Consider the following 72,089-nt stretch of genomic DNA (forward strand, 5'->3'; position numbering starts at 1 on the left):
GATATGGAAGGTTTGCACTGTATACCTTTCTAATTTTATGGCTGTGTGTCGGAAGATTGCCTTCAGGAAAAGCTTATTTTCAACTTATGGGGCTTATCGTGACAAGCTATATGCCACTTTCGTGCACTGGAAGCATTGGGGGGCATATTATCAAGAACGGCGTTAAAATTATCGCCGCTTTAAGCGGCGACAATGGGCTTGATAATATGCCCTTGTGAATTCCCATAGCAGCCCAGATTCTGGTGTGAACCTGGGCTTCTACGGGAATTCACAAGGGCATATTATCAAGCCCATTATCGCCGCTTTAGTGGCAGTTTCCTGCCACTAAAGTGGCAATAATTTTAACACCGTTCTTGATAATATGCGCCTATGTCTGATGCCATAGGTCTGGTTTGCTTATTATGAAACATAACAAAGGAAGTTGGTCTAGCTTATTAATTGTAAAATGAAAAAGGATATTTTAAAGCCACTAAGCCTTTAACTGTTGGTTTTATCGCATTGTTTTACAAGCTATAGACAAGTGATCTCACAGATTACCGTAGTAGGTAATGGCTTTGGTCTTGGCCCCCCACTCTGAAAGTTTGGGATTTTCACTGTGATGATTCTTGTTAGGCCCTGTTGAGAGGGGTTGTATATTGTTTTTCAAGCTGCATTTTTGTACATATTTGTAATTTTATAACTGTGTGCATGATGGTTGCCAGTTTATACGTACTTGAGTAGACTGGTGATCCGTAATTGTAAAGCCAATGTTAAGGAGGAAAAAGGCTTCATCGGGTCATTAGGAAAATTCATGTCAGATTTCATTGGTTTGATCTGATTGTTATAAAATTTCATGACAAAGCCAGTAGGCCTGACTTATGTATTGTGCAAAGCAGAAGTTATCAACAATAGGCTTTTATGGATGGATTGTTATTACTCTGTACTAAAGTCTGCATGTAGGTATGTTGCTACATGGAATTTCACAGTTTACAGTAGTAGGCAACTTTTTTGGTGTTGGTGATCCACCCAAACAATCTGTGTAGATAGAAGATATGCACTACAATGATCACTGCTAGGCTCTCATCGGAGAGGGGTTATTTTGCTTTTGCAACTGTAATTTTGTACACATTTGTACTGTATGTCTGTATACTGAATGGTTGCTGTGTGGAAACCTTCTGTTCAGTAAAATGAGCTTGATAAAGGCTGTATGCCTGATTGCATATTATGAAATTGTACAGTGGAAGCAATAGGTTTAAACTATTGATTGTGAAAACTATATGTTAAAGTCAATAGATGTTTTAAGGTTGATTGTTATTACTCTGTACTAAAGTCTACCTATAGGCATTTGTTACATGGAATCTCAGATTACCTTAGTAGGCAAGGGCTTTGGTGCTGGTTACCCTTTCTGAGAAACCATGAGTATACAACATTTGTGCTGTGAGAATCCTTGTTAAGCCTTGTTAGGAGAGATAGCATTTTGCTTTGCCAACCGTAAATTTGTAGACATTTGCAGTGTTATGACTGTATGCCTGATGGATGCCTTGTGGGTAGGCTTACGTTCAGTGCAGTAGACCTTAGCTGGTTATGGTGGCAAACCAATCATACCAGCTCTACGCTTGATTGGTGTGTAGAGAAATGTTATGCCCGATGCCATAGGTATGGCCTACTCAGTATGAACGTTATAACAAAGGTAGTAGGCCTGGCTTATTTATTGTGATACAAGCAAGTGTTATAGAGTTCATAAATCCTTTGGATAACTCCTTGCGAAACAAACAAGTACTACAGAGTTTGTGTTTCCTATGGATGACTCCTTGTGAAACAAACAAGTACCATAGAGTTTGTGTTTCCTATGGATGACTCCTTGTGAAACAAACAAGTACCATAGAGTTTGTGTTTCCTATGGATGACTCCTTGTGAAACAAAAAAGTGCAAGTCTAATCTTTGTGAGATCCTTCTCTGTTTTGACGACGTATCCTGTAAACTTCATGGAAAAACAGATAATAGCATTGCAGCAAGTCCTGGCTGCTGCAACCATGTATCCCAGTTGCCTAGCAACGATGCTATGAACCATGTGGAACTCACGCTCTGTCCTTCTAGATGGCCACTACCATCTGCAAGTTTTGTGAGAGACTTATGAGCCAATGGGATATGTACTCATTCTTGCCTTTACTCAAGTGTTTCACAAACCACACCCTTCTAAGATGCAAGGCTTCTGTCTAGGCAGTGCACACACCCTTCCACCCTCCTCCATATGGACGCTCATGAGCCTCAAAGTAGTGAGCCGCGTGGGACCAGCATGCAGTGGTAAGCATGTCCCATGTAGAGGCAATAACAGAATTACTTCTTTCAACACCCCCATGGAAAATGGAACGAATAGTTATGGCACTTAATTTGGGCTTCCCCTAGTTAGGGGAAATGACTTCTAACCTCGGCCAATTATACGGTTCTAGGAGATCTCAATTTGCACTTCAACTCCCCTACAGACCTTGTTGCCAGGGAACTGACAGAGGACCTTACAGCCTTACAACTGATCCAGTTGGTCAGATCCCCCACCCATGAAAAAGGGAACTTATTGGATCCCATCTTTAGCAACTGCACGAATCTGATGATCGGGCAACCTATTTGCCTCCCCTGGTCAGACCACTTTCTTGTTCCACTCACCTGGTCGACCGCCAAGCCTCCCTCACCGACCCCTCAGCCCATAACTAAGAGAAACTGGAAAAAACTCCCCATAGAGCCATGGACAAACAATCTCGAAGGATCCCGCCCACCTCCCTGCATAAACCCCAACCAAGCAAACATCAACTATGAGGGCTGGATCAGGGAATCACTGGACACGATCCTCCCGTTACGGAAATCTATTCCTAAGAGGTCACACAAATCTGCCCCCTGGTTCTCAGATTCCCTGAGAGACCTAAAACGCCTCTGCAGAAAAAAAGAGAGAGCCTGGCGAATGCACTATCTCCCGGAAAAAAAAACCCAATACAGAGAGGCTATTAAGAACTACAGAAATGGGGTTAGGGCGGCCCAGGCCTCCTACTTCGCAGACCAAATAATGACAGCAAAATCAAAATCCAAGGAAATCTTCCATCTGGTTAAAAAATGCATCACCGCTAATACTGCCCCCCCCAGTTCCCAAAACACTAGATCAATGCAATGAACTTGCAGACTTTTTCCATGATAAAGTAACCCAGATTTACTCCGCATTCCCGGCAACAGCCAACAAGTCAATAACACCCAATCTGATCTTTTCGAGCGACGTCCCCCCCCCCCAGGACAGCCTACGCTGGACCACTTCTCTCCATTAAACCTGGAAACACTGCAACAACTAGCAGGCCAAGTCAAATCTGGCTCTCCCCTCGACCCTGCCCCACCAGAAATATTGCTGCAGGCAAGCCAAACCATCCTTCCAGTGGTGCTAGAGCTTCTCAATTCATCTATATCCTCCTGCTCAGTACCCATTGGATGGAAGAGAGCGATGGTACGGGCTTTGCTAAAAAAAAACACCCTAAACCCAGAAGATCACTCCAACTACCGCCCAATCTCTTTACTTCCTTGGGTAAGTAAGGTGTTGGAGAAGCACATAAATACGCAGTTGACACAATTCCTGGAAAGCCATGCACTTCTTGATCCATCCCAGACAGGTTTCAGGCCTAAACATGGTACCGAAACCGCATTGCTGGCAGTTGTCGAAGAGTCGCGAAGGATATTGGATCAGGGAGGATCAGTGGCAGTGATCCTCCTTGATCTAAGCGCGGCCTTCGACACTGTCAACCATGCCACCCTGTTGAACCGTCTGCACAACATCGGGGTCGGAGGCAATGCTCTAAAATGGCTGGAATCATTCCTGTACAACAGATCCTTTCAGATCTTCGACGGGGACATAATATCAGCCAGAATACCCCTGAACTGTGGAGTTCCACAGGGTTCCTCATTGAGCCCGGTGCTCTTCAATGTATATATGAAACCATTGGCCGGGCTCATTGAACCGTCAGGAATAAAAATCGTATCATATGCTGACGATACCCAGCTAGTGGTTTCACTGACCCAGGAAGGCGCCGATCATACCCCAGGAAGTCTGATGAACTGCCTAGAGGACATAAAAATGTGGATGACAGGCTCCTCCTTAAAACTGAATGGAGATAAGACCGAGCTTATGCTCTTAGGCCCGCAATACCCACATTAATTCCTTCCATGTGGCCTGGATGTCTGGGCTCCCCTCCCACCCCCAAGGAGAGCGTTAAAAGCCTAGGAGTATGGCTGGATAAAAACCTTTCTTTCTCCACCCAGGCTACTAAATTATCCGCCATCTGCTTTGGCCTTCTGAGAATGTTAAGGAAAGTCCTCCCCCTCCTCCCTTTGGAAGCCAGACAAGTGGCAGTTCAGGGCCTCATTCAGTCCCGGTTGGACTCAATCAACGCCCTGTATGTAGGGGCTCCCGAGATGTCCATGCGAAAATTACAGGTGGTCCAGAACTGTGCAGCCCGCATCCTGCTACAGACCCCAAGGACGCAGTCTGCTAAATCCGCACTAAGCAGCCTACACTGGCTTCCAGTGAAACAGAGAGTGGCTTTTAAGGCACTATGTATCACGCACCGAGCTTTCTGGAAGTCAGGTCCAGCGCTCATTAACAAATTGGTTACTCAATACCATCCCAACAGAACCCTTCGGTCTACGGAGGCCTTCCTGGCCGTAGTCCCGAGAGTAAGGAGAGCCAGGACCGGAGGAAGGTCGTTTTCCTTAAATGCCGCAAAGATGTGGAACACACTCCCGCTACAAATCAGGTCCAATTCTAACCTACTCTCATTCCGTAAACAACTGAAGACCTATCTATTTGCCAGGCCCACCTAAATCTTATTCTCTGTTACCCCCCTAGCTCTGTTTTCTGCACTCTAGCGCTTGGACGCCCTTGGGCAGCAATCGCGCTTTACAAATTACAATACAATACAATACAATACAAATGGACAAGTTCTTTTTAGAGGTGTTTTTCAGGTTCTCCAACTTCAAATAGAAAATACACTAAAATATATGTTGGTACTTCTGTTTGCTGTCACCATGGGCTGAATGTCTGAGACTCGATGGCAGAGAAAATAAATGTGGTGCACCTGCAGGAACATCTTCGCAGCTTTAATATATTCAGATCTCTGATCCTCATCCTTCTTAAAAAAGAATACCAGTCTAGAACCCCAAACACTTCCTCAACCAACAGGAATAAAAACAAGAATCGGCAAAGCCAGTAGTTCTTGCCTTTTGGCTTTGCCAATGCTGGTCTATTGGCTTTGTCAATGCTTTTTGCTAATGCTCTTTTGCATCGGGAAAATAAATAAAGAATGGCTATTGCCGATGCTAAACATCGTCAGCAAAAAAAGAGGTGTGATGATGTGTTCAAGCATGAAGGCTTGGTGACTTATGCACATATATGTGTCATGTCATCATACTACAGCACCTCTAACATGATGATGTATATGGATGCATGCGTCACTGCACAGGGGCGTGCATAGGATAAAACAGCCATTTTATTTTAATTTGCCTTTCCATGAAGGTGGACACCCATCTTGGAGCTTTAAAGTAAAGAAAAATACCACTTTTAAGGCATGGCCCAGCGGCAAAGTGTAACTGTTGGGCCCTCCAAATAAATAAAAACTATTTTTTTTAAAAGAGGGGGAGGCGGCAGTGGAGTGGAGGGGGTGATGTGGGTTGAAATAACTGCTGACAAGCGCCTGGAGCAGTGAGGGAACAACAGAGGAGATACATTTTTTAAAACTGCAGGATGGGGAGAGACAGGAGAAGCAAATGTCAAGCTGAGGAAAGGGAGCTAATAGAACAATTGATTGACAGACTGCCGTACAATGTCATACATTCACCCCATTACAGAGATCTGGACCTAAATCCATCGTTGTTTTTTTTGTTTTTTTTTGTGTGATTAGAGCGGGGAGAAGCACACATGGTCGAGAGCAAGAAAACGGCTCCACTCAGATGGAGTGCTGAATGAAAAAGAAAAAAAGTAATTCTCTGAATGTAAGTAGTGAAAGGATATAAGTCACCAAATCAAAAGAATGGCAAAGATGCTATGCTCCAGGGGAGGGACAAACACAATAAGAGGAAGGAAAGCTATCAGATAAGAAGCAAACAAATGAGTTTGACAATAAACCCAGTCAATGGCAAGCAATGTTGACTCACAGCACAATGTTTTGGTATTGTCCACAATAGGGCATCTACAACAGACAGCTAAAAGCAGTCTGTAGTTAACTCAGAAAAATATGCACATGTATTTATATTGAATAGCAGCATAACTGGAGGTAAGAAAAGCTGAACCTCTTCACTACCAGACAGCTTAGGGGCCGATTCCGTTACCGGCCGCAAATCAAATTGACCGACACGGACCCGGACCGAATACCGACCGACACGGACCAGCGCCGTATGACCCGTGCAGTACGATGCAACGCGAGTGAATTACAACCGACACGTACGGAATACAAGCTGGACGACCGAGCCGTAGGGAAAATAGTGATCCTGGTCGGAAAACCGACGCAAATTTCACTGACCAACACGAACCCGGAATGAACCCGACCAACCCGTACCCGCGATGTCCGATCCGCGCAGTACGATGCAATACGTGTAAAACCAGACCGACTAGCACGGAGACCAAGTCGCACGACCGACACGCACAGAAAACCGGGCACACAAGCAATAGAGACCTTCGCGACTGACGCGTATCAAACACAGAAGATAGGCAGCGTGAACGAGGCGGAGAAGCCCGCACGAGACAACAGCAGCGTCCGTTTCCGTCACATGAACGTCTCCTTCATGCCTATAAAACCCTAAGGAAAAAAGACAAAAAAAGGACCAAACAAGCAATGACAAAGCCAATAAATACCAAATACAAAAACATGGGACAAAGACACACCCACAACTCCAACTATATAAAGGACTACAATCACTACCATCATCCCTTGCAAACAGGAGACACAGCCAGCAGCAAACACCATTACACAGCAACCACAGATACACTCACAACTCACACATCACACAACCCACACACCATCAGCACCTCATCCAAAAGCACACACACATACAGCCAGCAAAACCAACACCAACCCACCCTCACTTGCACCCTCACACACACATCCCTCACCACCACCACCCATCACCATGCCCCAAAGAAGAATCCAAAGTTCACAGATAGTGAGTTAGAAGTGCTGATAGACTAGATCATCAGAGTAGAGCCACATTTGTTTGGTACATTGGTCCAAAGGACCCCCATGTCACAGAAAACAAAGATGTGGGCGAGGATTGTGGACAAGAGGAATGCCCAAGCACCAGCAAGGCGCACAAAGGACGATATCCAGAACAGGTGGTATGACGTGCGCAGGAGGGTCAAGAAACTCATCGAAAAAGATCACGCCATGAGTCAGTGCACCGGCGGTGGCCCTCCTGCCAAACCAGTCTACTTCAGGACCTGGGAGGAGAAGGTGCGGGACATCCTACCACCATAGAGCGTCCATGGCCTAACAGACATCCCAGAGCCTGGTGAGTACACAAACAACATACCCAAGATTGTGTGGCAAGGGGACAGTGAAAGCATGCACCACAAGCGAAGCTACAGTAACCAATCGATAATCATCCCAAGATGTGTATGCCAGTCAGACAAACACATTACCGCCATCTCATAGTGACTTGGAACTGTGTCATGACATGCACCAACCTACAAACAAATAGAGCAAGTCAGTGGCATAAAGCTAAATAGACACTGCCAGACAGTTTGCCACCACAAACACACTACCTCACAGTGCAGCTGACTGACAGGAAGGAATTGTGGGGATGCAGGTGAAGTGAGTGTATGTAAAAGCATGATGGGGCCTGTAGTCACAGAGAATGCTCCCCCTCCTGATTGGCCCATCAAGACCTCACTGAAACATGCCCACATCCCAGGGAGTGGAAAATGACTGACAGGATGGCTGACACTGGGTCCTGCTGTGGGGAGCACAAGGCCCTGCTAGGGGTTGTGTGCAATTCAGAAGCAGGACACCACTGACTGACATCCTGAAAGACAACTTGCACGCCCTACAATGGAAGCACGTTTCATGATGGGAAGGAGGACTGACAGCCCTGACCATACTTACCAGCATGTGGAGACACACCCACCCCTCAACACAAACTCCACACAACTCACCGAGTAGACTGCATTGACACACACCTCATTGAAATATCAGCAAAAGATACCCCATACTGGGTGCTGCTGTGTGAAGCACAGGGGCTCTCATTGAACATGTAGCCAAACAAAGACCAGGATTTCAGTCAGCCATCTTGCCATTGCTGTCACACCCCCTCACAGGGAAGCAGAGTCAAGAGGAAGGAAGTATGTGCATGCTGGGAAGGGGGGTGTAGCCAAGAGTATGATGGGAGTCGCAGTCACAGACAATCTACACCCACTCACATGGCCCAGCAAGCTCACACTGAACCATACCCGCCTCACAGGGAGTGGGAAGGGACTGACAAGATGTCTGACACTGGGCTCTGTTGTGGGGAGCACAAGGCCATGGTGGGAAATGGCCAACCACAAACACCAGGACTGCACAGTCAGCTATCTTGCGATGGCTGTCATACCCCCTCACAGGGAAGCAGAGTCAAGAGGAAGGAAGTATGGGCATGCTGGGAAGGGGGATGTAGCCAAGAGTATGATGGGAGTCGCAGTCACAGACAATCTACACCCACCCACATGGTCCAGCAAGCTCACACTGAACCATACTCGCCTCACAGGGAGTGGGAAGGGACTGACAAGATGTCTGACACTGGGCTCTGTTGTGGGGAGCACAAGGCCATGCTGGGACTTGTAGCCAAACAAACACCAGGATTTCACAGTCAGCCATCTTGCCATTGCTGTCACACCCCCTCACAGGGAAGCAGAGTCAAGAGGGAGGAAGCATGGGCATGCTGGGAAGGCGGGTGTAGCCAAGAGTATGATGGGAGTCGCAGTCACAGACAACCTACACCCACCCACATGGCCCAGCAAGATCAAACTGAACCATACTCACCTCACAGGGAGTGGGAAGGGACTGACAAGATGTCTGATACTGGGCTCTGTTGTGGGGAGCACAAGGTAATGCTGGGAAATGGCCAACAACAATATCAAACTCTGTCCATGACAAGCAGGGAAAAAGCAGTGTACAGGAAGGCATCTGTTCGAAAAGTAGAAAATGTCATGTTTGTGAACCATCAATGCATGTCGAAACATAACTCACATTGTGTGTCTCTTCCAAACACAGGTGGTGCTGGGCACCCAGCACCAAATGATGAGGATTCCCCGGCCCAGACTCTGGCGGACTCTGAGCTCTCTGGTCTGACTCTCTCTCTGTCCTCTTCGGATGACGACGACCAACCTGGCACCTCCAGTGTGAGCCATCATGCAGCACCAGCACCATCAACATCTGCACCCCCTGTACCCACGCCTCCAGCATCTGGACACCGACAGGGCACCCCCGCCAACACGGACAGACCAAGGCCAATGAACACCCACAGCACAGGGACACAGAACCCCCAGGAAGCTACAGCAAACACCACCAACAACACCACCCAAGGGGTCCCAGTGTCACCTGTGCGTCCCGCCGCTGGTCCTGCCCGTGTGGATAGGGGTGCTGGGAGGGGTGGCAGGCAGAGGGCACGCCTTGCAGAGGGGTCTGGACTGCATGATAACCCCCACCTGGCACGCATCATAGATGCGTACCAGGATAGCACTGGAGGATTTGGCCAGGTAGTGGGGATCCTCAAGGACATGAAACACGAGCAGGTCATCCACCATGCCCGCATGGAGGCCAAGTGGGATGCCCTTACTGCGGTGCATCGGGACATACTCCAATGCCTCCGCCAGATCAACACCAACCTGCCCACACCTCCCTGTGTGGCCACAACATCTCTCGCAACACCATCTGCCAGCACCACAGGGAGGGAGGAGGACTCTGGCGGAGAGTCCCCTGCACCGCAGAGGTCTGCACATAAGGATCCCCCCCCCCCCCCGGAAGAAGAGGGGTCGTCCGAAGAAGGACATGTGAGAGGCAGATGTCCCAGCACATCCCCCAGGGACTCTAAACCTGTTCTGGACTATGTTCTTTGTGCGCAACCTGTTCACCTTGTCCAATCGCACACAACTCGCCCACATGACATGGAGGGTTCATGTTGGGCCAATGTAGCAGATGACTGTGGACTTTACTCATCTACCAGCACTTCCAACTCTAATGTGAACTTTGGATTCCAAAACCAATGTACAGCACCGACCATCCTGTGCACTTCCCTCACACATGTTTGAAAATAAACTCACCAGTACACCATACTTGCCACTGTTGTGATTCCAACTTGTCATGTTCAGGGAGATGTCGATCTGCTACACAACACAGTGCATGCCAAATACTGCAACAATGTGACCAACGTAAGGTGAGTCATGGTGATGTGACATATGTGAGGGAGACACACCACTATGGCACCACAACACATACTCACCATGGCCATGTTACTCATCCCACACAATGATGTTGACCTGAAACACATTGGCATGCACAGACACAACACCAACCCCAGTCAGTGGTAACAAGTCCACAGGTGAGGTAAGCAGATGTCACTCAGATGTGGGGAGACAGACAACGCACATAACAAAGCGTAGCACAGGTTCATTACACATCAGCAACACGTTTATTCCACAATAGTTGCACGGTAATACTACGTAACAGTGGAGACACGCTCACAAAGTGTTGGAGAATTGAAGTCCAGGGATGTGTGGTACATCAGTTGATGGGAATTGACAACTTCCACGCTGGTGTTGGCTTCTGGGTGTTGGGGGTCAGTGTTGACCAAACAACAGGCAAAGTACCCTGGGAAGGACAGACACAAGACACAGTCAAAAGCACAACAGAACAGGAGTGAAACACAATACACATACACAAAACATGTGTCAAGAAACCTGCACAAAAACAAGTTAGCAGTACTACCCTATTGTGGAGTGCACACCACCTGAATGGACACATCACTGCATGCATCCAGTCAAGTGGCACACAGACACACTCAGACAGCAACAGAGCTGCCACAACACATTCCAGGCTACCTCCATACATTGAGTAACACACAAAAGGGAATTGAGGGTCCAAGGGAATAAGTTTAAAGACCTGCAAGAAGTTGTACCCCAATAAGTAATCACAGAACACACAAATAACTTCTTGGGTCTAAACAGCCTTAAAACATAGGCGTGGAAGGGAAGAATGCTATGATCAAACTGTGTCTACAGTAACAGTGCCTAATTAGGAAAAGCATCCCTTTTAAGGATGAATGCCCTCACTCACCAAGAGGTGACATGCTTCATCATTTGGGCTTTCTCCTCTCAGTGGGAAAACCTAGTCCCACTGAGGGCTACAACCACCTCACTGAGAGGTGGGAGCTCAGGGATGTTTTTCAAGTTTATGGAGAATAGGATGCTAAAATCCCAAAGAAGAGCAATTATGTGATATGAGGGTGCAGCGCAAAAGAATTTATAAGGATAAGTGAATGTGATCTAAAACTGGCTAGTGCTATTGAAAAATAATTTTTATTGGCTCATTAGCCCTGCCAGAGATAAAAAAAACAGTGCTAAGCAGTAACTATTGAAAACTGCTTAATGAAAAAAGGTCAACATGTTTCAGCCAATAACCATCTCGAAAGTATGTATGGCTTTCGTCAGGACCAAAAACAAAGCTGCTGCTGTAAAGTGTAAACTATAAATAAGGTTTGAAAAAAAGTTTGAAAAAAAGTTTGAAATAACCAAACCAGTTATGCTCTTGCGGATGCAATCTCACTGGAACTTGTCTAGAAGTAAAACAGAAAGACACAGAGAGAAACAAAGTAAGCATTCAAATCCCTTCTTCCAAATGTTAATAATGGTTGAGAAAATAGTGTAAATGTCTCAAAAACGTGAGTCATTAATAAGTCTTATTAGACGCTACAGTTATATAACTCACCCAAACTGAGGGACAAGTAGGCCCACCTCAACCTGGTTACAACTCAGGAAAGCGAGCCCCGCTCTGAAAAGATAAGCAAAACGTGGAATGTTCAAAACGTTTTTGCTCTTAGTAAGTGCAAGGAAGTGTGAATAATGTGAAAATTCACCAACAATACTAATCAAAAAAAGGTGGCATGCAATCTAACACATATGACACTAATTCAATCCAAATGACCGTAGTTTACAAAAGTCATCATTTGACAGAACAAGACTTCACCTTAATGCATTGTGGTCAAAGAAGGAAAGTCAATGGTAAGTTAAACACCTCATCAATGTCCTTACCTAAGATCTGAATAATGTAAAACAAAAAGTGCTTGGGATTCAAAAAGCACCTCAAAATCAAGCGAACACCCAAAGAGAAGCTCAACTTTCAAAACACATATTCATCTTAAAAGCGGGGAAAGTGCAGATCGCTGTTCATTGCAAACCGAGCCCACCGCTGAAAACAAACAAAACATTCTTTTTGAACAGTGTACCAAATCACTAACACTTCTCAACTCACCTCTCCGTCGGTACTCCGTCGTAGTACAAAGGTTGCAACCGGAGGTACGGACGGAGTGGTGAAAGGATGTTAAATACCCGTGTGTCTTCAGCTCCACGATCAAGACCCCATAGGCGTCTATCCGAAGTGCCTGTCTAATTACTGGCGGCACCCCGCTGGAGAGTAATGTTTAAGTATGGCACATGCGTACTGCAGCTTCCATTGAGTTGTCAGATAGATGTAAGAACTGAAAACAACCAATGAAATGCGGCAGTGTTACAAAGAATTTGTCTCCTAATGATTCACTAAACATGCTAAAATCAATTAAGAACAATTTTCGATAGCCTTGTACATCTTACTATTGTTTAATTTCATTTCTTGACATGTGCTTGCTAGTTTGGTATTTTGTTCAAACCCGATACCAATAAAGTTTGCGCTCATGTTTTAAAATCGTCACATGAATGCTTTAGTTTTCATCCAATGAATACTCGCACATGCAGTTCTTTGTAACACTGCCGCATTTCATTTGTCACTTCATCCACCCATGTGGCCATGACCAGGCTCAATCGCACATGATAGATCAGGACATTACACAATGTACTGAGGTGTGTGCTGTTGTGCATGGACACATATGTCACCCACATGACCACCACCTCACATCTCAATTCCACATGTCCACATGAGTCCCATGTAGTGCAGTGGCCAATCATCTGGCTGTTTTACCCAACCTTTGTACTGCTGCAACGTTCCAAACACACACCACAGTGACTAGTGAGGCCTGATGTCTCCCAGGCATCACAGATCTTTGCCATGCAGAAACCCAGGGTCCCTGTATTGCCACATCGACATTGGCATGGACATAGCGTATAACGTACACACCACAAGGCAAGCGTAATTCCCACAGGTAGTGGCCACTGTTGTTCCTGCCGGCCCTACATGTACGTCTCTTAGACACACACATACCATCAAGGTTGATGCATATACCACATGGATGTGAAGACTGCCACCCATTGGGCACATTTGATCAGACACATCTGAGACACAACATGCACACAGACTGTGGGTGCACATCAGTATTGTGGCTACAGGTCTCACTGTGACATACATGCCATCACCCCCTGGACTCAGGGTGTATGTGACATGCCCCAAACATATCCAACATGAAACTGTGTCCGTGACTCATGCCCATTACTGTACAATTGCACATCACAGTGGTAATGTGTACAACACACAAAGGATTCTGCCCCCATGTACACATGCACAGCCTGGGAGTGGCTGCACAAAAGTGCCACCCAACAAACCATGTGTGGCCCCCCCAAACACCCAGGGAATGCAGCCTTACATGCCATGGGACACTGTGTGGCCAATGCTGTAGTGTGGTAGGTGTGCACAGGTGTCCCTGGCCAGTAAATGTGTGTTGCGTCCGTAGAATAGTCTCACCAATGAGGTCCGACGCGGGTGACAATGCGTACGCATTGCACGGTTCATGACCGAGCCGTGCGTACGCTTTGTCATTGAATGCAATGAGGTCCGACGCGGGTGACAATGCGTACGCATTGCACGGTTCATGACCGAGCCGTGCGTACGCTTTGTCATTAAATGAAATGAGGTCCAAGGCGGGTGACAATGCGTACGCATTGCACGGTTCATGACCGAGCCGTGCGTACGCTTTGTCATTGAATGCAATGAGGTCCAACGCGGGTGACAATGCGTATGCATTGCACGGTTCATGACCGAGCCGTGCGTACGCTTTGTCATTAAATGAAATGAGGTCTGACGCGGGTGACAATGCGTACATATTGCACGGTTCATGACCGAGCCGTGCGTACGCTTTGTCATTGAATGCTATGAGGTTCGACGCGGGTGACTATCATGCATACGCATCGGCAGGAATGGTCCGAGACAGGTGTACATCATGGCCATTGAATCGTATGGAGACAGGTGCATGTGTATTTCCAAAATATGCGTTGTACAGTCAGTTGAACGAGCCGGGCGCACCCATTGGCTCCGGACTGTCATGGAGACGGATGTGGATTCAAAACTTGTACGAGTTGTGCACTGGAATTTCAGTTGGATGCCTACAACAATGTTGCAATTTCAAGTGTTTCATGAAGGCGAAGATTTGAACGATGCAGAAGGTGTGTATGAGTCTTACATTTAAATGGATTGGCCATATTCATAGAATGCAACCGTGTTGAACCTATCACTTTAGACACATGGCACAGATGATTCTGCCTCTGCAGCACAGATATAAGGCTGGCTGGCCCCCAGGGAGCTCACTTGCCTGTACTACATGCTACTGGACCACATCCCTGCTACCACTGCTGCTGTCTCTGCATCCTCTGGCTCCTGCTATGGCACGTACTCTGGAGAGGGCCCCAGCCTTCACTGAGGAGGAGAACCAGGCCCTGCTGGACGGGCTCCTTCCACAGTACAGCAAGCTATATGGGAAACCAGGGGAGCAGGTGAGTGTGCAGTCCACTGCCTTCCTAATTATGCATGTTGTCTGACTAGCAGGACTAGCAGTGTGTACACCAGTGGCAAGCATTCTCACTGACTACTTTCATGACCCAAAGTGTGTAGGTACATGTAATGAACAGGTGTCCTGCTACTAAAGTGCATTGGTGCAAGCTTAAACTATCCAGGCATTGTTAACATGTCAGATATGCAGGCGATTTTTCCTTCCCCATGGTTGCACTACCTGTGTAACTCATTTCCCTTTGTGATGATGACATGTATATCCAAATGTGTGCTGCACAAATCCGGGGCATGTGTGTTAATGTACTTTTCACTTTGTCATCCTCACAGGTTGATGCCCACCAGAAGCAGGAGATCTGGCTGACCATCGCCCGGGCTGTTCCTTCGGTAGGGGTCTACAAGCGCCGGATCTGCAACTGCCAGAAGAGGTGGCAGGACCTTCGGGGCTGGACCTGCAGGATAGCTAGAGTCCAGCTGAAGCTGTCACCTCCGTGCAGGAGGGGCGGACACCGGACCCTGACCCCCCCCACATGCTCCGGATACTGGCGGTGGTCTTGCCGACCTGGATAGGCAGCTGAAGGCCAGACAGCAGCAGGAAGGGGGTAAGTTCATGCCTAATCTGTGCACTATGTCTGACAAGCCAATTGCAGTCTTTTGGCCTGGTCACACTTCCACATTACGTAGGTTTTGTAGTCCAATACTCAGGTCCCTCAATTGTGTGATGCACCCTCCTCATCTGTTCCACAGGTGTGGCCCCTACAGTCTGTTGCTTGTGTCACTAGGGCACTGTGTCCCTGCAGTCAGCTATGCTTCATCTACCGGACAGCATCTGTTCCCGTGACTCTGGTGTGTGTTTCATGGGTGGGTCAATTGTTTACCCAATGCCTGAGATCTGACATGTGATCTGTGTGTGCCCTTGAGATGTGTTCCAATTGCTTTTCTGACTCACACACATGTGGCTGGGGTATTCCAAACAAACCCATGCAGCAGGGGACTCCAATTTCGGGGCCTCAGGAGTATGTATATCAAGTATGTCACACTTGCTTAGCCACCTGACTACTGTCCGGGGCCAAACACTGTTTCATGTAGACCTGGCCAGTCATGGCTCCTCAAGGGCATTTAGAAACACTCTGTAATCCAACTCCTGTGTATCAAATAACAGGTTGTGCATAGTGACATGTGCCCTCAGGTGTCTGCCTCTGTGTCATTAGGGTGTGGCTTGTTAGTACGTACAACTGGGGTGTCCATGATTCAGAGGGTCAGCATGATATCTGAGATGTGACTGTGAGAGACATGACCTGTGTGACATATAGGTGTGTGATCATCTGACAGCGCACAATGGTGTATGCAACTGTGTCCTTCATGCAGCTGGGTTACATGCATGGCAGACTGTGATATGTTAATGTACAGGGAGTTGTGTTTGCAGAGACTCATATGTCTGATTTGAATGATGTGGGGTCTTCTGGGTCCTGTATATGTTGTTTGCAGGGGATGGGCAAGTGCGCCGGTCATCTGCAGAGTTAGCTTTACCCCTGAGCTAGGATTGTGAGTCAGTGCATATTGTTGTTGTCTGGATGCCCTGCCCATGTGACAGGAGACAGTGTTGACTGACTTTCTGGGCATCCCAGTGCCATGACATTTAACTTGCTATGAGTGATCCTGCATTGTGTTCAAGTGTGCACCATGCACCCCATTGTGGCATTGCCCATCAGGCCATGAGAACATCATAGTGTGTGTTGCTGGCATGCATCACAAGCATGTAAAACGAGTCTCTGCCCATCCCTTCATCCGGAAACCTGTACTGAGTCAGTAGCAAGAGATGTGCTGTGTGTATAGTGACATACTCCTACATGTTCACTTGCATGTCCAAATGAGGTGTGGGTGGTGCATGTCGGCACATTGGGGTGTTAGCATCCAACATGCAACAGACATATGTGTGAAAGTCAAGGAGAGATATGTGTGCCATGGTTGATGTTGAGAATGACAATTGGCTTATTCTTAACAGTGTTGGCACTTTGAGCTGTGTTCAGCTGATGATGCCAGGGCTTGCCCTGTGATGGGATGAACTCACTGTGGTGTGTGTAGTCGGTGCAGGTGACTGATGTTGTTCTTTTACTTCCTTTTCCTATCCAGATACATCCACGGCCACAGGAGGGGACAGCTCCATGGACCAGGAGGAACCAGATAGCCTGACAGGGACAGAAGGAGAGGAGTCGGGGGACCCAGTGGCACGGAGGGCGAGTGGAGCCACACAGAGGAGTAGTCAGCACCATCACCCCCAGCTGAGGGCCACAGCAGCTCTGAGGATGACTCCCTTGTGGAGGCGGGTGTCAGCGGCCACCAATCCCCAGCTAGTGAGGCTGTCCCTGCCACCACCACCACCACAGTCACCCTCCCATTGGCTCCCATCCCAGAGGTCCCTGTAGGCTCCCGTGTTGGTGAGCATGTCTCCTTTGTGCCAGACACCGCACCTCCTGCCCCTGTGTCCCCTGCTACCCTGAGTGAGGAGTCTGTGGACTTACTTAGACAGATCCATGTAGGGCAGACGTTGATGCTGAAGGTCCTCCATGCACACACAAGTCTGTTGACACAACTGGTGTCGTTCATGGAGGGCATTTCCTCGGGCATGTCTGCCCTACAGAGGACCAATCAGTTCATGGCCTCCTCCCTGATGGCAGCAGTGTCCCTCCCCCAACAGTCCCGCACCCCTCCTAGCCCTGCACCACCCACGATTCCTAGCAGCCTACCTGTCCCAAGCACACAAACACCCAAACCAAGGCATAGACGTGCACACAAGCAAGCGCAGGGGACTGATACCACACTCACAGGGGCTGGTTTGCAGACACACACACACACAGTCATCCACAACCATACCTCAGTCCTCCGAGACCTCTCCCTCCCAGCCCCCTTCCCTTGTATCATCTGCAACCCCATCTCCCCAGAAGCTCTTCCTCTGTGACCTTGGCCTCTTCCCCACCGACCCAGCAGATCCTGATTACAAGGGGAATAGGAAGTCCCCACACACAGAGGGGAGTGCCCCTCACACCCGGACACCCTCCCCCAGGCACAGTCAGACTGAGACCCCCACCCGCAAGTCCCCCCGGAGCCGGAAGAGCAAGACCCCCCCAGCCACCACGCAGCTCCAAGGCAAATTCTCCGTCCTCCATCCCCCAGGCCACCACTCCAGAGGTTACCCCACCACTCCCTGCCCCGGGTTCCCCCACCAACAGATACACCATCCCCAAAATGCTAAGGCCATCCCCCCCTACCACCTGCTCCTCCACACCTGGTCAGACGGTTAGTGCCACTAATGTGGGGACCATGTCCCCCCCTGTCCTGCCGACCTCACCTGCCCCCCATTCCGCTCTGATGGATGTAGGCACTGCAGTGGAGTCCACGACCACCCCGTCTGACTTGGGCACTGCAGTGGGGACCCAATCCACTCCATCTGACCTGCCCACTGGAGTTGTGCCGGCACCTACTTCATCTGACTTGTGCCCCACAGTTGTGACAGCACCCACCACTTCAGGCAGCTCCACTACAGTTGCAAGTGTCTCGCTTGCATCCACCACCTCTTCACTGCCTCCTTCTGCTGCGCCCTGATCCTGTCCCTGCGGTGCCTGGCCTGCCCCCATGTATGCCCCTCTGAGGGGATGACCCCGGTCCTTAGCAGTGCAGGCAAGCAACGTGTGACAGTTGTCACTCTAGTTCACTCCTTGGCATTTGGACATGGACTGGCCATTGGCCTTTTGTTTGAACGGACGTTTAACTCTTAACATGCTGAATAAAGCTTTTTTCTTTATCCCTGTGAACTTGATTTAGCTGTACATTATGTTGATGATGTTTAACATGCCCTTGCACCTGTAATGCTTGGTTTCCAATGTTGAATACCGATGTGTTGCTGTGAGGCACTCCATGTGGTCCATCAGATATGTATCCTATTCTAGTGGGTATCCATGTAATCCTTTGCAGTTACCTGGGTGTGTCATGATCAACTATTTGTGGACATCTCTGTGAACATTTCATTTGCATGGTCACATCTCTGGCTTGCACCCATGCGCATATGATGTGCTTCCCATTGCCCAATTTGTCAATTCCACAAACTTTGTACGCATCACCAATGGACCTACAGGTGCGGGCATCATTGGTATAGGAGCAACTGGGTCCTCTGTGCAACTTGCTAGACATATGTTTTGAGTATGTGCAGATGACTTAGGGGAGACTCACGTACCCAGGCTGTTGTGACCAGAGCCTTCATTGTGTGGTAACTGATGGCTGACTGTCCAAGTGTTCTGCAGACATGAGTGAGAGGTGCTGTGAATATGTTTGGCACAGCTGGGCTTCCACAGGAGTTGGGTCCCCTCAAGTAAGTGTGTTGTCCCTTGACATAGCCTGGGCCCATGGTGTGTGTTGTATGAGCATGTGTGTGTGTCCACATCCCTGTTCATACACAGGCAGTGTTCCCTTGATATGTTCCTGTTGATGCTTGCTGAGTGGTACTGGGTTTATCCCACTACTTTGCCATGGGCTACCAGATGTGTGGGTGCATGACACACTACTGTTAATTGGTGTATCATCATTGGGATTTGTCAGTTCTGAGTGGTGATGATGTTGTTAGACACAGATGGGACACAGTCAGTTCCCCAAGGCACTTGTTTATTTGCAAAATCATGTAGTTGTCCCTAGGTGGTACCTTTCATGGATTGACACATTTGTATGTGTGTGTGACTGCTCCCACTTGTTGGGTTCATGGCTGCAATGTTGGCAGGTGTCAGCATGTGTGCCTTGTGGTTCTCCTTGCCTTCTGCATTGTCCTGGGACTGTGGCAGGTATTCTGAAGGTTACGTGAGCTTTGAAGTCATGGCCATGTATCGCATACTGTGTAGTATGTCTGTCATTCCCCAGGGTTGTAAACTGTCCTTGTGTGATGTGTCTGTGCACATTAGTTCCTCCCAAAATTCCTGTGTTTGTCATGGGTGCATGTGCAATGTCACCATGTGGGCTTCACAGATGCACATTGTTGCAGTTCAGGGTGTGTGGTGTTGAGGCTGGACTGATGTAAATGTTTGTATGGATGGTCCCCTAGCTCCCATTTGTCCATGGATGAGGGGCCATGCTGAGTGATTTGTGTTTGTGTATGTGTGATGTACGTTTGTGGAACAGGACACATGTCTGGGTTTCCCAGATTGTACGACATCTGCCTTTGTCATCACAGTGGCGGTGTCATGCATGCTTGTGTCACCCCAATGTCAGGTCCCTGGGGCTAGTGCTGTTGTGTGTCAATCTCTTACTGTGTTGGTTGGTGTTCATTCCAGCTTGTGTCACATGTGTCTTTTGCACTCCCTCTCATCTCTCAATGCCTGATTGCCCACTAAGGGTGCCCCAATGATGGTTTACTTTTGTATGGCACTGTGTCCACATCTGTGTCACTGTGGTTCAGCCCCCCTCATGTGTTGTGTAGTTGCCTGGGGATGCTGTGACACACACACATGCTGTGTCAGATGTGTAGTGTGAGGTTGCCTGTTTGTGTTTGTGCATCTGCATCAGTGCATTGGTATTGCTGTTGTGGGCCTTTGTCTGGATGCTGTTTCTGTGATTTTCCCTGCTGTCCCTGTGAGTCATATCACGTCATTGTGCACATTCATCCTGGTTGTTAGGTGCCATTGCTGGCATGGAATGGGAGTTTGTGGGCTGACACCTACAGTCTACACAGGTTGTTTTGATAAGTGTGTCTATTTTCGAGATGTGTGTATGCTTGGTGATGGTCACTTCTGCTCTTGTGTCATTGTACACTGTATGCATTGTCAGCCCCCATGTGTGGTGCTTGTCTGCACATGGCCGAGAGTGTGTTAGGTTTTCACAGCACTGTTAGCCTCACCACATCTCTGTCTGAATGGGACACAACCACTAGTTTGCCACAGAAGTCTTTAATGTGTTGGGAGCAGGGATCATACATGCTGTTTGTTATTTGCAGCTTTGACCATGATGACACTTACCTTTTGGTCACTGTGATGGGGGGGGGTTTAGACCCCATCACCGCAATGCTCAACATCTGCTGCTGTTTGGAAAACCACACTTAACTTCTGTTCTACTCAGTGTGGGGGTGTTCTTTTTACATTGCCACAGTGCTATGGTGATGCTTGCCTTGTGTAGGGCACACTCATTTGTTGGTCACACATGTGCTGTTAGTTACATTGTATGTTCGAAGTCATAATCACTGTTGTGGGCATTTGTCACAGACTACACATTGTTGTCATGATGTTAGGGGGATGTAATTTGCTGACATACCTAATGTTGGAGTATGATGGATGTGTGGCGCATCACCCATCCTATAAGTGAAGGTGGCAGGGCAATAGGTCCCCTATGAGTGGGGGTGGCAGTAGTGATGGGCAACTGGTCCCCTATGAGTGGGGGTGGCAGTAGTGCTGGGCAACAGGTCCCCTATGAGTGGGGGTGGCAGTAGTGCTGGACAACAGGTCCCCTAGGGGTGGGGGTGGCAGTAGTGCTGGGCAACATAATCCCTATGAGTGGGGATGGCAGGGGTGATGGACAACAGGTCCCCTAGGGGTGGGGGTGGCAGGGGTGATGGGCAACATTAGCCCTACGGCTGGGGGTGGCAGGGGTGATGGGCAACAGTTCCCCTATGAGTGGGGGTGGCAGTGGTGATGGGCAACAGGTCCCCTATCAGTGGGGGTGGCAGGGGTGATGGGCAACAGGTCCCCTATGAGTGGGGGTGGCAGTAGTGCTGGGCAACAGGTCCCCTAGGGGTGGGGGTGGCAGTAGTGCTGGGCAACATAAGCCCTATGAGTGGGGGTGGCAGGGCTGATGGGCAACAGGTCCCCTGGTGGTGGGGGTGGCAGGGGTTATGGGCAACATTAGCCCTATGGCTGGGGGTGGCAGGGGTGATGGGCAACAGGTCCCCTATGAGTGGGGGTGGCAGTGGTGATGGGCAACATTAGCCCTATGGCTGGGGATGGCAGGGGTGATGGGCAACAGGTCCCCTATGAGTGGGGGTTGCAGTAGTGATGGGAAACAGGTCCCCTATGAGTGGGGGTGGCAGGGGTGGTGGTTAACATAAGCCCTATGAGTGGGGGTGGCAGGGGTGATGGGCAACAGGTCCCCTCTGGCTGGGCATGGCAGGGGTGCTGGGGAACATAAGCCCTATGGGTGGGGGTGTTAGTGGTGCTGGCCATGCAACCCGTATGGTGGCCTGTTGTTAGTGGCCAGGATGTGGATCCCCTGTGTGTGTGTACCATTTTGCGGGTACGTATCGTTTGTTTATGTGGTAGGTGTCTGACTTACCGCCTGCACCGTCGGCGTCGGTTCCTGAGCCGGTCATAGATGCAGAGTACTGGTATGACCTGCGCGATGGGATTCATGATGTGTTTGTGTCGTACACGCTGCTTGTTGCTCCACCTCGTACCCGCTGCAAGCTGGTCCGTCTCGTAGCCGTGGTTTGAGTTGTGGCGCGAATCGTAACTGATATGCTTGTTTTCCGGATGCTGTGACGTGCCGCACGTGGTGACACGTCCGGCGCGTAGGATGTACGCATTGTACTTGTCATGCCGGAAACTGCTATGGATACTGCTTCCGGGCGACTCGGTTCAGCGTTAGGAGTTACGGCTCAGACGGAGAATGGAGCTTGAATCACAGCCTACGTGTCGGTCGTGTTTTTGGCAGGTATACTTCCTCGGCAGGACGGACCGGCTACGGGTGCGTGTCGGTCGCACGGTAAGGCTATGGACAGCTCTCGGAGAGCTGTCCGACCCGGTATCAGAATCGACCCCTTAGTGTAAGTGGTGCAGCTGAAGTCAAATGGTTAAACAGTCTAGAGCAATCATCCTAACCTGCTAGGAGGCAGGAAGATGATTTCGCAAAACAAAAGGCAATACTCCCATCTTATTTACAGAGCTGTGTGTTTTTTCACTTGTGAAGAGAAACTGAATTCACAACACCAACCAGTACATGATAATTCAGTGAAGTAAAGGTTCAAGAGCTACTTTATAGATAATATAAAAAACAATTTGCAAGTCCAGGGACAATGACTTCTCAGAACATTATAATTTACTAAGAGCAGAATGCAGGCGGTCTTATCAATGAGCAATTAACAAGCACCTATTAATGTGCCTAATTCACCAAAGATGGGTTGATGTATTTCACACGGAGTGATAACCCTGGGGTAAATACCCCAATTCACAATTCTGAGTCTCAGAGCCTGGAATTATCAGGTCCAAAAAAACTACAGAGATTATAAGTGTTGGACCAGAGACCCCGGGCCGGTCACTTTAGATGCAGGGGTAGGAGAATCTGGTAGAAGGGTTGCCCGGCCTTCACCCACCATCGTAAGCAATCTGGGGGTAGTGAAAATGCTGCCCCCGGACTGGCTTAACCATGCCCTGCAACCCCCATACCCCACATCTCCCACTGGCACTCCCACTTTCCGTTTGCTCAAGCCAGGCAGAAAATGCCAGCTTTTTCTCTGTATCTCTCCATCCATGTCCGGCCATCCCAAAATCAGAGCTTTAGTTACAGAGACACATGGAGTGGGACCTCCAGAGGTACAGTCCTCTAACTGTTACTATTGGTGTCAGTGCTTAATTCAAGCAGGTGGTTTCCAGTGCTCAGCCCCAGCACTTAATTGTCAACATCAGCACTTATGACAGTCTACCACTTGGTGGAACTGTCTGTTTAATTTAGGGATGCGCATAACAACAGATTAAAATTAATTCAATATACATTAAAAGGACTAATAGCTGCTGCCTAAGCTATTCTTATAGTTTTGGGGGCTTGGTATAGTCTGACTTGTCAGACTTTTAGGAGCGTGATGGTTAGTAGTTTTGTTGGTAGTCATTAGCAGCGCTGGCAGGGGCAATGGGTGGTGCAATGCGATGGTGACCTCCTGATGAGGGCCCTGGCACTTACCTTTTTTTGCAAATCAAGCACTGGCGGTGTCTAGCTAATCAGCCCCAATCCCAATGTACATGCAATTTTCAAAAGAAAGAACAGGCAGCTACACTTACACCTGGTATACATCTGTCTGCATGATACAGAATTCAGTGTATACAGTTGCCTCGCAGCCAAAGCGCCCCCTCCCTCCGAATATGGAGGTTACACTTCAATACACAAGGATGCTCCCCTCCATCGTGTATTTAGGAGGTCATGAAAATGTTTTCACATATGTCTCACTCAAGGGCAGTGAACTACAACAAAAGACAATATGGTGAATAGGGGGGTGTAAGCTACAGAATAACATAACCAGGGTAGAAGTGGAAGGTGGACACGAGTGCAGGACATCCCTCCACTACTTTTAAAGAGGGGTTACATTAAATTTAATCCAATACAGATACAGTGTTTGATAGAAAGGGGACCCCCTTCAACATGGAAAGAGCAATGGAGTCAGCCTGTGTCTGCATCATGACCTCTGCTGTATGTGTAATCATTTGATGTTATCACACTGACTCTTCGCTCCCCTAACAGCATCCACTTTATGCCTAAGAAGGACTCCAGCGGGAAATCTTTGTAGCTCTCAAATGTCTACAGCAGGAACTTCACACCATGTAGCCTTTGATCAATGTATTCCGGTCTCAAAGAGATGATAGTGTCACTGCATTGCTTTGAAGAATGTGCTTTTGTGTTTTTGACTCAAACAGAAGCCTTACACTTTCTTGACAGAGAGAATAAATCATTCGTTTTAACTGATAAAATGTGGTCTTCATGCAGCTTTTTTATACATAGTGATTTACAAAGAACATGTTGTTCCAGCCTAAAATGGTGCTCTTTTTATCATCCTTGTGAAATGAAGAGATGAGTTGAAAGTACTGTGACCTGGATGTGTGGGTCATTCAGATTGAGTAATAAGCTCTGAACCCGCTGAGTTTTAGGAATACGTGTATGTTGGGGTTCGGTGCTTTAATTTGATGTTTGGACAGAATATCGAACAAAATATAGTGATACAAAAATATTATGTCAAGAATATCAGGAATCAAAAATACGGTCAACAGGAATATTAAAGGTAAAAATATCATTTTTAGTGTTGTTAATAATATAGTTGTAAAAACTACCGACGTACTAAATATCATTGTATGTAATATCATTTGTAAGCGTTAATTAGTGTGTGATTTATTGTACCCTGTTTTATTGTATCTGGGCTTTTTTATATTTGTGTTTTTAGTAAGGTGTTTTTTTTAGTTATGAAAATGCTGAAATCTTTATATTTAGATGTTTTATGTATATAATTATTATTATTGTTTTGTAGTGGGACATTGGGTGTTTAGGGGATAAGGAGAAGGAGATAAAAAAACGTATTTTGAATGAAAATCTATGTTATTAATTTTGAAAATATGCAAATATTACTATAGATTTATTTTGTAATATTAATATTTGTTGATAAATTTACCTTTTAAATTGAATTCATATACATGTTAATGGTAAAACAATATTTTTTAATATAAAAGGCAATATATATAGTTAAATTATTATTCAAATTAAAAATGTTGATTTTTGAAAAAAAAATACTTTTGTAAAATTTTGCAAGAAATACGTTTAAATTGTAGAAATTAATATATTTGTTTTCTTTATATTTGGTTTTAAAAATTATATTTTATGTATGAAATTTTAAAATATATGTACATGTTTTTATATTTTATAATTTTTTAATTTGGAATAATAGTTTATTACTTTATGGTTTAAAGTTTAGTAATGTTTAAATTTAATTAATAGTAATAAACATATTTTTATTTTATTATTATTATTTATATTTATTTTACAGTGAAAACAAAGGTGTATAAGTATATAGTATTAATTGTGAAGTTAAGTTGTCCAACATGTATTACCTTGTTTAAAATTATTTATATTGAAGTGCCTATAATAAACTTCGCCTCTTTACTGTCCAACACCTTATTTCACATAGCCTTAGATTGGAGTGGGATTATTAAATGCCACGCTTTTAGTGTCCAACGCCTTCCAAAAGCGGTTTAGATTGGATTGGGAACAGTAAATGTAACCCCTTTAGTGTCCAAGTCCGTCCCACAGTATGGTTGGGTTCGAGTGGGAATAGTATATATCACCAATTTAGTGTCTATCAATGTTCTACTGTAATTTGAATACTGTAGAAATAGTTTGTGTTATTTTATTAGTATTGTTGGTCATTAGAAACATTTAAAAACATAATTAGGTGTATGTTTGTATACAATAATATTCTTAATTGGATTGGATTATGTAAGGAATACGTCACACATTTTTATTGTTTATTAATTTTTCCAAACTTTATTAATTGTATATTTTGAGAATTGTAATTATATTTATTGCATGTCAAAAACAAACATTTCTATCAAATTAAGTAAATTAAACATGTTCTTTTATAAATAACAACATTTAATATATATATACATTGTATTATATGTTGTACATTTTGAACTTTTATTTTACACTGTTTAACAGTTTATTAACCTTTTTTGTTGTATACATATTTTCAATATTATTTCATCTTACGTTTTTTAAGTATATAATAAATAATTATATATATTTATACTATTATTTAATTTATACTTTATACATTTTATAATAACATATTTCAATTCATTTCTATGTGGAAATAGTCTGTGGGCCTGATTACGAGCCTGGCAGTCTTCTGATTGCCAGACTCGTGGTGGCGCAGCAGTGGTGGTCCAACGCCCGCCACATTACGACTTCTAAATACGATGCGGCGATGGACCGTTGGCTGCAGGAGCGCCACAACGCAATATGCTGAGCGGGGACTGGCGCAGTCCCGCTCAGCATATTACAAGTTTCTGGACCGCCAGCCTTTTCATGGCAGAGTGCTGCCATGAAAAGGCTGGTGGTGCAGGAACAAAGGAGGCCCTTTAGGGCACCCAAGGCCCCCGCCATGGGGATACATTCGGGGGCACAATATGTGCCTCCCTGTCTGTACCCCCACAAAGTTCCAGCACAGAAACTTTTTTGCTGTTCCCATTGCGGGCCTGTTTTCCAGGCACCGCCATGGGAATAGCAAAGAACTGCCGACCATATTACGAATTGTGCAGTTCTAACTCATAATACAGTCGGCGGTCCTTGGGTGGTTTTGCATGGGTTTGGCGCTGCTGAGGCAGCGTTGCACCGGCTCCGCTGTGCCAAACTCATAACAGGCCATATGTTTCGAATTTCAGTCAGTACCGATTTCTTTCTTTACCACCACCTTCTATTTTATAGTCTATTTATATTCACAGTAAGGTGCAGTAGTTGTAGGAACAGGTAAGTCCTTTTTAAAGCATTTTAAAAGGTTTTTGAGGGTAGACGGATTTGGGGGGGCGTCTAGAAGGTAGTTATAGTGTTGTTGGTGGGTTTGGTGTATATTTAGATGTATTACTGGTATTAATTTTCAGTACTTTGTAGGTTTGCATTTTAGTATACTTTTATGGTAATATTTTGTTTGATTAAGTTATGGTAATTATGTCTTGATGATCAACTGTTATGTATATGTGTTTTTGTGAGTGTAATGTGTTTTTGCGGATGGGTTTACAGGTTTTTGTCGACGATCATGTGCTATGGCCATTGGGAGTTTAAGGAAATCATTTTAATTTGATTTCCTTTTTCTCCGTTTTCCTGGAGCATTTATGTTTTTAATACACTTTTTCAGGGCTTTTTTATGGTTCCTAAATGCTTTGGATTGCTTTGACTGACTTTTATTGACTTTGTTTCATTTTTGCATTTTTGTGAAGTTTTTGGAAAATATTTTTCCTATTTTTGGTGGATTACTATTCTGTAATACTTGGATACTGAAAAGATCTGCAGTTACAGAACAGAAAATATTATTTATTTTACTGCCTTTTGGGTGGGAAATGTAATTTTAAAATGTAAGTGTTAATAATATGTGATTGTTATATGGAATTGTTTGGTTTATGTGTTGTAATTATTTAATGTGATGGATTGAAGTTATTTAATAATTAGCTGGTGATTGTTACATTTTAATTTTTTTAATTGATATATAGTTTTTTTCATGTCAGTTTGTATTAATATTGGTATTTTAAAAAACGTGACTCATGTAATAAAATATTCTATCTATTATTTAAATTAAAAACGTTTGTTTTTTTTTGTTTCAAATTTATCTTAGGACCTTATTATGAGTTTGGTAGTGGGGGACTGCCCCGATCCCGCTCTGCCAAACCCATGTAGGAACTACCGGCCAGATCATGAATTTTCATCTGTCTGGCGGGCGGTTCTTTGGCGTTGCCAGTGTTGTGGCTATGAAATAGGCACCGCAGGGGAATTACAAAGGCAATACCTGCAAGGCATGGACTGCTGCAGTCCATGCCATGCAGGTACTGGTGTGCATGCACATAGGGGGACACATGTTATGCCCCCCTGTGTGCATCCACTTGGTGTGAGGCACCAGAGGCCCTGTAGGCACCCCTTTGTTTCCTCACCGCCACACTTTTCTTGGCAGTTGCACCACCATGAAAAGTGTGGCGATGAAGAAACTCGTAATATGTTTAGCGGGGCCTCAGCGCCCTCCAAGTATATTGTGGCCTCAAGACTGCTGGAACAGGTTGCAGTGGTCCCAGCGTGGCCTGGTGGCCCTGGTCATAACAGGGCGGTCGGAAGACCGCCACTGCTGCCCCCCCATGAGTCTGGCTGTCTGTGAACCGCCAGACTCATAATAAGTCCAGCCAGACTCATAATAAGTCAAACAAACAACAGGACATCACTATCAGCCATCTTGCCAGCAATGTTACACTACCTCACAGGGAAGAAAGGTTGGGTTTTCTGGGAAGGTGGGTGTAGCCAAAAGCATGATGGGAGTTGTAGTCACAGCCAATAGTCCTCATCTCACATGGCCCATCAAGCCCATCCTGAACCATGCTCACCTCACAGGGAGTGGAAATGTGCTGACAAGATGGCTGACACTGGGCTCTACTGTGGGGGGCACAAGGCCTTGTTGGGAGTACTGCTCAAACAAACCACAGGACACCACTGATAGCCAGCTTGCCAGCACTGTTACACCACCCCACAGGGAAGCAGATTAACAGGAAGGAAGGTTGGGTTTTCTGGGAAGGTGAGTGTAGCCAAACACATGGTGGGAGTTGTAGTCACAGCCAATAGTCCTCATCCCTCATGGCCCATCAAGCACAGCCTGAAACATGCTCACCTCACAGGGAGTGGAAAAGTACCGACAAGATGGCTGACACTGGGCTCTGCTGTGGGGAGCACAAGGCCCTGTTGGGAGTACTGCTCAAACAAACAGCAGGACACCACTGCCTGACATCCTGAACTTAAACTTTGGCTCCCTGCAATGGAAGCATGCTTCATGGTGGCCTATCTGGTCTAGGGGTGGGGTGGAGTACTAGCTCTGACTACATCTACCAGCAGGCCCTGTCTCACACACACACCTCTCCCACCAACTCCAAACAACACACCTGGGACAATGCACTCCCTGTGAGTCAAGTAAAATCACCTACAAAGATGCCTCACACTGGGCTCTGCTGTGGGGTGCACAAGTCCATGATGGGATATGTGTCCAAAAAGTGATGTACACTCACAACATACCTGCAATGTAAGTGGGAAGCTCACCATTCACAAAAATTGACTACCTTAGCACCAACCCACAGCAAGGCAATGTGACCCAAACATCAGTCTCATCCAGCAGCTATCTTGTCACCACACATTCACTACCAGGGAAGCTGAATCACATGAAGGAAGGTTGGGCTGTCTGAGAAGGTGGGTGTAGCAAAAAGCATGATGGGAGTTGTCGTCACAGCCAATACTCCTCATCCCACATGGCCCATCAAGCCCACCCTGAACCATGCTCACCTCACAGGGAGTGGAAAAGTACTGACAAGATGGCTGACACTGGGCTCTGCTGTGAGGAGCATAAGGCCCTTTTGGGAGTACTGCTCAAACAAACAACAGGACACCACTGTCAGCCATCTTGCCAGCACTGTCACACCATCTCATAAGGAAACAGATTCACAGGAAGGAAGGTTGGGTTTTCTGGGAAGGTGGGTGTAGCCAAAAGCATGATGGGAGTTGTAGTCACAGCCAATAGTCCTCATCCCACATGGCCTATCAAGCCCACCCTGAACCATGCTCACCTCACAGGGAGTGGAAAAGTACTGACAAGATGGCTGACACTGGGCTCTGCTGTGGGGAGCACAAGGCCCTGTTGGGAGTTGTGCTCAAACAAACACCTGTACACCACTGGCTAACATCCTGAAAGTTAACTGTGACTCCCTACAATGGATTCATGCCTCATGGGTGATTACCTGGCCTCTGGGGTAGAAGGAGGTCCTGCAATGCCTCCAAATGCTATCAAGGCCGTCTCTCCCCAACATTGTGTGTCTCTTCCACCCACAGGGGCTGCTGGGGACACTGCAGGAACAGAAGAAGAATCCCAGTCCCAGATTCTGGTTGACCCTGAGCTCTCCAGTGTTGATGTCTCTCAGTCCTCCTCGGAGGACGACGAATGACCTGGCCCCTCCAGTGTGGGTCAGCGTGCAGCACCAGGAGCTGTAACATCAGCACTCCCTGCCACCACTCCTGCTACATCTACAAACACACAGATGACCTCTACCAACACGGACAGACCAAGTCAACATAACACTGACAGCAGAGCTACACAGGGCACTCTGGAGGTGGTGGACAACACCACCAGTGCCAACACAGAAGAAGGCCCAATGACGCCTGTGCCTGCCACGGCAGGTCCTGCTTGTGTGGGTAGGGGTGGTGGGAGGGAGGGCAGGGTGATGCCACGGCCTGAAGATGGGGCTGCACTGCAAGGTGATCCACAGTTGGGATGCATCATAGATGCGTACCATGAATGCACCGGAGACTTTGGCCAGGTAGTGGGGATCCTCAGGGACATTAAATAACATCAGGCTGCCCATCATGCCAGATTGAACTCCCACATGTCCCGGGTGGAGACACACGTTCCGAATGGAGTCCAAAATGGACAAAATGAATGAGCTCAAGGCGGTGCACAGGGACATACTCACATGCCTCCACCAGATTGATGACAACATGACCACACCTCCCTGTGTGCCCACTACATCTGTTGCCACAACATCTGCAACTGCCACAAGGAGAGTTGAGGACTCTGGCGGAGAGTCCCTGGCACCACAGCAGCCTAAACCTGAAGAAGAGGGGTCGTCCAAAGAAGGACAAGTGAGAGGCAGATGGCCATGCATACCCCCCAGGAAGTGAACACCTCTTCCTGAAATCCTCCATTATGTGCAAACCGTTCACCTTGTTGACTGTCACTGAACTCTCCCACATGTGACGGAGGGTCTAAGTTGAAACAAGGAATCAAATGACTGTGGATTTTTGTGAAATTTCATCTAACAACACTACCAACTCCTCTGTGAACTTTGAATTTCGATCACACTGTACAGCACTTTCAATTACGTGTTCTATTCTCACACATGCATGTAAATAAATTCATAATCTCTCAATACTTGCCTCTGTTGTGAATTAAATTTGGTTTGTGACATAGAGATGATGACCTGCTAAACAAAGACTGTGCAGGAAAACTACTACAGTAATGTAAACACAGTTTTGTGAGTCATGGTGATGTGACACATATGAGAGATACACACTACGACGTCAACACAATACAAATTTCCCATGGCCATCATACTCATTGCCTCCACTATTGAGAACTGAAAATAAACTGAAATACACATACACAACACTCATTCTGAGTCAGTGGCAATCAGGCCACAGGTGCAGTATGCAAATGAATATCAAATGTGTAGATACAGACGAAGCACATCCCAAAGTGGAGCACAGGTTCATTACACATTTACATGTGAACTCTACAACAGATGCAAGGTAACCTCACATGACAGTGAGCACAAAGTAACCAAGAGTGTCAGAAATGTCAGTACTTGGGTGTGTGGCACTGCATCTGGTTTTCACGAAAAGTTGCACTCTGTAACAGGATTGTGTGTTTTGTAGGTCACATGTCACCAGACAACAACCAAAGGACCCTGTGAAGGACATACATACAACAGTATTGAAATAACAGAATAACTGCATACATCATAGGAAATATGTCAACACTGTTTGGGAGAACATACTAACTCAATGGACACACAACTGCAAGGATCATGTCAAGTAGCATGCAGCCACACGTATGCATCGACATTGCACTACATACACATTACAGGCAAAGAATAAACGTAGACAACTCATCACTGTATACTCACAATCATGAAAAAAAGTTGTTGATGAGCTGTGGCCGAACATCCCCCCTCACCCTCATCATCACTGGCAACATGACCCAGGGTAGGATCCTCCCCTGCTGGCAGCCGCTGGTTGTCATCATCTTGGATGAGAGGCAACTCCTCCTTCACTGCTAGGTTGTGTAGCACAGAAAAAACCAAAGGAGGGAGTGGAGAGTCGGTGTCCTACATGAACACCTGGGGTGGATTCAGCCTCCCCTTACAATTATTGATAAACAAAAAGATCCACCCAGGAAGATTGCAATTGATGATGTTTGATCATGGGTCAAGTGTGTTTCCTACATTGGTGGGAAGCACATAGTGTTTCTTAAATACCCCTCACACACCAAAAGGGCCCTTGGTGTCATGCTTAATCATAGGGGTCTTCGCATCCCTCTACGGAACGCGGCGTGCTACTACCAAGGAATGCGCGGGAGCACTGATGTTATCTCTATGTGTGGTGTGAGAAGTGGTGAGAGGTAGGGTCAGGAGTGAGTGATAAGTGAATGTTAAAAAATACCTAGCATCATAGGAGTAAAAAAATTTAATAAGCCTTGGTGCCGGTATTATTAAAAAAGGTGTGAGGTGGAGGTGTGTTGTATTAATGTACCAGACCTCCTGCGTGTGTCAACATGTTTCGAAGCGTGCTGCTTCTTCTTTAGGACGGGTACACAGATCCCTACCCTACTCACATGAATGGTGTGACAATGTCAACAGTTTAAGTACTATGTGTAGACAGATGGTAAAAGCTACAAAAGGGACACAATGGTCTCAATATTATTTGCGAAAAGGTAATTCCTTAGTTTCAATCTGAAAAAGAAACACAATATATAGGAAAAAATCATCTGGTATACAAATTATGTTCCAGATGTGGCATTCGTGACCTGAATAAGTGATAAATACAGTGCCTATAAATGGAGAGAACTATAAAATATTTGTGCCAGTGCAGTGTCCTGTATAAAAGAGGACAGATACAAGACGTACACACATGTAACAAAAAACACACACATTAAAAGGATAATGTCCCAAGGTAGTTTTTGCAGTGACTAAGGAGTTTTTGAAATCGGAATATAGGAAAAACAGGCTGGAATGGAAACTGATCACATACTTGCTGCATTCAAGCCAGTGGCATCATGACCCTTAGAACGAAAGCGACCCTGTGCTAATTGCACTCTGTAGATAAAAATAGCTGCATTAGGTCGGTGTCCAAATTCGATGGAAACAGAACTGGCCTCTCTGAAGCGGCTATGCCCTACTCACATGACACCAAGCGCCCTTTTGGTGTGTGAGGTGTATTTAAGAAACACAATGTGCTTCCCACCAATGTAGGAAACACACTGCACCCATGATCAAACATCATCAATTGCAATCTTCCTTGGGTGAATCTTTAGGTTGTGTAGCATGCAACACACAATGATGATCTTGCACACATTTTCTGGTGCATATTGAAGGGCCCCTCCTTTCCGGTCCAGGCAGTGAAATCTGCTTTTCAGTAGTCCAAATGTCCGATCTATCACTCACCTGGTCCACCCATGTGTCTCATTATAACGTATCTCCGCAGGTGTAACAGGGTTCCTGAGTGGTGTCAGCAACCACGGCATGTTGGGGTATCCGGAGTCACCTACATACAAACAAACAAACATATCATGAGTCTGAAAAGAGGGTTAGATTCCAAGATACAAAAAGCACACAAGACAAACAGATATTACACACCGACAAGCCAGGCATGCTGGTTCTGCAGCTGTGACATCATCTGTGGGATCCTGCTATTCCTCATGATGTAAGCGTTGTGTGCCAAACCAGGGAAACGTGCACAGACATGTGATATCGTCATGTGCAGCAGACATACCACCAGGGCATTAATGGAGTGAAAATGTTTTCTGTTCCTGTATGTCTGCTCATGTGCTTGTGGTGGTACCAAAGCCACATGTGTCCCATCTATGCAGTCAATGACATGTGGCATCCTTCCCAGTGCATAAAAGTCACTCTTTATGTCAGGAAATTGTTGTGGTGTAGGGAATTGGATGTACCGGTTCAGAAAATACAACATTGCCTCCAAAACATCGCGAAGCACACGGCTAAACGTTGTCTGGGACATCCCACCAAGAGAAGCCACAGTGTACTGGAAGGTTCCCGTGGCAAAGAAATGTAGGGCTGACATCACCTTCACCTTGAGGGTCAGCACTGATGTATATGGCCATCCAGGATGCAAATGTGGGGCCAACTGCTCCGCCAAGTCCTCAATTAGGGGTCTGGTGAAGCGGTAACGTCGGATGCAGTCACGTTCAGCCATGGGTGCAAGTTCTGGGAAGGGTCTGTGGATAGCTGGTCTCCTGCAGTGCATAGGTGATCAAAGAAAGGTTGTCAGTTTCCCGACATACGTGGCAATGACCATGCTAAATATCACATGCTACATCATAGCAAGACACAATTAAGTCAGGTGTGTGCTGTTGAGCATGGACACATATGCCAGCTATGTGACCCTCACCTAACATTTCTGCTCTAGATGGTTACACAACAAATGCAATGATGTGCTGTGAACAATCGATGGGATCTGTCACAGTACATCTGAACAAATACCACATACCAAACACACACCTCTGTGACTAGTGAGGATACATGTGTTGTCCAAAAGGCAGGTGTTTATAAGTTCCACACACAGGGAACTTGTAATGCCGCATGGACACTGTCATCATGTAACGTCTGATGTACACGTACCATCACACCCATGAAACACACATGATGTGCTCCCAGATTAGTTTGCATGGCAAACATGGATGTCTGTGACACACAGACACAACAGCAACTCACATGCCATAATCAGATGGATGTTGGAAACGATTTACAACTACCACATACAAAAAGACACATGTGCGTAGCACAATACCCAAATATTCTGGATTAACCTCACAATGGTAGCTCAGGAACACTTAGTTACACACAGTCCATTTCAGCTGTAATTCAGGGTGTATGTAACGTGATCTGCAAAGTTGTCACTCACAGTAGTGATGTGCATCACACACAATGGTTTTTGTCCCCATGAAACATGGCCTATCCAGGGAGTGTGTGCCACAATGTGCTCCCTACAATATGAAATGTGAAGCCATGTACACACACCTGTTATGAAGCGTGAAATGTGATTTTATATACTGTATGACAGGCTGTTTGTCTGTTCTAAAGCACCTGAGTCTCTGCCAAAATATTGTGGGTGGCATCCTTTGGCTGTTTTCTGTAATGGTGACAGACGCGGGTGAGTGTTCTAAAGATGCATCGTACACTTACGGACCAAGCCAGGCGCACGCATTGGCTATTGACTGTCAAGGAGACGGACGCGGGTGAGTATTCAAAAGATGCGTCGTACACTTACGGACAAAGCGGGCGCACGCATTGGCTATTGACTGTCATGGAGACGGACGCGGGTGAGAATTCAAAAGATGCGTTGTGCACTTACGGACCAAGCCGGGCGCACGCATTGGCTATTGACTGTCATGGAAACAGATGCGGGTGAGTATTCAAAAGACGCGTCGTACACTTACGTACCAAGCCGGGCGCACGCATTGGCTCTTGACTGTCATGGAGACGGATGCGGGTGAGTATTCAAAAGAAGCGTCGTACACTTACGGACCAAGCCGGGCGCACGCATTGGCTATTGACTGTCATGGTGACGGACGCTGGTGAGTATTCAAAAGACGCATCTTACACTTACGGGCTAAGCCGGGCGCATGCATTAGCTATTGACTGTCATGGAGACAGACGTGTTTTTGCTACGTGTACGAATCGAGTGCAAACAGATTCTGTTGGCTCACAACAACAATGTATCAAAGTCAATGGTGTCATGATGAGGAATATTTGAACGACGTGGAAGGTGTGTACGATGCGTGCAATGTCATGGATTGGCCAATTTCGGATGATGCGTACGTCTCGGACCTATCTCTTCGGGCGCATTGGAACAGATTCTGCCTCTGCAGCATATATATAAGGCTGTCTGTTCTCTAGAGACTTCACTTGCCTGCTTTACATGCCACAGGATTATATCTCTAACAACCACTGCTGCTGTCACTGACTCCTCTGGGTTCTGCAATGGCACAGACTGTGGAGAGGGCCCCAGTATTCACAGAGGAGGAGAACAAGGCCTTGCTGGACAGCCTCCTTCCACAGTACTGCAAGCTGTATGGAAAACCAGGGTAGCAGGTGAGTGTTGAGTTCACTGTCTTTTCATTTGTACCTGTTATCTGACTGGCATTACTGGCATTCTGTTAACCAAGGGCAAGCATGCACACCGAGTAATTGTAAGTCTCAAAGTGTGCAGATACATGTACTGTACAGGTACAGTGATGCAAAAGTATATTTTTTCATAGTTAGGATTTCCATGCACTGTTCCCACGTTGTTTATGCAGCCTTGCACACAAGACAACTGCCCATGACCATAATTGCACTACCTGTATACATCATATGCCCTTCTGACAATGACATGTATGCCCAACAGTGTGATGAACAAACCTGTTGCAGCAATGGGGTCTGACTTTGTCATCGCTACAAGTTGATGCCCCTCAGAAGCAAGAGATTTGGCAGACCATCGTCCGGGCAGTGAGACCTGTGGGGGACTTCAGACGCTGCATCCGCCAATGCCAGAAGAGGTGGCAGGACCTTCGTGGCTGGACCCCAAGGATTGCCAGAGTCCAACTCAAGCTGTCGCCTCCTCGCAGAAGGGGCGGACGACGAACACTGACCCCCCACATGCTCCAGATACTGACGGTGGTCTTCCCTGACCTGGATAGGCAGTTGAAGGCCAGACAGCAGGAAGGAGAGGGTAAGTTCATTCCTTTTTGGTGAACTATGTCTAACATGCAATTTGCACTCCTTCAGCCTGGTAACACTCCCACAGTTCGTCTATCTGATGAGACAAGACTCATGTGGCTAAATGTGGTGATGACCCATACCATCTGATGACCAGGTGTGTCTGTTTCCATCTGTGACATGTGTCACTTGGGTTGTGTGTATTTGCTGTCATCCAGGGTTGATATTGAGAACAATATCTGCAACAGGAGCATTGAGTTGAGCATCATGAGTGAGGCAATTGTCTGACATGTCTCAGCACATTGACTAACACATATGACCTGTACTCTGTGTGTCCCATACATAAATGTGCGAATCGCTGATCTGGGTCAGCATAGGTGTCTGAGGTATTTACTACACACCCATGCAGCAGGTAAGACCCATGTTGAGGCCTCAGACAAATGAAATGTATGAGTGTGACAAGTGCGTAGTCACCTGCCTAGTGCTACGGTTAATCCCATGTTTCACATGGACCAAGGACAGGTATGCCAACTCCAGCAATCTGAGACACTGGCCTCCTAACCTTGGGTGTCAGCCAACAGTTTGCCCATTGTGAAATTAGTAATCATGTGTCTTACTCTGTGTCAGTGTGGACTGGCATAGCTTTTTGGATTACAAATGTGACAAATATGTTTGTTATGGAAAGACATCTAATATGTGGAAATTGTCTCTGCACACAGGACTAAACATATGTGTGTTAACCCTTGACTGTGCCTAATGGTGGATTCAACATATATGTGTATGCAGCTTTACTTTGTTCTTGGGAGCATTCAATATGTTCATGTATACACATTTGTTGAACCACAAACTCAAATGTTTCATGAGGTCAACGTGGGATTATCAGATGTTTTCATGTGTGTGCAGCATGTGGTGGACATGTATACTTGACCACTACAGAGGTTGCTTTAACAGTGAATGCATGAGTGCGACACAGTGCTGACTGTTAAGTCGGGATGCACTGCCCCTGTGAAAGGAGTCAGTACCATGGCCAGACAGGCTTGTGGCATGGTGTGCCACATGAAAATCTGGAGGATGCAGATTTGTCACTTGTCTGTTGTCCTGCATGCACAACATTCTCGCATTGACTTTCAAGACATGAACCCATCATGGTGTCTGGGGATGGAAGTATGTTCATCATGTCAACAATGACTTTGGCCATCCCATTTGCTGTGCCAATTACAGAGTCACTTGCATGAGATGAGACGTGTGTAATGACACATGACACTCACAATCATTGCAGATCAGACAAGAGGCAAAGTAGTGCATGCTTGCCCATGTAATAAGTGAAATAATACATACATCTGACAGATGGGTCCATTGCCAGCATGTGTACGAGAAGCATGGTTCACTGGCAGACTGACAAGTGCCTGTGCATGTGTCAGTCAAGTTAGAAGTGGCTTTTGAATTATACAAGTGCTTGCTCTGTGATGTGTTGCAATTAAACTCATGTGTCAAGTCAATACAGGTGACTTATGTGATTCTGTTTCTCCTCCTTGTTCACAGCATCATCTACGGCTACTGGAGGAGACAGCTCCACGGACCTAGAGGAGGCGCAGAGCCAGACTGGGTCCGCTGTGGAGGAGGTGGAGAGACCCAGTGGCACGGAGTGTGAGGGAGGGCACACCGAGGGACGCTCAGCAGCATCGACGTCAGCTGAGGAACACTTTAGCTCCAGTGATGACTCCCTTGTGGAGGCGGGTGTGACTAGTCCCCAGACCAAAACTAGCAAGTCTCTCCCCGCCACCACCACCATCTCCACCCTCCCAGCTGCTCCCATCCCAGATGTCTGTGAAGCCTCCCATGTTAGGGAGCATGTCTCCTTTGTTCCAGGCACCGCACCCCCTTCCTCTGTCTCCCCTGCTGCCCTGAGTGTGGAGTCTGTGGACTTGCTAAAGCAGATCCATGTGGGGCATACATCGATGCTGAGTGTCGTTCATGCCCACACCAGTCTTTTGACGCAATTGGTGTCATACATTGAGGGCATGTCATCACACATGTCTGCCCTACAGCGGACCAATCGGTCCATGGCCTCTTCACTGATGGCAGAAGTGTCCCTCTTCCAACAGTCCCTCACCCCTCCTACCTCTGCCCACTCCCCACTAACCTATCCTGCCCAACGCACACTCACACAGGCACATGCACGCACCACTACAGACACAAGCAGCACACAGCAACATCAGTCAAAGCCAAAACTAACAAGCACGCACACTCAGGGGACTGATGGCACACACACAGGGAATAGGGTAAAAAATCCATCATGGTAGCCTAGCTGATGCTTTTTTAGACATTAAATCTGTTAAATGTCTTGAGAGCTACTTTGATATTATCAAGGAGCCTGGGAATAGGAAACTGTATAGTCAGTTTAGATATGGCTGTTTACCTATTAATGCTTTTATCAATTCTTGGCAGGACATCAACAGCCAGCCTAAGGGCTGTCCCTCTTGCTCAAATCCAAACGAAACCGTTGGCCATGTATTCTTCGCATGTCCTGCGTAGGCAAGACCAAGAAGAAATTGGTTGGCTCCTGTATGTAGACAGTTGGGGACCCACAGTCACTATGAAGCCCTACGTATCTTAAAATCAGATGCAAGCCCACTATTTGTGTGTGCAGTCGCTAAATTTCTTGGCCAGTTTTGGGCTATCAGGCGAAGGTTACTGACTACCTCCTCAAGTGCTATGATCCAACTGTAGGAAAATATTATGACCTGAGGGTGTTTCATTTCCCAAGAGAATGTCTACAAAATCTGGTTTTAAGTACTTTTAATGTGTTTTATTATTCGTACTCTTAATGTATAGCCCCCAATGAACTATATAGAGTTGTTGGGTCTTACAGAACAACTGTGACAATAGTTATTTAAACAATTGCACTTGTACTTTAGTCTTTATCTTAGTCATTTTTAATAGTGATTTTAAATAGTGAGTTATGTTCCTTGTTGATCTCTTTCGTGTTTATAAGACTGTATTTTAGGAAAATTGACTCCTTAGAATCTGGTGTACGGAATTTTTTGGGTACAAATTCTATTTCAAGCACTATTGATAAGAAACTTTATGTTTGTATCCTTTATGGAATTATAAACCGAAATAAAGATTTTTATGGTACAAAAGCACACACAGCCATCCCGAACCACTCCGCTTTCCTCTCCATCCAAAACCCCTTCCCTTGACTCACCTGCAACCCCCCCTTCCCAGAAGGTCTTCCTCTGTGACCTTGGCCTCATCCCCACAGATCCATCTGCACCAACTCACAAGGGGAAGAGGAGGTCACCACACACAGAGAGTAGATCCCCCACCACACGCACACCCTCCCCCAGGAGTTGGAACACTAAGGCCACCACCCGAAAATCCCCCAGGACCATAAAAAGCAAAACCCCACCACAATCCCACACTCCCACCACACAGTCTCTGTCCTCTAGCCCTAAGGCCACCACTCCAAAACTTCCCCCGCCACACCTTGTCCCAGGTTCCCCCACACACCGTTACACCATCCCCAAGATGATTAGGCCCTCCCCCCTACCACAAGCAGTTCCACTCCCACGACATCGCACCCTCAGTCTGTTCCTGCAACTGCAGTGGAGACCGTGTCCCCCCAATCCGTCCTGCCTACTGCATTTGAGTCCCTGCCCACTCCTTCGGACATTGGCACTGCAGTGGAGATCCCGCCCATTCTATCGGACATGGCCACTGCAGTAGAGAGCCCGCCCACTCAATCCGACAGGTCCACTGCAGTTGCCACAGAGACTCCTGTTCCCACCACCCCTCCCCTGCCCCATACTGGTATCCCCTAATCTTGTCCCTGTGGTGCCTGGCCTGCCTGGCCTGCCCCTATTGATGCCCCTCCAAGGGGAAATGTCCCCTAGTCATGTCAGTGCAGGCAAGCAATGTGTGACAACTTGCCATGTATCAACCAGGAAGGGCTGTTGACATGGACTAGCCATTGGCCTTTTGATTAATCAGGATATCACAATTATTTTTTGTCCAGTTGAATAAAGCTTGTTTTTGTTATTTTGTAGATTTGCATTTAATGTACATGGTGTTGCTGATGAGTGTCCTGAAGTTGCTGTTGTATAGTGTTTGTTGACAATAAGTGACATGGTGATGTGATGTGATGGACTGCATGTGGTCCATGGTATATGTGTCCCATTACAGTGTGTATCCATGTAATTGCTGTAATTTGAGGTTGTTATGATCCCAATCATTTGGCACAGGGAGTGTGACATTCTTTTCACCACTACACATCTTTGGCGTACACTGCACATATGTTGGGCTGACATCTGTGCACATTGTACATTTTTCCGACTGTAGGCCCGTCTCCACTGGACATGCAGATTAGGGCAATGATGATGAACAAATCATCTGTGTCATCAGTGCAACTTGCTAAACATGTGTTTTGGGTATGTGCAGATGACTTGAGAGACACTCCTGTACAGAGGCTGATGTGACCAGAGGTTTTTGTGTGTTGTAATTGTTGGCTCTATGTCTGAGTTTTATTCTGAGATGACAGAGCCATGCAAAGCCAACATTTGACACAGCTGACCTTCCACATGAGTGAAGTCCCCTCATGGCAGTGTGTTATTCATTGACATTGCCTGAGCCCATGGTGTGGGTTCTGTGAGCATGACTGTGTGGCCCCATCCCTTTTTCTGCACAGCCTGTAGTCCCTGCAGATGTACCTGTTTGTGAGGCTTGCTGTGTTGTCCTGTGCTTTGTCAACATCTTTGAATTTGGGTTTCTGGGATGTAGATGCATGGAACACTGCTAGTCATTAGGGTGTCATCCCTGGGTGTGGTTTATGTAAGGGCCTGCACTGTGTGCAAACGCACATTTTACATGTTCAGGATTCCCCGAGTCACATTTTTGTTTCCAACATCAGCTTGTTTTCACTATGTGGTCTCTATCTGTGACTTTGTCACTTGTATGTGTGTGTGACTGCTCACACTCATCAGATTCTAAACTTCAAGGTTGGATGATGGCAACATTTATTGGTCTGGGACTGTGATGAAGATCCCAATGTGTCTGATTCATTTCACGTCATGCACATGTACCTCATACTATGCAGTGTGAAAGACATTCACAATGTTTGATGACTGGCCATGTGTAATGTGTTTGTACACCTCAAATTCCACCACCACCCCTGGGATTGTCATGGGTGCATGGGTAATGTCAACAGTCAATGTGGGCTTAGCTGCTGCACATTGGTGCAGATCGAGGTGTGTGGCATTTAGACTGGCCAAATGTGAGTTGTGTCATGGCTAGGCCCCTTCCTACATAGTGGCCTTCCATTCCAGGCCATGCCCAGTGAGTTGTGTTTGGGCATGTGTGATGGAAGTTTATCTGTCAAGAAACATGACACAGTGCGCACAGGTGAATGTGCTCCGTAGTGTGGGCAACATCCAGATTTGTCATCACAGAGGGTCATCAGACAGGATACTGTCACCACAGTGTAGGGTACTTGAGGCTGCTGCTGGAGTGGGTCTGTCTCTTGATGTGTTGGTTGTTGTCCCGCCCAGCTTGTTCCACATTTGTCTGTTGTGAACCCGTTCATCTAATAATGCCCAATTGGCCACAAACAGGAACCCAATTCAGGAGATACTTCTGGATTGTGCTGAAAATGCATATGTCTCAGTGGAGTTCAGCCCCCATCATGTGTGTTGTTGTAGCCTGGAGACACTTACACACACACATGTTGTATTTGTTATGCAGTGTGTGGCTGGCTGGTTGTGTTAGTGCTTCTGCAACCATGTATTTATATTGGCTTTGAGGGGCATTGCGTGGACGTTGGTTAGAGGTTTTTTCTCTACTGTACCTGGGACTCCGACATCGTCAGTCTGTACATTCATCATGTTTACTATTTCCCATTGCTGCCACAGTATGAAACATGATCTCCTAAATGCTGTGATCTCTGTGTGTTCCTTTGTATGTGTGTCTGTTTGTGAACAAATGTGTGTTTATGCATCATGATGGTTACTTCTTACATTGTCCAATTGAACATTGGAGGCATTGTTCACCCCCATGGGCAATGATTGTCTGCACATGGTTGAGGGTATTTTTAAAGGCACAACAATGTTTCCCTCAATAGATCTGTGATTGTTCTACACACAACCACTACTTTGTCACTACATTGCTTGTGGTTTTCGGACCAGGAATCATACGTGATAGTTCGCACATGCTGGTATTTTGAACCACAGACTCACCTTTTGGTCACTGCAGTGAGGGGGGATTAGATGCCTTTCCCCATTTTGCCTCTAAATGCTCGGGGTTTAAACCCCACACTCACCTTTTGGTCACTGCAGTGAGGGGGGTTAGACCCCATTTCCCCATGTTGCCTTCAAATGCTGGGGGTTTGCACTCCACACTCACCTTTTGGTCACAACTGTGATGGGGCTTTCAGTACATTTTACCTTTATGTGTCACTATTGCAAGCAGTGTGAACACAAGACACAATCTTGGCATGATAGTGGCGGGGGGGTGTTCAGCCTCCACCCTGTATGGGGTGGACAGGGCTGGGAGTGATAGTCATCCACCCCCCACATGGGCTGGACAATGCTGGGAGTGATAGCCATCCACCCCCTATGGGTAGAGACTGCTGGGAGTGATAGCCATCCACCCCCCTATGGGCTGGACAATGCTGGGAGTGATAGCCATCCATCCCCCTATGGGCTGGACAATGCTGGTAGTGATAGCCATCCACCCCCCTATGGGCTGGACAATGCTGGGATTGATAGCCATCCATCCCCCTGTGGGCCGGACAATGCTGGGAGTGATAGCCATCCACCCCCCTATGGGCTGGACAATGCTGGGAGTGATAGCCATCCATCCCCCTATGGGCTGGACAATGCTGAGGGTGATAGCCATCCATACCCCTATGGGCTGGACAATGCTGGGAGTGATAGCCATCCATCCCCTTATGGGCTGGACAATGCTGGTAGTGATAGCCATCCACCCCCCTATGGGCTGGACAATGCTGGGATTGATAGCCATCCATCCCCCTGTGGGCCGGACAATGCTGGGAGTGATAGCCATCCACCCCCCTATGGGCTGGACAATGCTGGGAGTGATAGCCATCCATCCCCCTATGGGCTGGACAATGCTGAGGGTGATAGCCATCCATACCCCTATGGGCTGGACAATGCTGGGAGTGATAGCCATCTTCCCCCCTATGGGTAGAGACTGCTGGTAGTGATAGCCATCCATCCCCCTATGGGCTGGACAATGTTGGGAGTGATAGCCATCCACCCCCCTATGGGCTGGACAATGCTGGGAGTGATAGCCATCCACCCCCTATGGGCTGGACAATGCTGGGTGTGATAGCCATCCATCCCACTATGGTTGGACAATGCTGGTAGTGATAACCACCCACCCCCTATGGGCCGGACAATGCTCGGAGTGATAGCCATCCACACACCCCTATGGGCTGGACAATGCTGGGAGTGATAGCCATCCACCCTCCTATGGGTAGAGACTGCTGGTTGTAATGGCCATCCACCCCCTATGAGGTGGGCAATGCTATTGGAGATAGATATCCACTCCCTATGTGTGTGTTACTTTTCGCAGGTTCGTGATGTTTTTGTGTGTGGTAGATGTCTGACATACCATCTGCGACGTACGCGTCGGGTCCGGTTGTTGATGCGGTCATAGATGTAGAGTACAGGGATGAGATGTGCAATTGGATACATGATTGGTTCGTCTCGTAGGCGTTGGTTTGTCTCATAGGCGTAGATCGTTGGTTCGTCTCGTAGGCGTAGATCGTGTTGTGGCGCGAATCAGACCTGATGTACTGCTCTTCCGGATGCTGTGACGTGCTGGAGGTGGCGACCTGTTCGGCACGTAGGAAGTATGCATCGTACTTGGCCGGCCAGAAACTGCTGTGAAAATGCTTCTGGACGACTCCATTCAGCCTTTACGGCACCGGCTCGTACGGGAAATGTGGTTGGAATCGGAGCGTACGTGTCGTTCAGGATTTGGACACATTTGTGCATCGTACTTCATCGTTCGGACGGACCAGCTCCCGGAACGAGTCGGTTGGCAGGTAACACTACAGACAGCTCAGGGAGGGCTGTCCGACCGAAATCGGAATCGGGCCCTTAGTGCAACTTTTTGGAGGTGTCTCCTTATACTTTGATTGAAATGATAGTTACAGCCTTGTATGGATGTTTGGGGGTAAGTTTTTAGAATGGTTTGAAACATGGTAATTATTTGTTTTGAGTTTGATGTGGTTTAGGAGCTCGTAGTAAATGCTGCTTTGTTTATTTGGTAGTATAGTATATATAAAAGGGATATATGTGTTTCGATATTCACCATGTATGTGTATATCTGAGTGAATGTTTTGGGACATACTTTGAAGGTCCCATCCATCATTTACATCTCATTGCCTCAGTTCTAGTACGTTTTCTGCTGTAGAGAATATTAGGATACAACTTTTATTTAGGTTGTCATGTAAAAGGAAAGGTTCTTAAATATGTGCAGTGTTGAGTGTTAAGATATGTGTATATCTTGGTATCTTTTAGGGGCAGGTGGTGATAGCTGGCCTGTTACGTTTTTGGGACTTTAAATAGTATATCTTTAAGGATTTATCTTGTGGGTTCCTGGGAACTAGTGCTTAACTCTCTTACATCTTGCAACATCTCTTTTACTTCTATTTCTATGACATTGGGGGGTGGTTGTGCTCTTTTACATGAATTACCAAAAAGTTTGTAGTTGCCTTCCCATAGCATGTATTAGAACAATATTTAGTAGATTTCCAGTTCATAGTTTCTGCTGGTGCAGTTTCATGGCTGTAGGTGTAGCCCTTGTGATTTAGTAACTACTTTTCTTTCCACAAAGTGATAAACTTTGCAGCTTCTGTCATTGTATCTGAAAGTAGAATAATAGTATAAATATATAGGGCCCGATTCACAGAAATAACTTAAGACAAAATCCTGATCTTACTACTTTTGGTATTCACAGAAGGCATTTAGTAGTAGTAAAGTTAGGATTTTGTCTTAAGTCTGTCTTAAGTCTGTCGTAAGTCTGTCTTAAGTCTGTCCTAAGTCTGTCCTAAGTCTGTCTTAAGTCTGTCTTAAGTCTGTCGTAAGTCTGTCTTAAGTCTGTCTTAAGTCTGTCTTAAGTCTGTCTTAAGTTTGTCTTAAGACTGTCTTAAGACTGTCTTAAGACTGTCTTAAGTCTGTCTTAAGTCAAACTTAAGGCAAAATCCTAACTTTACTACTACTAAATGCCTTCTGTGAATACCAAAAGTAGTAGGACAGACTTAAGACAGATTTAAGACAGACTTAAGACAGACGTAGGACAGACTTAAGACATACTTAAGACACACTTAAGACAGACATACCAAAAGTAGTAAGTTTAGGATTTTATCTTAAATTAGTTCTGTGAATCGGGCCCATAGAATATTTTTGCGATTATATATATATATTATTTACATTTAAAATTATGCAATCACTTCTATTTTATATACTTACATGTATGTTGTATATAAATGTTTTTCACGGTTTTGCAGCTTCTCCATTGGCAGTGTTCTTATGTGGTGCTGGCACTTTGTTTTCTGTTAGATAAGTTTCCCATTAAATGTTAATTTATTGTTAGTAATTAGACGTTGAGGTCATTAGGTTTATTTTTGCTTGCTATTTGACTGGGTTCATACTTTTGTATTAATTTAAGTATACTTACTGTCCTATCTTTTTGATGCTTTTTGATAGTTTATCACTGTTTCCAGGCGTGGGTTTTGTCTTTTAGGGTGTATTTTTATTAAATATTTATTATTCATGATTTTTAGGTTTATTAACAATTATGTTTTAGTGTAAATATAGGTTTTACTACTCAGTTAAGTAGTTGTGGAACTGTATATATTTTTTTCTATAATAGTTTCGTGAGAAAATCCAGCAGAGTTTCCTAGTCTTGCAGCATTTGTCATTTTTGAAGTTGTTTAAATTTGTGCGCCTTTTATATTATTGATTTCATTGTTTGTTTGATTTTATTGGTTAAAGTTGTTTATAGTTTTATTTCATAGGTTGGGTTAGTTTTATTTTAAATAGTTTTTGTTCATTTGGTCCTTCTATGGTAAACATAAATTTAGGTATTATTTTCGTTGTGTGATACATAGTTAGCTACTTTTGAATTTAAGGTTATTACCTACTGGTGGTCGCCAGTAGGTAGTTATAGTTAGGACCTAGTTAATATAGGAAAATGGCAACATTATATTTGCAATAATTTTGGCGCCGATTGATGAATCTTCGTGAAATTTTCAAAACTAATTCTTTGTTGAGATCAGCTCCGATGTTGAAAGTTTGGGGGTGATTCGTCAAGGGGGGGCCGAGAAAATAGGGGGGTCCCAAAACGTGTTTTTTCAATGTTAATTTCCATAGGAAACTTTAGACAAGGCTACAGGTCGAACGGGTGAACGGAATTACCCCAAATTTGGCAGGGAGAAGGGTCGTGGTCTAGAAAGCACGCTTTTGTTTATTTGGTGTAAATCCGTTCAGTAGTTTTTGAGAAATATCGAAATTTACAGATATCAATATTTGGGAATTCTACCATCTGATTGGCTGAGGCGTTATGAGCACAAGCTTGCTGCTGACTGGCTGCGAGTGCTTGCAACTAGGAAGTGATGGCCGCCATTTTGTGATTCTGTTGAAGCGAGTAAGGGGGTAAAAGGGCGAAAAATGTGCGAAAGAGGAGGGTAGGAGCACTGTAACCTTTGTGGGGTGTTTAGGATGTGCTATAGAGGGGGTGCAAAGTGAACTAATCATACCTACCGGTGTGAAAGTTCTAGGCTACGAAAATTAAGTGAGGTATTGGCTCGTGTGTGATGTTTCTAAGGTGAGCTTGTGCGCGACTCGAGGATTAAAGCGTGAGCCCACACTGTGTGTCTTATGCTGTGAAGTCATGTGCCCTGGCCGCTGCAGTACAGTTGTGGAAGTAGTGTCAGCATGTGTTTATACCTACTAGGATGAACTACTGACCCGTAGTGGTGTGAAAGTCCTGGGTACGGAAAATATGTGAGGTATTGTCTAGAGTCTCATGGAAGGAGGAAGTGTTGGCTACCATTTTATGATTCTGTTGAAGCGAGAAAGTGGGAAATAGGAGGGTAGGAGCACTATAACTATAACCTCTGTGGGGTGTTTAGGGTGTGCTATAGAGGGGGTGCGAAGTGAACTAATCCTACCTACCGGTGTGAAAGTGCTAGGCTACGAAAATTAAGTGAGGTATTGCCTAGAGTGTGATGCTGCTAAGGTGAGGTGGTGCGGGACTCGGGAATTAGAGCGTGAGTCTAAATTGTGTGTCTTATGCTGTGAAGTCATGTGCCGTGGCCGCTGCAGTACAGCTGTGGAAGTAGTGTCAGCATGTGTTTATAACTACTAGGACGAACTACTGATCCGTACTGGTCTGAAAGTTCTGGGGTATGGAAAATATGTGAGGTAGTGTGTAGAGTCTCATGCTGCTAAGCTGAGCTGCTGCCGGACTCGGGGATGAAAGCGGGAGCCCAAACTGTGTGTCATATGCTGTGAAGTCATGTGCTCTGGCCGCTGTGCCACATCTGTGCAAGTAGTGTCAGCATGTAGTTATAGCTACTTGGAGGAACTTTTGTTTCGAACATTGTAACTTGTGTATGGTGCTTAGGGGGTGTTATATAGGGAGTGCGGAGGTAAATTTATGTGTATGAAATGAATTTGGTATTTGGAAAGCACGGACTCCTACTGCTCTGATGGCGCTGGGGGCGTAAGGTGAGGTGTTGCCGTAGTTGAAAATAAAGCTGATGAACTACTGACCCCTATTGTGAAGTTTTAACGTGCACGTGCCGGTGAATGTTCGACAAAATGTTGCAAAAGTATATCGTTAGGTTAAAAATACAAAGATTAACTTTTAACCTGCAGGTGTCGTAGAAGGTTCCTGAAAGTGTTTGTGATAAAATAGGTTGAACTTGTGACCTGTATGTGGCGCAGAATAATAAGTAGCTTTTTGGAAGGAAAATTCAAAATTAACCAATGGAGGTAAGTTTTGGAATGTCGTTGAAGGAATGAAGTATTCTGATTTGTTCTTTACATGTATTTATGTGTGGAGCGGCAGAGAAATTGTGCCATTCCTAGTTTCATTCTTGATGAAGTCGGAGCTTTACATGTACTATGTGAGAAAGAGAGAATTGTATGCGTGTGTCATTTGAAATCTGGATAACAACTACAAAGGTGAGTTAGAAATGAACAAGGTGTGTTATGTGTTTTATAGTATTGATTAAGTATTTGAGGTGATGTTTTTAATTTTGAAAGTATTTTTTATTTCTAAGTAATATAGTGTTAATAAAGTGTGGTGTTTGATATTGGTTATGAAATATGCATAACATTTGAGCTGTTATATAAGTATTTTATATATGTTTAGGAATGAATTTTTCACAGAGAAAAAGTGTAGTTTGTCATCTTTATAGAACTGTATTGTTTTGAAAACGAGGTACAGCATTAATTTGAGTTTGTAATGTATTTGGGGAGATGAAGAAAATGTTGCACGTTTGCAACTGATACTTTTTGTGGAAATAGTGGGGTGGGGGCGTGGTGGTAGGTGACGTATGTGTTATTAAGTTAAAAACAATAAAACAAAATGCAGATATGTTATGTGGGCAGGTTGTGGTCTTATTTTTGACACTGAGAGGTAGGTTTGAATGTAAGTCAGGGTAGGTTGTTGTACAGTGGGGCCGTGTACAGTGTTTGGAGATTACATGGAGAGGAGATGGAGATAGGAAAAGTGATACGTTCCTTTTATATGTACGCATAGTTTGAATCATGTGATCCTAAGTTGAGATAAATATGAATATGGATTCTGGTTTGCATTTGGGTATAGTGAATAGTTTTTGTAGTTTCTGACTAGTGAATAATAAAAAGGTAGATATACTCAAATATATGGTAGTAAATGTATTAATTATTGTCTGTTCTTATGGAATAGAAGTAGTTGGGGAGAGCTTCTTTAGAAGAGATGTTTTGTAAATGTGTGAGAGATAAAAAAAAATGTAAATGTGCGGTGTATTTTCTGTATGAGTTTGTTGACATTAGAGAACTACATGTGATTATAAGTGATACTATTTGTCAGGCTGTGTCGCTGTGGCGGATATATGTAGGTGTTGAAGTGGTTCGTGTTTTACTGATGGTGATTCACTATCCCTTTTGAGACACTCGTCAATTTATTCATTCCATTTAATATCTTTAATATAGATACAGTAAAGGGACTGTATATCAAAAGTTTGGGAATTAGAACTTTGTTTACTCTCCCCATGCCCTGCTATACACTCTACCTTGGTGCCGATCACGATCCGGTAAAAACCGGGTACGAACCGTCGGACGGAGCATAATCTCCGTCCGACGCGTACCCGGTCGTCAATTCATACAAACAAGGAATTACGATTCGCACGGGTACACCATCACCGTACGATTCGTAAAAAAGCCCGACCGAACAAAAAAACCCTACCAATGCCATCCGGGAAAGCGCCGACCTGACGTCGGGACGCTCGCAGCCAGCCATTCACGACCCAGGAATTACGATTCGCACCGACGTCATCCCGCACGGTGAATATTTTCCGGCACCCAAAAACTGCCGGGAAATCAGGACGACGCGAACAAGGACCACCAGTACGCGACGGACAGACAGGACGACGCGAACAAGGAGGACCAGTACGCGACGGACACACAGGATGACGCGACCAAGGAGGACCCGTACGCGACAGGACGACGCGATCAAGGAGGACCCGTACGCGACAGGACGACGCGATCAAGGAGTACCAGTACGCGACGGACAGACATGGACCCGAACCTACGAGTCATCCCTGCCCTCATAGCAGTCCACCTCCTCTACAGGTTACGACGCAGATGCCGCAGAAGGTCAGAATAACTAAGGGAGGGGGGAAAGTGGGGTGGGGTGGGGGTGGCAGGACCAGGGCAGGCCACAAAACAACCACATAAGTCACACACCACACATGGCCTGGACATACCTGACTCCCATGCCCTGGTCACCACAAGGGGGTGGGGGCGTGTCCTGATAAGCCAGCGACCGCCACAACGGAAGTCCGTCACCACGCGAACCGGCAACACAACCAGACAGGTACGTCCCGTACCCACGCCTGAAGAGCGTGGGTACGAGTCGTACCACGCCCACACACGTCACCCCAACAATGGCGGGACGGATCGCACCCACGTGGCAAAGGCCTGGGTACGGGCCGCACAAGCATCACATAGCGTGGGGACGTATATGTACGGACCCTACCCCCACCCCGTATGCAAGGAGCGCACCCCCCACCCCAACAGTGAAAGTACGACCCGTACCCCCACCCGCGTATGCATGGAGCGTACCCCCACCCCAACAGTGTAAGTACGACCCGTACCCTCACCCGCGTATGCATGGAGCGTACCCCCCACCCCAACAGTGTAAGTACGACTCGAACCCCCACCCGCGTATGCATGGAGCGTACCCCCCATGCCAACAGTGTAAGTACGACTCGAACCCTCACCCGCGGACGTACGGACCGTACCCCCACCCCCACTAGTGTAAGTACAACTCCTACCCCCACCCGCGGACTCACGGACCGTACCCCCACCCCAACAGTGTAAGTATGACCCGTACCCTCACCCGCGTATGCAAGGAGTGTACCCCACACCCCAACAGTGTAAGTACGACCCGTACCCTCACCCTCGTATGCAAGGAGCGTACCCCCCACCCCAACAGTGTAAGTACGACCCGTACCCCCACCCGCGTATGCATGGAGCGTACCCCCCATGCCAACAGTGTAAGTACGACTCGAACCCTCACCCGCGGACGTACAGACCGTACCCCCACCCCCACCAGTGTAAGTACGACTCCTACCCCCACCCGCGGACTCACGGACCGTACCCCCACCCCAACAGTGTAAGTACGACCCGTACCCTCACCCACGTATGCAAGGAGCGTACCCCCCACCCCAACAGTGTAAGTACGACCCGTACCCTCACCCGCGTATGCAAGGAGCGTACCCCACACCCCAACAGTGTAAGTACGACCCGTACCCTCACCCGCGTATGCATGGAGCGTACCCCCACCACACCAGTGTAAGTAGACTCGTACCCTCACCTCGAATGCATTGAGCGTACCCCCACCGTGTATGTTCCAAGCGTACAAATCCTGAAATCGGAGGTGTGTGTGCAGAGTCCACCCAGCAGTGCCCTGAGACAGGAGGGGTGGGTGTGGAGTCCTCACAGCAGTGCCCTGAGACAGGAGGGGTGGGTGCCTATCACTAACAGCAGTGCCCTGAGACAGGAGGGGTGGGTGCCTATCACTCCCAGCAGTGCCCTGAGCCAGGAGGGGTGGGTGTGGAGTCCTCCCAGCAGTGCCCTGAGACAGGAGGGGTGGGTGTGGAGTCCTCCCAGCAGTGCCCTGAGCCAGGAGGGGTGTGTGCAGAGTCCACCCAGCAGTGCCCTGAGACAGGAGGGGTGGGTGCCTATCACTCCCAGCAGTGCCCTGAGCCAGGAGGGGTGGGTGTGGAGTCCTCCCAGCAGTGCCCTGAGACAGGAGGGTTGGTTGCCTATCACTAACAGCAGTGCCCAGAGACAGGAGGGGTGTGTGCAGAGTCCTCCCAGCAGTGCCCAGAGACAGGAGGGGTGGGTGTGGAGTCCTCCCAGCAGTGCCCTGAGACAGGAGGGGTGGGTGCCTATCACTAACAGCAGTGCCCTGGGACAGGAGGGGTGGGTGCAGAGTCCACCCAGCAGTGCCCTGAGACAGGAGGGGTGGGTGCAGAGTCCACCCAGCGGTGCCCTGAGACAGGAGGGGTGGGTGCCTATCACTCCCAGCAGTGCCCTGAGCCAGGAGGGGTGGGTGTGGAGTCCTCCCAGCAGTGCCCTGAGACAGGAGGGGTGGGTGCCTATCACTAACAGCAGTGCCCTGAGACAGGAGGGGTGGGTGCCTATCACTCCCAGCAGTGCCCTGAGCCAGGAGGGGTGGGTGTGGAGTCCTCCCAGCAGTGCCCTGAGACAGGAGGGGTGGGTGTGGAGTCCTCCCAGCAGTGCCCTGAGCCAGGAGGGGTGGGTGCCTATCACTCCCAGCAGTGCCCTGAGCCAGGAGGGGTGGGTGTGGAGTCCTCCCAGCAGTGCCCTGAGACAGGAGGGTTGGGTGCCTATCACTAACAGCAGTGCCCAGAGACAGGAGGGGTGTGTGCAGAGTCCTCCCAGCAGTGCCCAGAGACAGGAGGGGTGGGTGTGGAGTCCTCCCAGCAGTGCCCTGAGACAGGAGGGGTGGGTGCCTATCACTAACAGCAGTGCCCTGGGACAGGAGGGGTGGGTGCAGAGTCCACCCAGCAGTGCCCTGAGACAGGAGGGGTGGGTGCAGAGTCCACCTAGCGGTGCCCTGAGACAGGAGGGGTGGGTGCCTATCACTCCCAGCAGTGCCCTGAGCCAGGAGGGGTGGGTGTGGAGTCCTCCCAGCAGTGCCCTGAGACAGGAGGGGTGGGTGCCTATCACTAACAGCAGTGCCCTGAGACAGGAGGGGTGGGTGCCTATCACTCCCAGCAGTGCCCTGAGCCAGGAGGGGTGGGTGTGGAGTCCTCCCAGCAGTGCCCTGAGACAGGAGGGGTGGGTGTGGAGTCCTCCCAGCAGTGCCCTGAGCCAGGAGGGGTGTGTGCAGAGTCCACCCAGCAGTGCCCTGAGACAGGAGGGGTGGGTGCCTATCACTCCCAGCAGTGCCCTGAGACAGGAGGGGTGGGTGTGGAGTCCTCCCAGCAGTGCCCTGAGACAGGAGGGGTGGGTGTGGAGTCCTCCCAGCAGTGCCCTGAGACAGGAGGGGTGGGTGCCTATCACTAACAGCAGTGCCCTGAGACAGGAGGGGTGGGTGCCTATCACTCCCAGCAGTGCCCTGAGACAGGAGGGGTGGGTGTGGAGTCCCCCCAGCAGTGCCCTGAGACAGGAGGGGTGGGTGTGGAGTCCTCCCAGCAGTGCCCTGAGCCAGGAGGGGTGTGTGCAGAGTCCTCCCAGCAGTGCCCAGAGACAGGAGGGGTGGGTGCCTATCACTCCCAGCAGTGCCCTGAGACAGGAGGGGTGGGTGCCTATCACTCCCAGCAGTGCCCTGAGACAGGAGGGGTGTAACACATGTGTGTGAGGCCAGAATTATCCACATGCATACTGCCTACAAGGGAACATGTCCCCATGAACTCATGTCAACAGACTCCACACACAAGTACAGTGATCACCAAGGATGCCACGATTGTTGCAGGTGGAGACATGGCCCTGCATGCATTTCCAAAGTAGAAGGGCTCCGTCACACACACAGCTCATGTAGACACAGCTCTGCGCTAAAAATTGGGAACACCCTGCAGGGAAGAAAGCTGGGTACACAGAGGAAGGAATACACCCTGGGACAAGTGCACCATGCAGTAACTGCTTACATGAACAAAGAAAGTTAGCCAACACCTTGTGATGGCACACAGATCCCAGGGTCCCACCAATGAGCAGCACACTACTACATATCCCACACACCCAAACCCTTAAACACCACCCAAAACCATGTAGCAGCCCCACCAACACCAATACCAGCATAGCAGTAGTGTGATAATGAAAACAAAATTAAGCTTTATTCAGCATGAGCACAATGTCCGTGGATCGCAGGCAGTTCAATATTCACAAAGCCCATAGGGCAGTCAATGATTCTCAGCTGGATGGGGGACACAGTGGGATGCGTGTCCCCTACCTTGCCTGCACAGTCAAATGGCATCGTCTTCCACACTGGTGAGGGCATCAGGGGGGGGGGGAAGCAACAGGCACCGCAGGGACATCAGGGCAAAGGGGCGGCGTTGTGGGTGCAGGGATGGAGGACTCCACCACAGGGGGTGGGTCAGTGCCAAAGGCGGAGGCCAGGATGGCACTACACACCTTTGCAAGGTCCTCCAGGGAGTCCCCTGCACCCGAAGGGACCTCAGGCCCCAAGGAGGGGGGGGGGTCAGAGGGATGGGTCGCAGCGCCACCGGGGGAGGGTGGAGACAGGGGGGGAGACTCAACCACCCTGACCGGGGACCTCCTTGACCGCTTGCGTGGTGGTGTCACTGTGGGGCTCAGGGACAGAGCGGCCATGAAGGAGTCCTTGGGGGAGATGTGGCCAGGAGAGCTGAGGGGAGGGGATTTGGAGGGAGTGGACTGGGTGGAATGCGGACTCCCACTATGGCTGCGTGTCACACGTTTGCCCCCCGACCCAGTGGGTGTGCCTACCTCACCCTGTGTGTGCGTGTCAGGAGGAGTGCGGTGGACCTTCCCTGCTGGTGTGGTGCCCGTGTCCGTTGATGTGGGTGCATGCCGACGTCTGGGTGTACGTGGGACAGGCATGGGAGTGGGAAGTGTGGATGGGGCAGGGGTAGGTGGGGGGAGGTCGCGCTGCAGGAGACCCACTGCTGCAGTCAGTGTGGAGTCTATGGACCTCAGCAAGTTGCGTTGGTCAGCCTGCGATGAATGAATGCCCTCCAAGAATGCCTCGATGTTGGTGAGGGTTTTGCCGTGGGCATGGAGGACATTAAGGATCGCAGCCTGACCAACCTGCAGTTGCCGCTGGATGTCCACAGACTCTGCATTGGCGGCAGCAGTGGAGACAGGGGCAGGGGGTGCGGTGCCTGGCAGGAAGGAGACATGCTGTGACCGGGCACGCTGGGAAGGGACACGAGCAAGTGGGAGGCGGCTGATGGGAACTGAGGGGGCGGTGCGAGGTGTTGTTCCGCTGTCAGCTGCTGGTGCAGCCACCGCCCACTCGGAGACATCCTCCTCGGACCTGTCAGCTTCGTATTCTGACGTGCCAGTCGACAGGTCCTCGGCCGCACTATCCTCCACCTCTGTCCCACTCGATGTGCCAGCCCCGATGTCACGGCTGGCACTGGTGCTCGGTCCCTCCGCCTTGCCTGTGTCCATGTCTCCCTCTGTGTCCCCCGACGATGCTGTGGGCAGGGTGGAGAGACAGAAATTAATCAGACAGCTGTACACATCAGTCACATGAGTCCAATCTACATAGGTAACATTGCATAGCCTGAAAAGGAAGATCCCTGACATCTACTAAACAAGGTACCGATGTAGGGCATGAAACACACAGTTGGTTGAGCCACCATGCCACTGCAACACCATGGAGAGCATGAGACAATAGCTCAAGACAGGAAACGTAGTCTGACATAGCACCCAGGCCCTGGGGACAATCCAGCACTGCATCTGCACCACACAGCGTCGGTGAAAATACCGATGACCAGGGACCATATGCACGAACTTGAGACACATGCTGCATAGGTAATGCTGGAAACATGCCCAACATGACTCGGTCACTGCACCTTGCGTGTGTGTCCAGACAAACATCACACACTGCCCAGACCCAGCAAGTAGAAATCAGGAATTTACATATAGGCATTGCCCGCCCCAACCAACCCCTACACGGGGCAAATTGTTGAGACAAAGGTGGCACCAACATCTCATAGTCTGGGTGATAAACACAGGGGCAGGCAAAATGCAAGATTGGACGCCAAACAGCCAAGGTGCACCTGTACAAATAATGAGGTACCAGTGCCCATCCTCAGATGAGTATAACAAGACACACAGGCACTGCCAACTGTGAGTATGAAGAAGGACAATCAGGTCAGGCTGCACAGTGGACACCTGTACAAAATAGCACGTCTATATACATGGTGCCAGGGGACAATGGCACAGAGCACAACCTACGCTGTAGACACTGAGAGTGTCCACGTTTATGATGACACACACCACTGAGGAAAAGGTGCTCCAGGGGACAGTAGTGGCCACGCAACCACATGCTACTGAATGGTAATGACTGCAACACACGCCACCATCCCTGCACTATGCGTATCGCACACTCATGCACATCATGTCACAGGCCACTACATAGGACATGCGCGCTGTAAGGCATGACACATGAGAGACCAACTCCCATGTCTGGAGTCAGCATCAGTGCCAACTGACATGGAACCCACATGCAGTGCACTTGACAGGGCACAGCCAAGGTCCAAAAAGCTGTTACACACCACCCCCACACATGATGCGACAGGCATTGTTCTCGTGGACAAAGCACCAGCCTACATTACCTTGTGAAAGAGTGACCACACACAGACCAGGGAACACATTGCAAGAAGGGGGTGAAGGGTGGCAGGGGCGCAGCGCTATACTGGGGCAAACAGGATCTGCACAGCACCTTTAAACCCTGCCAGTGAATTAATGCTACCGTGCCCTTACAAATGCCGGTGACACACAACAAACGCACATGTACCTACCCCTTCCGGCTGCTGCATCGCCTGTAAGCGCCTCTCCAGGTCTGGAAAGACCACCGGCAGCACACGCCTGTGGAGGTGGCTCAGACGGCGGCGGCCGCGGTTCTTGTGGCTCTCAGGTGAGTCCCCCAGCAGGAGCCGTGCAATCCTCCGCGTCCAGCACCAGATATCCTGCCAGCGTTTCCTCACCTGGGGCAGGCTCCGCCTCCGACCATCCACACCCCTCACGGCGCTGACGGCGGTCAGCCAGATCTGCTCCTTGGCAGTGGCGCCTACCTGTGAGGAAGAACAAGTGACACCACATCAATACACCAGCCACATGTCACAGAGAGACATATGAGAACAAATTAGCTGTTTACAACAAGGCATGTCATGCAGCCAACGCATTGCACCTTTGTCATAGGGACATCATCCCCTGGTGAGGGAAAAAGCTGTACGTGCCATAGTGGGTACACAGGCGGAATGATGGCAATGTCACAATCAGTGATCAAGGCTCACACTGTGCATCACACCCACCCCTCCTGTCTCAGGGCACTGCTGGGAGGACTCCACACCCACCCCTCCTGTCTCAGGGCACTGCTGGGAGGACTCCACACCCACCCCTCCTGTCTCAGGGCACTGCTGGGAGGACTCCACACCCACCCCTCCTGTCTCAGGGCACTGCTGGGAGTGATAGGCACCCACCCCTCCTGTCTCAGGGCACTGCTGGGAGTGATAGGCACCCACCCCTCCTGTCTCAGGGCACTGCTGGGAGGACTCCACACCCACCCCTCCTGTCTCAGGGCACTGCTGGGAGACATCAGGCTTCCCCCCCTGGGACCCCCCCTACAGTACATGGCAGGTGTGTCACACCAGGACACAATGCCAGAAGTCACAGTCACAACATAGGGACAGTCTGTGCCAGTGGCCTATGCACTCACCTGATACCCTGGTCACCCATACAGCATGGAGTACTGTGGGAGGATCACATCCAGCAGAGCCATGTTCTCCTCCAGGGTGAATGGCTGTGTCCTCTCCACAGCCCTTGACATGGTTCCAGGGAATCAGTAGCAGCAGCTGGGTCGACGAATGCAAAGATGTGCAGGCAAGTACTCCCTCATGGGACCTGGCTGCCTTATATCTGCCTTTCTGCCCTGTCTCATGCACAGGAGTACAGAGTGATTGGTCACTCACATTTGCATCCTATGTTTCCACCAATCCCTTCAAACCTAGAAGTCTGTGGGTTCTCTATCGGTTTCATTCTCCTGCATGATGTCAGACCCACAAACACATTGCAACAATGTAGAAGAATTCCAACTGACTTCTGCTGTGCACCTTCCAGAACAATTTCGGATTTCGAACTTGGTCTCCATGCCAACCAGCATGCATGTAGGCCTCAATACTTGTCCCCTATGTAATTTGGAGCATCACACACAGGTACGGTGCGTTTCGGGGCCCTAGGGCACCCCAAATGCGTTGCAACGGCCCGTACACGCATGCCTACGTTCACTATCAGTATGGGTGTCCTCGCGTATGCGTATTCGTAGTGGTACGGACCGTACACACGCATCTACGCTCACTATCACTATGGGTCTGCACGCGTATGCGTACTCGTAGTGGTACGGCCCGTACACACGCATGTCCGCTCACTATCACTATGGGTCTGCACGCGTATGCGTACTCGTAGTGGTACGGCCCGTACACACGCATGTCCGCTCACTATCACTACGAGTACGTATACGCGTGCAGACCCATAGTGATAGTGAGCGTAGATGCGTGTGTACGGTCCGCACCACTACGAGTACGCATACGCGTGCAGACCCATAGTGATAGTGAGCGTAGATGCGTGTGTACGGTCCGTACCACTATGAGTACGCATACGCGTGCAGACCCATAGTGATAGTGAACGTAGATGCGTGTGTACGGTCCGTACCACTACGAGTACGCATACGCGTGCAGACCCATAGTGATAGTGAGCGTAGATGCGTGTGTACGGTCCGTACCACTACGAGTACGCATACGCGTGCAGACCCATAGTGATAGTGAACGTAGATGCGTGTGTACGGTCCGTACCACTACGAGTACGCATACGCGTGCAGACCCATAGTGATAGTGAGCGTAGATGCGTGTGTACGGTCCGTACCACTACGAGTACGCATACGCGTGCAGACCCATAGTGATAGTGAGCGTAGATGCGTGTGTACGGCCCGTACCACTACGAGTACGCATACGCGAGGACACACATTGTGACAGGGCCGTACACACGCATCTACGCTCACTATCACTATGGGTCTGCACGCGTATGCGTACTCGTAGTGGTACGGACCGTACAAATGCCTGTACGCTCGCCATCACGATGGGTACACATACGGCAGCACTCCCACAGTGATTTGGGAACGTACACAGGCCCTCTTAGCAGCAGTACGGCGGTTTTTACACATCACAGTGGTGATAGGTGACACACAGGTAGGAATAGGGCGGACATACTTGTCCATGGATGGACATACTTGTCCATGGATGGACATACTTGTCCAGGAATGGACATCAAGGCATCGTCTGTGCATTACTACATGTGTGGGGCACAGGTGTGACAGGCTGTGATGTGGAACATGACTCCTGAGTGGAGAAGGCACCAGATGTATGATGAGATGTGTATAGGTGTACTGTGTGACGGTGCAATGTGTGCCAGCCATGCCCTTGACTCCTTTGACATGTGTGCATGTCGGACTGCACACTTGGGGTAAGCGTCACTGGCATGGCACGGACACCAACACACGGAAGTGTCCCATGATGCCCGGGACAGGGGTTATGACACCTGACTTGTCACTACCCACAGTGCACAATGTGACTATGTCATTTATGTGTGGGGGATTTACATCAGGTTAATGTTGTAGCACCCTCATAAGCTGCAGCCGTAGCAGCAACCAACATGTGTCTGTGTGTAGATTGTCATTGTACACTGTTCCGCACACCATGCCACATGTGGTATCGGATGTGAGGTGCACATGTATGCATGGGACACGGAGTAGCGTGACAAGGCCATGTCTGCATCCTCACAAGGAATGTGTGGTGAGTCATGACATGTGCACCTTCATGGCAAGGTGTGTGGGCTGTCCTAGTGTAATGTCATGTGACCTGTGGCTCCAGTGTTCAGCGACCAGTCTCTGCAATCGGCATCCTACTTCTGCTGATGTGTGGGTGTATGTCACTCCTGTCTTGCGTCTGGCTGTTCACTTGCACTGGGACACAGCTATTCCCATGGTGTGGCATGGGGAGGTTCTCAATCTCCGTGTGTAGCTGGGTCTTGGAAGGAGTGCCACCTTGCATCCATACGTGTGCTGGCCATGTAGCACATACCTGACTCCCTATGTAGCATGTGTGTATTGCCAGATTAACATGTGCTCAGTAGACATGAGTTGTTGTCGTGGTGCACTCACTCTTCCTTGTCACTTCCAAATTACTGCAGAGCGCCGCCTCTTGCCCGAATAATTCCAGACTTGGCTGCCATGCAGGAGAATGACAGCATCCAGCTCTACCGCTTCACCCAACCGTTGATTCTGGAGTTGACGGCGAGACTGGCACCACACCTGCAACCGCTGCACAGGTATCCTACGGCACTGACACCCCAGCTGAAGGTAATGGCTGCCCTACATTTTCTTGCCACGGGTACCTTTCAAAATACCATAGCTCATGTTGGTGGCATGTCCCAGAGCATGTTCAGCGGTGTGCTGCATGATTTCTTGGAGGCCATGTTGATTCACCTGGATGACTTCATCAAGTTCCCAACCCCTGAACAGATGACTGAGGTCAAGCGTGGATTCTATGCCCTGGGAGGGATGCCCCATGTCATAGGGTCCATAGATGGGACACATGTAGCTTTGGTACCACCACACGCACGGGAGGTGGCGTACCGCAATCGGAAGCACTACCACTCCATCAATGCCCTTGTGGTGTGTCTCTCCAACATGGTGATTTCACATGTCTGTGCTCGTTTTCCAGGATCAGCACACGATGCCTACATCATGAGGCGTAGCGGGATGCCTGATATGATGATGCAGCTGCGCAACGAACGGGCATGTGTTGTAGGTGGGTACAGTCTGTCTGTCTTCTATTCTGTATCGCCTACCAGCACAACCGCTTCACCACTTCTAACGATGACCATGTGCTTCCCATGTAGGGGACGCTGGCTATCCCAACATGCCATGGCTGATCACACCTCTCCGCAACCCCATCACGCCGGCACAGCTCCGCTACAACACCGCCCATGGCCGGACAAGGCGAGTCATAGAGAGGACGTTTGGCATGCTGAAGAGCTGATTCCGGTGCCTCCACAAGACCGGCGGTGCACTCCCTTATGCCCCGGCAAAGGTCTGCAAGATCTTCATGGTCTGCTGCATGCTGCACAACATGGCAGTTGAAAGAGCTGTGCCACTCATCCTGAATCAACATGACGAGGACCATCCACCCGTGGAGGACGAAGGGCTTGGCAATGGGGCTAGTGATGTGGAGGATGTGGAGCCGCAAGAGGACATCCGGACTCGGCTCATACGCGACTTCTTTGCTTAGTGGTGAGTACCAGTGTCTGAGTGTGCACGCATTGGTCCCCGTGTGGCATGCGTTGTGATGTGTGTCTCCACCTGCATGTATGGCACGTGACTCAGAGGTGCATGTGGGTGTGTCACTGGAGTGATGGTGCCAGTGATGGTAGTATTTCCCCAGTCATTATAATGACCTAGCATGTTGTCATCCATACATGTGTCGAGTAAATGCACATGCAAGTGGCTGTGCATTTTTGTGGCTGACTTCTTGTGTGTCTCTCTTCCCCAGGTACCTGCACATGCCGTCTGCTGGTTGCATTGTTGTGGCACTGCTATTCATCATGGACATGACATCGTGGGCTGACTCAGCGTTACAGGCACGGACACGTTTGGAAGTCTCCATGGGGTAAGGGATGCATCTGGGGTGTATTGGGTGTGGCAGTTGTTCACGATGTATGCACACTGCCCCTGTCGATGTGTTGTTCCTCTGCAGCCATGTCGCATCCCCATGGGACACGACATGCAGCTGTGTACACCTGAATAGATGGTCTGCCTGGTTGACAGGCATCAGTGATGGGATAGGGGATTGTGATGATGGCATCAATGTGTGTGACACTGCCCTTGGCCACATACGGTTAGCATTGGCTGGACATGGTGTGGGACTTCGACATCAGCGGATCTATGGTGTATGGCAGGCTCTCCGTGTGCAGCTGTGGGTATTTAGCTGTTAGCCGACGCTTGTGTGCCACTTCCATGGCAAACACGCATGTGTGCTGCAGAAGGGGGGTGCCAGTGTTGGACCCACATGTTACTCCACATGATGTGTTCATGTGTACTTCGAGTGGCCTCTGCAATCCCGAATACATGTCTAATAAAGGTGTCCCTATGCCTCCAAGGTGCCTCTTCTCAGTCAATGCTGGTGTGTTGCCACGGTGCATCCTGCATGTCTGGCATGGTATTCCCTGATTGTTGCTATGTGTCAATGTGTCGAGTTGCAAGATGCAAGCTGTGTGTGTGGGCTGAGACTGTGTATTGGGCATGATGTCCATGACTGTGTTGGTATTGTGACATGTGCCATCCCCATGCATCCAACGTTGGCCAGGCCCCCATTCTCGGCATCCACCGGACTCCGGCTTGCAGGACATGGTTCTGCCACCTGTGTACACATGCCTGGGTGCCCCCCAGGACACTGGACTGGATCCCTGACCACTGCGCATGACAGTTGCTGTACTCAATGTGTGTGTCAGCACGGTTGTTCGGCAACCCCCTCAGGTGGTTGGGCCCATCACGGGTGTGTATGGTGCTCCATGTCTGTCTTGCCTAATACACTGTGACCCATGTGTCCTGTGCCAGACTCAGGCTCCAGGGTGTGGATGGTTGAAGACAAAAGATGACTCAGGCATGTTTTGACTTTACAAGACACATGTTAGTTAATAATGCTACCAGCAGGCATCTACTCATCATAGTGTGATTTATTAGTGTGGGGGGGGGGGGCAAAGTAAGGGTCTTTCCGGGATGTTTGAATCCAAAGTTCAGTAGGGGAGTTGGGGTCCTTGCCATTGGAAATCCTCAGAGTCCATGCCACAGTCTTTGTCAACATTGGTCAGCCAGTGACCAGCAGGGCCATGTGGCAGAGAATGTCTCTTGATGCTGTGATGCTGTTGCTCCAGTGGGCCAGGTGCCAGGCCAGGTGTCCTGGGAGATGGTGATGTAGCAGCCACCCTCACGGTCCTTTCCGTGGACGACCCGGCCTCCTGCGGGGAACCTCACCAGCAGGCCGTGACGACGTCTGGGATGCTCCGTCGGATGTTTCCTCCTCCTCCTCCTGATCCCTCCCTGTGGGTGGTGATGTTCTCCGCCTTCTGGCACAGGGAGGGTCGGCCATGGTGTCGGCCATCCGACGGAGTGTAGCGTGAATCCCCTGGAATGCCGTCACTTGCTCAGCCTGTCTGTCCTCCATCCTCCGTTGGTGTACCAGTAGACAGGCAATTAGCTCCGCATGTTGCTGGGCCTGCTGGGCCTTGATCCCCTCGAGGACGGACACAACCTGGGCCATGCCCGTGGTGTCCTGCCGGTATGAGTCCAGGATGTTACGGACATGGGAAAATACCGGATCCCCAGCCAACTGGTCAGGCTCGCGCCTCCGCCGTCCTCCACTCCCACCACCCCTGCCCACTTGCACCTGGCCTGCACTTGTGGGCACATGGGGTCTCCGGGACCCCTGAGGGGTGGCATTGGCATTGTCGCCTGCCTCCTCCTGGGTGCCCGGGACACCGTGTCCCTCCTGGCGAGCCTGGCTGCATTGTGGTGTTGGGGCAGGGATCCTGGGTGTCTCCTGGGATGTGGCAGGAGTGGGGGTGGTGGTTGGCACAGTTGTACCTGACGCAGGTGCTGCAGGTGGTTGGACACCAGAGGGGCCAGGTTGGTCGGGGTCGTCCGCAGAGTGGTGAGAGTGGTCGCTGCCGGTGGGATCGGGCTCCTGCAGATCCAGGTCCTGTGAGTGTTCCCCCCCAGTGTTGGGGGGTGCATCACGACGTTGACCTGTGTGTGAGAGAGACAATGTTAATTTTTGTCCATGCAACATCCATGTTTCATCATTTTCACAGTTGGCACATTTCCTCTTGGAATTAGGATTTGTCTTGCATTCCACTCATAGTGCACTTGTGCATGGGTGTGTCCCTTGGGCACCACTTTGGCCCCTTTAACTATGTGTGGCACAGTCTTACTTGCTGCGTCAAGTGTGACTGCAGTCAGCAGTGGAGTGGGCAGGTGTGGCGAGCCATGCACTGTACATGTGCACATGGAGTGGATCCACACACTTATATGATCCAGGTAGCTGTCCTTGTGCTCGTGAACAGGTTGTGACATGGCCATGTGTTTTGCCATGGTGAAGAGGGGGGCTTCTGGCACTGGCCACCCTTGTCTACATGCACGCAGTCTACCTGCTGACGAGCAGACATTCACACACGCAACACGGCTGATTGGCTCTCCCTGTGTCTCGCTTCCTCTGTGTCCCCCTCTCCCTCCCTCTCTGTCCCCCTCTCCCTCCATCTCTGTCCCCCTCTCCCTCCCTCTCTGTCCCCCTCTCCCTCCATCTCTATCCCCCTCTCCCTCCCTCTCTGTCCCCCTCTCCCTCCCTCCGTGTGTCAGCCTCCTCCCTCTGTCCGTCTCCCTCCCTCTCTGTCCCCCTCTCCCTCCATCTCTGTCCCCCTCTCCCTCCATCTCTGTCCCCCTCTCCCTCCATCTCTGTCCCCCTCTCCCTCCCTCTCTGTCCCCCTCTCCCTCCATCTCTGTCCCCCTCTCCCTCCATCTCTGTCCCCCTCTCCCTCCCTCTCTGTCCCCCTCTCCCTCCCTCTCAGTCCCCCTCTCCCTCCCTCCGTGTGTCAGCCTCCTCCCTCTGTCCGTCTCCCTCCCTCTCTGTCCCCCTCTCCCACCCTCCGTGTGTCATCCTCTGTCACCTCTGCCCAGCTTCCTGGGCACACACTGTTAGCAGATCTTTGAATGGCCCTTGGATTGTTGATGTGAGTTTGTTTCTGATCTCCAGGCACCCATTGGGTGTAGTGTCTGTGTCTGTGCGCTGCTGCTGTGGTGGTGTGTGCTGCCACTCGTTCACAATGTTGGCTGTTCATTAGCTGCTGTCATGTGCAAAACAGTGCCTTCACCCCCATGTGTTGATGCAAGGCGTCCGCCATTTGCTGGCAAGTCATTCCTGTGTTGGGACACACTGTTTGTCTGGCTGTGACCTAGGCCATATGGGTAGAGTGAATTGTTGTCTGCTTCTGAGTTGCACTATGTGCTTTTTTGGGCCCAGCCTGCCGCCATCCGGGTTACCGTGTCATGTGTTGTTGTCTTCTGTGGCCTGTGACTTGACATTGTCCAGCTGGGTGCATGGGGCATGGTGGCAGCAGTGGCATGTGCGTGCTCATGGAGTGTGGTTGAGTCATGCGATGGCTTGTGGTGGTTGCGTGCCTGTTGGTGATTTTGGTTGTGGATGCCGTTCCCCCCTTGTGAGGTGCGTTGTTTGTGTACTCACCCGGGTCTCGGAGTCCTTCTAATCCTTCGACTGCCTCCACCGGCAGTATGGCCATCACCCTCTCCTCCCAGGGATGGTAGTGTACGGGTCTGCGGGAGGGCCCTCCTCCGGTGGCGTTGGCCTGGTCGTGTTCATCCTGCCTCTTGGCTCGGACCCTCCTCCGCAGATCGTACCACCTGTTCTGGCATTCCTGCTTGGTCCGTCTGGTGTCCGCAACAGCATTCACAGCATCGACGATGGTCTGCCACATGGCACTTTTTGCTGCCAGGCTGGTGCTTCTGACCAATGTTCCAAAGATCTGTGGCTCGACTCTGAGGATTTGATCAACAAGGACCTCCAATTCTCGGTTACTGAACTTTGGATTCTTGGTGGTGGGCATGGTGAGGGGTGTGGGTGGGGGTGTGTGGATGTTGGGGGGTGTGTGGATGGTTGTGTGTGTGTGTGTGTGAATGTGATGAGGGGGTGTTTGTGAGGGTGGTTGTGTGAAGGTGTGCAAGTGTAAGATGTGGTGTAGCTTGTAGTGTGGTTCTGTGGTGTCTGGCAGCAGTGAGTCTGTTGCAAAGGCTCATGGTTTGTGTGTGTGGGCCCTTTTTATTGGTCCATTGGTGGGTGTGGCTGTGTTTGAATCTTGGGTGGGTTGGTTATAAGGAGTGGTGGTGTATTTGGCCTCTGTTTGTTTTTGGCAGTTGCAGGTCAGTGAATGTGTTGTTTTAGTGGTTGTTGGACATGTTTAGTGGCTTTGTGCCATTCGAATGGTGTATTCTTGTGTTGTTTTGTTTTGTCCTGGTTGTGTACGTGCGTTTTGAGCGTGTGTACGGTGTGTACATGGGCCATTTGGTTGTACGGTGCTGTCCTTGTGTGTGGGTTGGTACGACTCGTACATGTGGTGGTGATGTTGGGGCCTGGGGTGCGCTCCGTACTTAGGAGGTTGTGTTGGGGGTAGGACCGGAACGTACTGGGGTGGGGGTAGGACTGTAACGTACTGGGGTGTACATTGACGGTGGTACGACACGTACTGGGGTGGGGGTACGACTGGAACGTACTGGGGTGTACATTGACGATGGTACGACACGTACTGGGGTGGGGGTAGGACTGGAACGTACTGGGGTGTAGGTACACGGGGGTATGACACGTACTGGGGTGGGGGTACGACTGGAACGTACTGGGGTGTAGGTACACGGGGGGTATGACACGTACTGGGGTGGGGGTACGACTGGAACGTACTGGGGTGTAGGTACACGGGGGTATGACACGTACTGGTGTGGGGGTAGGACTGGAACGTACTGGGGTGTACATTGACGATGGTACGACACGTACTGGGGTGGGGGTAGGACTGGAACGTACTGGGGTGTACATAGACGGTGGTACGACACGTACTGGGGTGGGGGTACGACTGGAACGTACTGGGGTGTAGGTACACGGGGGGTATGACACGTACTGGGGTGGGGGTACGACTGGAACGTACTGGGGTGTAGGTACTCGGGGGGTATGACACGTACTGGGGTGGGGGTAGGACTGGAACGTACTGGGGTGTACATTGACGATGGTACGACACGTACTGGGGTGGGGGTAGGACTGGAACGTACTGGGGTGTACATAGACGGTGGTACGACATGTACTAGGGTGGGGGTACGACTGGAACGTACTGGGGTGTAGGTACACGGGGGTATGACACGTACTGGGGTGGGGGTAGGACTGGAACGTACTGGGGTGTAGGTACACGGGGGTATGACACGTACTGGGGTGGGGGTATGACTGGAACGTACTGGGGTGTAGGTACACGGGGGGTATGACACGTACTGGGGTGGGGGTACGACTGGAACGTACTGGGGTGTAGGTACACGGGGGTATGACACGTACTGGGGTGGGGGTAGGACTGGAACGTACTGGGGTGTACATAGACGGTGGTACGACACGTACTGGGGTGGGGGTAGGACTGGAACGTACTGGGGTGTACATTGACGATGGTACGACACGTACTGGGGTGGGGGTAGGACTGGAACGTACTGGGGTGTAGGTACACGGGGGTATGACACGTACTGGGGTGGGGGTACGACTGGAACGTACTGGGGTGTAGGTACACGGGGGGTATGACACGTACTGGGGTGGGGGTACGACTGGAACGTACTGGGGTGTAGGTACACGGGGGGTATGACACGTACTGGGGTGGGGGTAGGACTGGAACGTACTGGGGTGTACATTGACGATGGTACGACACGTACTGGGGTGGGGGTAGGACTGGAACGTACTGGGGTGTACATAGACGGTGGTACGACACGTACTGGGGTGGGGGTACGACTGGAACGTACTGGGGTGTAGGTACACGGGGGGTATGACACGTACTGGGGTGGGGGTACGACTGGAACGTACTGGGGTGTAGGTACTCGGGGGGTATGACACGTACTGGGGTGGGGGTAGGACTGGAACGTACTGGGGTGTATATTGACGATGGTACGACACGTACTGGGGTGGGGGTAGGACTGGAACGTACTGGGGTGTACATAGACGGTGGTACGACACGTACTGGGGTGGGGGTACGACTGGAACGTACTGGGGTGTAGGTACACGGGGGTATGACACGTACTGGGGTGGGGGTAGGACTGGAACGTACTAGGGTGTAGGTACACGGGGGGTATGACACGTACTGGGGTGGGGGTACGACTGGAACGTACTGGGGTGTAGGTACACGGGGGTATGACACGTACTGGGGTGGGGGTAGGACTGGAACGTACTGGGGTGTACATTGACGATGGTACGACATGTACTGGGGTGGGGGTAGGACTGGAACGTACTGGGGTGTACATAGACGGTGGTACGACACGTACTGGGGTGGGGGTAGGACTGGAACGTACTGGGGTGTACATTGACGGTGGTACGACACGTACTGGGGTGGGGGTACGACTGGAACGTACTGGGGTGTACATAGACGGTGGTACGACACGTACTGGGGTGGGGGTACACGGGGGTACGACACGTACTGGGGTGGGGGTACGACTGGAACGTACTGGGGTGTACATAGACGGTGGTACGACACGTACTGGGGTGTGGGTACACGGGGGTATGACACGTACAGGTGTGGGGGTAGGACTCGGACGTACTGGGGTGTACCTAGACGGGTGGGGGTGTACATACACGGGGGGTACGTGTCGGACGTACGGGGGCTGGGGGGAGTGTTGGGCGCGTATGCGGGCACATGTCTCCATGGTTGCTGTAGGAGTTCGGTGCGGACGGTGTTTTTTCCATACGGTTGTGAGTTCGGACGCACGGGATGGATCGTGATTCCTCGGTCCGACTTGACTTTTCACGTTTGTACGGTGATTCGTCCGAGGACGTATCGGACACTTTTTCCGACCCGAGGACGTGTGGGGAAATGTTCCCAATGCGGTTCGTATGGACTTTTTACCATGCGAATCGTGATTGCCAGTTCGTACGGCACTTGTACAATTCGTAGGGTAAAAAGACCGGATACGAGTCGCACGGGGGAATTTTTTACCGTATCGTGATCGGCACCTTCGTGTTGAAACGACTTTCGTAACATATAGATGTCTAGCTAGCAAAGGTGGTGTAGTTCGACTGGGCCCATTTATAAACTGTGCTATGGGACGGTTTATGTTTTACCCGCCAATTTGCATGTTTTAATACTTTTTGCTGATAAGTGTTCCCGGCAGACACCTGTTAAAATTAACGTCGTATATGGGTATAGTGGCGCTACTGGGAATGGTGGGGGTTTCTGTTTGATTTTGTACGGTTAAGCAAGGGTGGGGGTGGGTGTGGGGGAGGTGGTTATGTTGCTGATTGAAACACAGAATATAGTAACGTGCAGATGTCGAGCTACTAAAGGTGATCTAGTACCACTGGGAGCACTTATAAAGTGCCCTATGGCATGGGATATGTTTTAGTCGCAAATTTGCATGTTTTAATACGTTTTGCTGGTGGGCGTTTTGGGAGACGTGTTGAAATTAAGCCTCTGTTTGGCTATAGTGGAGCTTCTACGTTTGCTTGGGCTCTTTCTTTTATTGCGTAAAGTTAAGGAAGGGTGGGTGTTGAGGTGGTGTAGTGGTACTGTGACTATTTATAAACCGTCTTATGGTATGGTGTATGTTTGAGTTGCAAAATTGTAAGTTTTAATAGCTTTTGCTGATGAGCGTTCCGGCAGACACCTGTTGACATTAAGTCTATGTATGGCTATAGGGGCGGTAACGGGAGTGCAGGGGCTCGTTGTTTGATTTCGTAAGGTTAAGCATGGGTATGGGTGGCGGTGGGGGATGTGCGTATGTTGCTGATTATAAGACAGACATTTGTAACGTGGGCATGTGTAGTTAGTAAAGGTAATGTAGTTTGAGTGGGCCTATTTATTAACCGTGCTATGGTATTGTTTATGTTTTTCCGGCGAATTTGCATGTTTGAATACTTTTTGTTGATGAGTGTTCCGGCACACACCTGTTAAAATTAAGCCAGTGTATAGGTATAGTGGCGCTACTAGGAATGGTGGGGGTTTCTGTTTGATTTCGTACGGTTAAGGAAGGGCGGGGGTGGGTGTGGGGGAGGAGGGTATGTTTCTGATTAAAACACAGAATTTAGTAACGTGCAGATGTCGAGCTACTGAAGGTGATGTAGTACCACTGGGAGCACTTATAAAGTGCCCAATTGGCATGGTATATGTTTTACCCGCAAATTTGTATGTTTTAATATGCTTTGCTCATGAGCGTTCCAGTAGACGGTTGTTGAAATTGAGTTCTTGTATTGGTATAGTGTATTTACTAGGTTTGGTGTGGCTCTTTCTTTAATTTTGTGAAGTTAAGGAAGGATGGGGAAGAAGGTGGTGCAGTGGCAGTGTGCCCATTTATGAATCGCTGTATGGTATGGTATTTGTTTTTCTGGCAAATTCCCATGTTTTAATACATTTTGTTGATGGCTGTTCCAGCAGACAGGTACAGAAATTACACAACATTTCTGTGGATAAGACATCTTCTTGCCGATAGACACTCTTGTACTGTGGTAGAAGGCTGATAGCGTTGATGGAAAAAAATGAAACTTGGTGCCATTGCAGATTTTAATGGAAGGTTACACTGTTTGTTTTTTACTATGGTGTAGTTAGGGTTCTAAGTGGGAGAAAAAAAAGTGGGGGTGCTCTAAAAGGGGGGGGGGCAAAGCTCTTAAAGGGGTGTGGGCTATGCAAGTTGGGGCATGGTCTAAATCAAGATAAGTATCATTGTGTGCTTTAGAAAATCCTCTCCAATTATCGTAGGTTCGGAAAAAAACATTGTTTAAAGGATTTCCTTTTCTTCTACAATGTGGGTAACCTAGCGTGATGTCTCCAGTTCTCAGTAGTGAGCAAAATAAGCATGCGTACATCGAAAACAAAAAAAATGACTATCTTTGAGAGGGCCGAAAATAGAGCCTGGTAGAGAGTCGTTTGGAGGCTGCTGAAAATAAGTGCCGGTCCCCAGACCCGGCCCAATTAAAGCGCAGTATCCATGCATCCTAAGCACTGCGCCATTCAACCATCTTTTAATTGATGGATATATTCCTACTTATATATATACATAAATCTGTTCGTCCGCTTATCTTAAGCATCTATGAGTGCACTCGCCTATAGTAAGCACTGTGCCATTCATGCAGCGATACGCCTATATATGCATAGATATATCAATCCTAAGCATTTATCAGCCCACCCGTCTATCGTAAGTACTGTTCTTTGCATTCATTCATTCATACTTCCATCCATCCATACATTGATACATTGATCTATGTATCTATCCATTGATGCATCTGGCCATGCATCCACTCGCCCTTTATTCAACTATACATTCTTATTTCCGTGCATCGTCCGCCCCCGATCTTAAATACGACGTATTATACTCCTCCAGCTACTCTCTTAAGGCGTTGAAAAGGCTTGCGAAAAGCATTGACAGGCAGATTTTTTAATAAAGAATAACAAAGCTTTGAGTTACTCTTTGTGGAGCATACTTCAACACCCTTCTCTGGTGGTGTTTTAAACAAAGGTACATCTAGCGAAAGAAATGTAAAGGAGCTTTTAAGTGTAATACGTTAATTTAAAAACATGACGTTCTGTCGAGTTGTTTATAGGTACACTGTTTTAAAGTGGCCGTGACTGACAGATACTGAATACCTGTACTTCTTATATTTGAGAAAGTATACCAGCGAGCTAATTTGGGGTGGTGAGAACCTTGAGTTCTATATTTCCATGTGAAGTACACTATAGGAATATAAAAGTAATTGGAAAGCTTTTATGTTCATATTAAAGAGGGGGTGTGAGAACTTAGTGAGGCAGGC

The sequence above is a fragment of the Triturus cristatus genome, chromosome 7 (assembly GCF_964204655.1).
Source record: "Triturus cristatus chromosome 7, aTriCri1.1, whole genome shotgun sequence".
Classification (NCBI taxonomy): Eukaryota; Metazoa; Chordata; class Amphibia; order Caudata; family Salamandridae; genus Triturus; species Triturus cristatus.